General features: G+C 41.8%; 2 protein-coding genes across 2 annotated transcripts in view; both read right to left on the bottom strand.

The window, feature by feature from the left end:
* The window catches only part of LOC121974833 (probable metal-nicotianamine transporter YSL12), a 4473-nt gene extending 2970 nt beyond the window's left edge, over positions 1–1503 (bottom strand). Inside the window, exon 1 of the mRNA XM_042526091.1 lies at positions 861–1503. Coding sequence (XP_042382025.1) covers positions 861–1263 — 403 coding nt within the window. The 5' untranslated portion in view covers positions 1264–1503. The remainder of the gene's footprint in view (positions 1–860) is intronic.
* Positions 1504–35341: 33838 nt separating this feature from the next.
* On the bottom strand, positions 35342–39809 carry LOC121974832 (probable metal-nicotianamine transporter YSL12). The gene is made up of 6 exons (XM_042526090.1): positions 39169–39809; positions 37584–37747; positions 37411–37508; positions 37190–37324; positions 36799–36988; positions 35342–36653 (listed from the first exon to the last, which is right to left on the bottom strand). The coding sequence occupies exons 1-6, from the start codon at positions 39569–39571 to the stop codon at positions 35547–35549; spliced, it is 2097 nt and encodes a 698-aa protein (XP_042382024.1). The 5' UTR covers positions 39572–39809; the 3' UTR covers positions 35342–35546.
* Positions 39810–72089: the final 32280 nt, after the last annotated feature.

Here is a 72089-nt window from a genome sequence, read left to right as displayed (position 1 = left end):
CTCACATGCTGTCGCATGTGACAAAAACAAGAAAAGAAAACAAAGAATAATTTCTTAGGAATTGGCAATATCAAAGTTGATATTATAGTGCATAGTTTGTTTCCTTCTGGTATCCATAAGATCTTGTTTTCCTTTTTTACTTTACTGAACTCATTCTCTCTGAAGAGAAAAAAAGAGGCAGAAATTTCCTAAAAACAGATACTATGTTTTCAGAACAATTAAAAGAGCAATCAAAGTAACAAAAAAAATGATCTTTATCCATTTTCAGATGATTAAATTCACTATCCTATGTCAACTGATGACTACAAAATGCACATGATCCCTCAACCCTCCAAAGTTCTGTGAATGCCCACAACTCCCACCCACCAATCGTCTTTGTAAGGATAGCAAGTATCTATCTTCTATTTTTACAAACGCATTAATTGATAGAAAGCTATAAAGTTCCACGCTCCATAATTGCTTTCGCCAGAGGATTTCAAAAACAATTCCAATTTCAAGAGCATCTCCTCAAACATAACACTCAAAGACTAAAATAAACAAAGATTACTCTTGAAGGATAACAAAGACATTTTGAAATCAAACTTTTGGAGCAGATCAAAATCAAAAAGAAGAAATCAGAATTTTTTAGGAACTAAAGCGCCATCACTCAGAGCTCTATAATTTCAATCTTAAAACTAGAACAAAGTAAAATGATTAAACCAAAAAAAAAAAAAAATCAGAGATTGAGAAACCCAAAATAGTCCCTATACTCGAAATGCTTAGAAGGAGAAGTATCCGATTTTTGAAATGGCATCTTTGAAAAACGACGAGAAAGAAAGAGGGCAGAAGGCAAAGACTTTTAGGGTTTCGGAATCGCGTACCGCTGAAAGCGAGGCCGTAGGCGGCGACGACGCAGGTCTGGATGACGGTGTTCTCCTGTCGCGTGAAGGGAGTCCGAAGCAGTCCGGTCTGCTCGAGCGCCTTCGTCCATAGCTTGACGAAGAAGAACCCGAGGAGCCCGGCAGCGACGTTGAGCGAGGGGATGATCCCCGTCGTCAGGTTCAGCTTCATCACGATGACGCTAAACATCACCGAGAGGAAGAAGCTGACCACCAATGCGCGGGCCGTGAGCTGCTCCCGCCACGGCGGCACGCGCTGCCCCTCGAACGCCCGCTCCACCGACATCTCCTCCTCTTGCTCCTCCTCTCCTCCCTTTTCCTTCCGCCTCCGCCGCAGCTTCTCCTCCTTGACAATGCTGTGCATCTCAACCTCTTCGGACGCCATGTGAAGAAGGGATGGGTGACGATTAAGCCGTAGGAAATGGGTGCCGAGGAGGTGAGAAGAGAGGCTGTTTATGAAGAGGGAGGGAGGGAGGAAGAACCACAGGATCGATTGAAGGATTCGGTTAGCTGGCGAATGGTGTTCTTAACAAATTGACTTGGGAAATGTGAATCTTGGAAGCGTCCACATCGGGAGGCCACTCCCGTTGAACGGATTCGACTGTATTTGGAATCCTCCAGCCGGAGTCATCAAAAGTATATTTTCAAAAAACATTGAACGGATGTCTCATCGATTATTTTAACCTGAAAGCGCTCCGTATTCCAATAATATATTATAGTAACTACTTAAAATTTTAAAATACATCTATCTTGAAAATAGCTCTTATGATATTTTTATAGTAGATACTGAATTTACGATCCAATTTAATTAACTGTGAAATATATGTCTAACTGCTCACGCAGTTAAATCTTAAATTTTAAAATTATTTTAATCAAAATTATATTTAAACAGTTATAAAACCTATCAAATTTTATTATTTAATTAAGAACATGGATTATTTAATAGCTAATTTTGATGAATTTAAAATTTAATTATGTTAATATTTTTTATTGAAAATAAATATAAAGTTTATTAGTAATATTTTTTATAAAAAATATACACGGTATGATTTTTTTTAGTCTCACATTATAAAATTGATAACACCGTGAAAATAAAAATTTCTATAAATACTTTAGACTCACGGCATTAGAAAGTATATATTTCTCGATCTTTTGACTAAAATCAAGTATAATATCTCTTCTTATCACATATAAAAAAAATTAAATTTTTACGAAGGAGAATCTATTACAGTAGCTTGCTGCTGGAGTTCCTACTCTTATATTATACTATTACATCAGCATGATGCACCCTGATCAAGTCTAATTTATGAATCGGGATACTAATTTATATGTATTCATATATTATATTATATTATATTATATTATATATACATATATATAAATTTTGTTATATTACGGACTCTATCCTGCGGATTGTTATGGACCAACTGCCATGTCATATTATTTTATTTTTTTAATTAATATTTTCTCTTTCTTAATTTTTTTCTTTTTCTCGCTGTAACGAAGCTCGCGCCTCGTCGTCGTTGGCCACCCGCCTGTCCGCCGGCCGCTTGACCACTGCCTCCTGACGCGCTGGAATCCGGTCGCGATCCCGTCGGATTCCAATCGCGATCGCGTCCGGAATCCAGCGCGATCGCGGCCAGACTCCGGACGCTATCGCGACTGGATGCTTGCGACCGACCGTGCCAGAGGGTTCACCCTTGGGCTATAGTGTGGGTGGGTCCAGGCGACCGGAGGCCGCCGGCGGTGGGCAGATGGCCGGTGGCAGGGCCGGTGGCACGAGGAGTATCCGATTCTACATCACTACAGCTCGGCCAGGTACCGAGCTTCCGTCGCTCAAAAGGCTCAAGCATGGAAGAATGAAGGTTAAGCGGCCGCCCCGCTCGGCCAAATAGGGGACGCATCCCCCAACTTGGCAGACATGGCTCCCTCGCGCGATAGGGCAAAGCCGAGATAGCGGATCATTGGTCGAGCAGACATCCCGCTCGGCCTGACCATGATATCATCCAGGCGGCCAGCCAAGCGGTTCTCCCGCTCGACCTAATAATAGACAAAAGGAGTAGTTGACAATATCTTCCTAGGGACCGGTGTCACCGACAAGCGGCATGGTCAGACAGAGAATCGTACGATGGAAGCTTTCACTATCACGTCAGGGATATGCTCGGGCTGTTAAGGTATGGTGTCAGGCACGCTTTTTTGACACGTCCTTTCTAAGTATGCTTTGAGAAGCATGCATGCTTTGGGAAATGTGTGTGCGCCTCCTGGTAGCCCTATAAGGACCCTCATGCTTCGACGGAGGTATGTTCATCTTAATGTGGCTATAGTTACGTTGCTGCTTTCTTCTCTCTTCTCTACTTCATTCACTTGCCGTCGGTGACTGATTTGAGCGTCGGAGGGTCATTATCGGGGAACCCCTCCCTGGCTCGGCACTAACGACTTGTGGTTGTAGGCTTAGCTCGTTGGAGGTCCATGTCATCTTCAGTCAACATCCAATTAACGTGAGCGTCATCTCCCTAGTGTCCGTCGATTCGCTCTCGGATATGATCAAATTTGGCGCCGTCTATGGGAACGCACCTGAATTCGAGCCGAGGAGATGGAAGAAGCTGGACGTCTCCACGCCGTGATGCTCACTCAAGAGGAGCTCGACGCGCTCATACAGGTACGGGCGGCAAAGATAGTCAAGCAGCAGCAACAAAAGGCACTAACTGATCGGCTGGCACAACAAGCGACGTCGGCCTTGGGAGGCCGAGCGGCCCACGAAGACAGGCGTTATTTCAGACGCCCTCAGAGATTGCTTAGGTCAACCAGGAAAGGGGTTATTCTTCAGACGAGGCTCTCATTCGGGACGCAGGAAAGGACAAAGCGCCCCGAGCTAATTTGTCGCCCGAGCGGATAAACCGACAATTCTCCGAGGTCATTCTGTAGGATCCGTTGCCTAGGCACTACGCTCCCTTGGCGATCGGAGAATATAATGGGTCGACCGACCCGGACAACCATCTCGGTAAGTTCGATAACACCGCTACCCTTCATCAGTACACAGATGGATTCAAGTGCCGAGTTTTCCTCACCACTCTCTCTGGCTCGACGCAACAGTGGTTTCGGAGGTTGTCGGACGGGTCGATTAGAAGGTTTAAAGACTTCCGAACGGCTTTCCTTTACCACTTCGCGAGCAGCAGACGCTACCAGAAGACAAGCGTCAGCTTGTTCTCTATGAAGCAAGGGCCAAGGGAGACTTTTCGAGCCTACATCCAGCGCTTCAATCAAGTGACGATGGATATTCCCTCGGTCTCGTCTGAGACCATGATGATCGCCTTCACACAGGGGCTCGTGGACGGAGACTTCTTCCGGTCGCTTGTCAGGAAGCCTCCTCACGATTACGACCACATGTTGAAGAAGGTCAACAAGTACATCAATGTAGAGGAAGCTCAGACAGCAAGAAGGAAGGAGGCACCGTCCAAGCCGCCCTCGGCAACCGAACGAAGGCCGCCGATCAGCCATCAACCTCCGAGAGGGCCCCGAGCCGAAGGAGTACGCACACACCAGGAAACAAGGTCACACGCCGTCCAGCATGTTGCCGCCGAGCAGCCGAGACCCAAGGGAAAGGTATGGACCCCTTTGTTCTGCTCATTCCATCAGTCTGCAACTCACAACACCCGCGACTATCGCGGATTCAACCCGGTCGCCCAACCGACGCCTAAGAGTTATCACCGCCGGTCCCCCTCTCCTGACCGACGACACGAGCATCATCATTCCGATCGGCAAGAGGACACAAGAAGATCTCCTCAGCAACCTCGTCGGAGAAGCGCCGATCCGACTAGAGTCACACGCGACCGAAGTAGGATGCCCGCTCGGGAGGAAGAAAATAGAAGTAATGTCACACGGGGCGAAATCAACATCATCGCTGGTGGCCCGACCAGCGGAGACTCCAACCGGGCCCGAAAGTCCTATGCTCGACGATTGGAGATCCGTGTTGTAGGTTGTAGCAGGGAAAAGCTAAGCGGACCAGAGATCAGCTTCGGCCCCAAGGATCTTGAAGGAGTTGAAGTGTCGCATGATGACACCCTCATTATCCGAGCGATAATTGCCAACTATACCATTCACCATGTATTTGTTGGCACTGACAGCTCGGTCAACATCATCTTCAAAAAGACATTCGATTAACTCCAAATCGATCGCGGCGAGCTGCTACCGATGACAACCCCACTGTACGGGTTCACCGGCAATGAGGTCCAACCGATCGGCCAAATCAAGTTGGTCATATCACTTGGGGAGGAGCCACTTAGAAGGACGAGAACCACAAACTTCATCGTGGTAAACACCCCCTCTACCTACAGTGTCATTCTGGGGCGACCAACCCTCAATGAATTCCGAGCATTCATCTCAACCTTCTGCCAGAAATCAAGTTCCCGGTGGAGGATCGGGTCAGAGAAGTAAGAGGAGATCAGTTGGCCGCTCGGCGCTGTTACGTCGAAATGGTCAAAACGGAAGCAAAGTCCGCTCGGAAGATGCCCCGACTGGAGGTAAGTGTCATAACCGAGAAGTCTCCTACTTTGGTTTATGAAGAAAAGGAAGAAGTACAGATACATCCGAGCCGAGCAGAGGCGACGACCTTCATAGCGTCTGACCTGGAGGCCGAGTAGAACGCTGAGCTGATCAGATGCCTTCGGCAGAATCATGACGTCGATGGTCAACGCATGAGCTGCTCGGCATTTCCCCGAGCGTCATGCAGCATGAGCTTCACGTCCGATCGGACGCTCAGTTGGTGAAGCAGAGGAAGAGAGACTTTAGCGCTGAGCAGAATCTGATTATCCGGGCGGAGATTGAGAAGCTACTGGAGGTCGACCACATACGCGAGGTTCAGTTCCCGAGTTGACTCACCAATGTGGTACTGGTCTCCAAGCCGGGCAATAAATGGAGGGTTTGCATCGACTTCCGGGATCTTAACAAGGCGTGCCCAAAGGATTTCTACCCACTGCCCCGGATTGATCAACTGGTAGACTCCACGGCTGGGTGCGAGTTGATATGCATGCTGTACGCATATCAGGGGTATCATCAAGTGTCGCTCGCCAAGGAGGATCAGGAGAAGGTCAATTTTATTACCGCCGATGGAACATACTGTTATAACATGATGTCGTTTGACTTGAAGAACGCAGGAGCCACCTACCAGAGGCTGATGAACAAAGTGTTCCGGCGGTAGATCAGTCGTAACATGGAGGTATATGTTGACGATATACTAGTTAAGTCCCTCTGAGCGGCTGACCTCTGTGCAGATATCAAGGAGACCTGCCAGACCCTCCGGTCGTACGAAATCAAGTTAAATCCCCAGAAGTGTTTGTTTGGCATGAAATGTGGATGTTTCCTGGGCTATATCGTCACTGAGCGAGGCATTGAGGCAAATCCTAGCAAGGTAGAAGCGCTCCAAGATATGCCACCACCGAGAAGCTTAAAGGAAGCTTAGCGCCTCACCAGTCAGATAACAGCATTATCTCGGTTCATCTCCAAGTCGTCCGACCGGAGTCTACCCTTCTTCAAGATTTTGCGCCGAACCAACAAGTTTCAGTAGGACGAGGAATGTGACCAGGTCTTCGAGGAACTCAAGGCGTATCTGAACTAGCTACCTGTACTATCTAAGCCTACTGCTGGTGAACCACTCCGGATCTATCTGTCTTCGACCGAGCACGTTGTCGGCTCGGCGTTAGTTCGGTAAAACGGCGAAGAACAACCAGTGTATTCTTGAGTCATATACTAAAGGATGCTGAATCTTGCTACACCGGTTTTGAGAAGCTTGCATTTGCATTGGTACTCGCCGCTCGGAGGCTCCATCCTTATTTCCTTGCTCACACTATTATTGTGATGACCAACAGCCCTCTGGGAAGAGTCCTGCTTAACCCAAAGGCGTCCGACTGGTTGATCAAATGGACAACGAAGATCAGCAAGTTCGATATCCAATATCAGCCCTGAATGAACAAATGGATCAGCGACTGTGTCCTGCTTCGAACTCTTCCAGCTCACAGCACCACCATTAATGCAAAATACGAACCCTGATTGCGATCGATAATCATCATGATCGGTCTGGAAGCTGGCATCACTATAACCCTTTACGGCTAGCTCATCATCGCCTCCATATATCAAGAAATATTCTTTAGTCCTTCTTAAGTACTTAAGAATATTCTTGACCGCTATCCAGTGACTTTCACCTGGATCTGACTGGTATCTGCTCGTCATGCTCAAAGCATACGAGTCGGCGTACATGATAGATCCTATGGCTGAGGCATAAGGGATCTCATCCATGCGATCTCTCTCATCTCTAGAAGAAGGACCTTGAGTCTTGAAAGACTCACGCCATGTGACATGGCAGAAATCCCTTCTTGCATAGCAAACCCAAGGAGTACCTTGTCAATGTGTGTACTCTCCAAGCCATCTCTCAGATCTATCTCTATAGATCTGTATGCCAAGAATGCGAGATGCTTCACCTAAGTCCTTCATTGAGAAACAACTCCCTAGCCAAGTCTTAACAGACTGTAGCAAAGGAATGTCTTTCCCAATGAGCAGTATGTCATCCACATATAATATGAGGAAGACAACTATGTCCCCTATAACCTTCTTGTAGACACAAGGTTCATCTTCATTCTTGATAAAACCAAACTATTTGATTGCATCATCGAATCGAAGATTCCAGATCCGAGAAGCTTGCTTTAGTCCATAAATGGTCCTATGCAGCTTGCAAGCTTGCTTTTGCTCGTTGTAGTAGACTACTTCTCCAAGTGGGTTGAAGTTGAGCCGCTTGCGAGAATAACCAAGCAGATGGTCCAAAAATTCATCTGGCAGCATATCATCTGTAGGTTCGGCATCCCTCGCTAGCTCGTCTCAGATAATGGTAGGCAGTTCGCCGATCAGAAGCTCAAGGAGTGGTGCAAGGGGTACGACATCCAGCAGACATTCACCTCAGTGGCATACCCCCAAAGCAACGGGTAGGCCGAGGTCACCAATCGGGAGATCTTGCGTATATTGCGGGCTCAGCTCGACCATGTCGAAGGAACCTGGGTCGATGAGCTCCCCAGTGTACTATGGGTGATCTGCACAACCCCTAAAGAAGGAACCGGAGCAACCCCGTTCCACCTGGTGTACAGCGGTGAAGCGGTCGTCTCGGTCGAGGCCAGAGTCGAATCCAATCGAATACAGCACTACAGCAAAGACAACGCTGAGTGGAGGCTTCTGTAGCTGGGCTTTGTGGATGAGGTGCGCGACAAAGTAGCCATTCGGCTGATGGCTTATAGGCAGAGGATGAGACAGAACTACAATCGATGAGTGATCCCGAGGTCGTTCCAAGTCGGTGACCTCATGTGGAAGAAGGTGAAGTCGGTCGACGACGTCACCAAGCTAGAAGCTCCATGGGTCGGACCATTCGGAGTCGTCAAGAAGCTCTGCTCGGGCGCTTATTATCTAGAGGACAATGAGCAGCGATTAGAATGCCCAAGGAGCGCGAACCATCTCCAACTATACGGAGCCGGATGAGAGGTGCGTTGATGTAAATCATGTCACGTATATTCTGTATCCCTGCACCCTTTAAGGTGTAGGATCGAAATCAAAAGACAGGGGTTGCTAAGTTTCCTGTCGAACGGCAAGTCAAATCCAAGCCTTCACCAAATCATCGAGCGGCGACGTTAAACCCAGGTCTCCACCGACGGTCGAGTGACGATCTTAAACCCCGGTCTTCACCAAATCGTCGAGCGACGATGTTAAACCCAAGTCTCCACCGACGGTCGAGAGACAGCCTTAAACCCCGGTCTTCACCAAATTGTCGAGCAGTGACGTTAAACCCAGGTCTCCACCGACAGTTGAGCGACGACATTAAACCCCGGTCTTCACCAAATCATCGAGCGGCGATGTTAAACCCAGGTCTCCACCGACGGTCGAGCGGTGACCTTAAATTCTTGTCTTCACCAAATCGTCGAGCGACAACGTTAAACCCTAGAGTCAAGCCGCGACTATAAATCCCAGGGTCGAGCGGCGACCTTAAACTCCCGCCTTGAAGACCATCGAGCGGCGACGTTAAACCCCAGAGTCGAGCGGCGACTATAAACCACAGGGTCGAGCGGCGACCTTAAACTCCCGCCTTGAAGATCGTCGAGCGGCAACATTAAACCCTAGAGTTGAGCGGCGACCTGAAACTCCTGCCTTGAAGATCGTCGAGCGGTGACGTTAAACCCCAGAGTTGAGCGGCGACTATAAACCCCAGGGTTGAGCGGCGACCTTAAACTCCTGTCTTGAAGACCATCGAGCGGTGACTATAAACCCCAGGGTCGAGCGGTGACCTTAAACTCCCACCTTGAAGACCGTCGAGCGGCGACTATAAACCACAGGGTCGAGCGGCGACCTTAAACTCCCGCCTTAAAGATCGTCGAGCGGCGACTATAAACCCCAGGGTTGAGCGGCGACCTTAAACTCCCACCTTGAAGATCGTCGAGCGGCGACCATAAACCTCAAGGTCGAGCGACGACTTAAACCCAAGAGGTATGACCCTAGCGAATTTATCAATAATGAAAAGGTGGTCGTAGCGACCGTTCAGGACTATACAGTTGGAAACTTAGTAAGAAGGCAAGCAAATATGTGAAGCAGAACTGCTAAACGACTTCATTGATGACAAGCAAAAGGCTGCCGAATGGTAGGCAAACATACAACACTTCAAAAAAAAGCCCTCCTCACTCAATAGGATCGAAGACTTAGTCCGGTATGGCATCGAGGAGCTGGACACGGTCGATGGCAACACTGGTCAGAGCTTCGGGGAGGTGGTTGTTTGTCTTCAACTGTTTAAACGTCGCATCGATGGCCAGCTCGAATGATCGGACGATCCGGTCGCACGCCTTGCCGAGGAACTGGTCCGAGCGGAGGTATTTCTGGTTCATGGTCTCGAAGTGGCTCGGCTCAGCGTCCTGGTAAGTCCTCAGGGCCACTCGGGAGGCCTCTAGAGAATCTTCGAGGGCCTTCACTTTCCCTTGAAGGTCATCCTCTCGAGTTGAACGACTCTCCCGATTTGCAGCCAAGAGGTCCTTCGCCTGCTTGAGCTTCTTAGCTAGATTCCGAGCCTCCTGGTTCTTCAGCTCCAGGTCATTTATGGCTCGGTTCTTCCTAATTGTGGCATGTTCGATCTTCTGGGCGTACGTCTTTATTTGCGCTTCGAGCCAACCCAACATGGTTTCTTGGTCGGAGAACTTCAGCCGCTCGGCCTCCAGAAGCTTCTTGATCTTAGTCAGATCGACCTGTAGCTCGGCGACTGAAGGCCCTTGGGAGGAAGAGGCTCCGCCAAAAGTCTTGAGCTTCCTGAGCTCCTCCTCCACAAGTGTCAGGCGGTTGCACACCGCCACACTCTCCACCCAATACTGCAATCGAATGGAAGAATGTTAGTGTCAAACAAAGGTAAATCATGAAAAAAAAAAAAAAGCTTACATCGGTGGTCATTTGCATGTGGTTGTTGCTAAGCAGCCCGGAAGGCGTCGTCGCCGCGCGCGCTCTGGCTTCCTCCCAAACCTTGGCGAGCGGCCCACGAATTCGAATCTGATTCTTCGGAGCCACTTGTTAGTCGGCAGCTGCTAAGAACTCCTCCGTCGGAAGGTGGAGGATTGCTGTCACGGATCGACAACCGCTCGGGGCAGATTGAGCGGACGCCAAAGGATCGAAGGATTGGCCGACCGGAGCAGGGAGGATCCCGGATCGCAAAATCCTCCTATGGGCCGGGGGCGCCAAGCTGATCAGTAAGGTTACGATTGGATCGGACAGTAGATCAAACTGGGACGAAGTCCGGTCAGAAGAAATTGCCTCGACGATTTCAAGGGCGGCCACGATAGACGGGACACCTCCCTGTTTGGAAGCATGCACCACTAAAGTGGCAGACCGAGACAGGGTAGCCGTTCGGCGTCGTTTGTGGCCGACCAGTGGAAGTTCATCACCAGAAGACGCCGAATCCTCGGTCCGAGCGGCTGGTTGTGCACCAGAAGGTGCGGTCTCTCCCGCCACCTCCATGTTGGAAGTCCGAGCGGCGGACTCTCCACCAGCGGTCTGCGCCCCCTCGCTCTCGCCGTTGTGAGAACCGACCGACGCAAGGCCAAGGCTTGCCATTGTTGGACCGCTGGGCTGGCTAGAAGGGGGTTGAATAACCTGAAAAATAAAAACAAACAACCCTTCTTGGACTTCTTAAACTAACACTTGTATAAAATAAATTGACTAAACAGAACAGAAAGAAGAGGCAAGAGTATTTTTACTTGGTTACAACTGGGGAGGTTGTTAATCCAAGGAAGATGTCGCACTAGTATCTCCTTCAAGCGAAGAAGCCTCTTACAGCGATGAAGCGCAAAAACAAAGAAGCTCAACTCTAAATGAAAGCATATAAGTGTTGGAAATGAATTGCTTGTGATCGTTTAAAGCTTCTGGACCAATGTTATATTTATAGCTTTGGTCAGGGTGCTTGGAAGGGTTTCGGGCGCCCTGGGGGGGGGGGGGGGGATAAAACTTTATCCCCTCCGCAATGGATCGCGCTTGACGCATCTGGTCAAAGGTCCACTTCCGGGCGCCCGAACCACTAAAGTCAACCAAGTTGACTTTTGGTCCGGGCCTTCTGCTCCAGTGCTGCTCGCCTCGGTCCGGGTCTTCCGCTCCGACTCCGCTTGCTTGGGTGATCTCAGCAATCCGGAATAGGGCTCACCCAAACTCAAGTTCTGGCCTTCTCGAGCGGGCTTCCGCTCCGGCTTCTCGTCCCTCGGAATCGTCATGTGCTTCCTTCTCGTCCGCCAGCGTACTCATCCGCAGTCTTCGTCTCTTCGTCGCACCCCGTGCTGACCTTCTCGCTAGCTATGTCTCTTGCTCCTCGAGCAATCTTCCGCTCCGGCTTCTAGTTCCTTGGAACCCCCGCACGCTTCCTTCTTGTTCGCCGGTGTACTCTTCTGCAGCGCCTCGTCCCTCGGACGCACTGCGTGTCATCCTTCTCGCTAGCTACGTCTTTCGCTCAACTTCCTGTGCTCCTAAGCTCCTACACACTTAGACACAAGGTTAAAAACACACAGGACCTAACTTAACTTGTTGATCACACCAAAACAACCTTGGGGTCCCAACAATCTCTTCCTTTTTGATGTGAGCAACCCAAGTTAAATTAGGATAAAAATAGACATAAAAATAAACTAACTAATTTTGTAATAATGTACAAAAAAAATTAGAAAATTTAAATTTTTATCTACCTCCCCCTAGACTTATACTTTTCCTTCTCCCCCTTTGATCACATAAAAAAATGGGGTTCAAAGAAAAACTCTAAGGGGAAAAATTTGAAACTTTGAAAAATTTTGCACTAGGCCTTCTTGGTTATTGAAGCAACAACCACTTCCTTAGACAAAGCCTCATAAAGAAACTCACTGTTTAATTTTCTCGTTGAAAGCGCTAAATCTGATTAAAATTTAGATTAAGCAAGACTTAGGAACCCAATATAGGTTCCAGCCAACTAGATTAACTAAGAATTTCTTAGGGATATATTTCTTTAAAATATTTCTAATTTGTCTCTTATGATATCTAAAATACCAATTTAAATTGTTAAATTTTCTAACATTGGTATTAGATGAGCATGCATGGTTTTTCAAGTTATTTATTTGTACTTTTAAATTATCATTTTCTACTTTTAATTTTTTATTTTCTAATTTAATTCTGTCGAATTCTTCTATTGGGCAAGATTTAGCTAATATTATTTTTAAATTCTTAATTTCTTTTTCTAATTTACAGCAATCCTTAGTTAACAATTTAATAAACTTAAATAGTTTGTCAGGAGGAAGAGATCGTACCTGACTTACTTTGTCGATCTCGTTGTCCGTTTCTTCCCCTGAACTGCTATCTTCCAATGTGGCTCCCCCTTCATTGATGCTTTCGATGCTCATTTTAGAAGAGTTTGACTCGCAGTCGTCGTCTTGATGACTTGCCATTAGTGCAAGTCTGGAGAAGGCTTCGACTTCCGATTCGGACGACGTATCGTCCCACGTTGCTTTTAATGTCTTGCGTTTTTGAACAGGCTTCTTACCTTTATCTTTGTCCTTGTTCTTTAACTTGGGCCAGTTGTCCTTGACGTGTCCTTCTTCGTCGCAGTGGTAGCAGCGGATGGTCTTTTTCTTTTTTCCCTGCGGATGGTTAGTTTTTCTAGACTTACAAAGATTCTTGAATCTTCTTACCATCATTACCATTTCCTCGTCGTCGAGAGAGGACTCTGACTCAGGTTCGTCTCTTGATACTTTGAGTGTGATGTTGTGCTTGGGCTCCTTCATACCTACACATCTTGATTCATGCACTTCAAATATGGAAAAAAATTCTTCTAATGTAATTTTTTCTAAATCTTTCGAAATATAAAAGGCATCTACTAGTTATGCCCATTTTGTATTTCTAGGAAATGAATTTAAGGCATACCTTAGCGAATCTCGGTTACTTACCTTTTCTCCGAGATTTGAGAGTCCGGTGATGATTTCCTTAATTTTTGAGTGCAGATGTGTAACTGTCTCGTCTTCCTCAAGCCGCAGGCTGGTGAGCTGATTGCGAAGTAGATCCCGTCTAGCGAGCTTGACTTCAGACGTTTCTTCATGCAGCTCGAGGAACTTCTCCCAAAGTTCCATTGCAGGGTCGTAGTTGCTGATTCAGTTGACTTCTTGTGGCGGGAGAACGCTTAGCAGATGGTACTTTGCTTTGTCGTTTTCCATGTAGTCGGCCTACTCCTTTTTCGTCCAGTGGTATTTCTCCTTACCTTCCGGTGCTGTAAAACTGAATTCCATAATTAACATTAAATCAAAATTGATTTTAAAAAAATACCTACATTCGCTTTTTCCAGTTAGTGAATTCCCCTTCGAACTTCGGTGGGTAGATACTCGATCTGACCATTATTTTGTTGTTTCATTCGACGGTTAGTCCTCTTGAAGCACCTTGGCTCTGATACCACTTGTTGAACCACTGGGGCGGCTAGAAGGGGGGTTGAATAGCCTGAAAAATAAAAACAAACAACCCTTCTCAGGCTTCTTAAACTAACACTTGTATAAAATAAATTGACTAAACAGAATAGAAAGAAGAGGCAAGAGTATTTTTACTTGGTTACAACCGGGGAGGTTGTTTATCCAAGGAAGATGTTACACTAGTATCTCCTTTAGACGGAGAAGCCTCTTACAATGATGAAGTGCAAAAACAAGGAAGCTCAACTCTAAATGAAAACGTACAAGTGTTGGAAATGAATTGCTTGTGACTGTTTAAAGCTTCTGGACTAAGGCTATATTTATACCCTTGGTCGGGGCGCCTGGAAGGGTTTTGGGTGCCCTGGGGGATAAAACTTTATCCCCTCAGCAACGGATCGCGCTTGACACGATCTGGTCAAAGGTCCACTTCCGGGCACCCGGACCACTAAAGTCAACCAAGTTGACTTTTGGTCCGGGCCCTCTGTTCTAGTGCTGCTCGCCTTGGTCTGGGTCTTCCTCTCCGGCTCCGCTTGCTTGGGTGATCTCGGCCATCTGGAATAGGGCTCACCCGGACCCAAGTTTCGATCTTCTCGAGCGAGCTTCCGCTCCGGCTTCTCATCCCTCGGAATCGTCACATGCTTCCTTCTCGTCCGACAGCGTACTCATCCGCAGTCTTCGTCTCTTGGTCACCCCTCTTCTTTCTATTTTGTTTAGTCAATTTATTTTATACAAGTGTTAGTTTAAGAAGTCCGAGAAGGGTTGTTTGTTTTTATTTTTCAGGCTATTCAACCCCCCTTCTAGCTAGCTCAGCGGTCCAATAGTCATCTCCTTAGCCGCTGCTGCCTCGATCTCAGCAGCTTTAAGCTTCATCATATCGGCTGCTCGTGCTCTCATCATGGTGTTAGCTGCGAGAGAAAAAAGAAAAATCAGTTAGACCCAAAGGAAAAAGGCCTGGAAATTTCTTACCTAGGCCGCTCGGGAAACCCGTTCGGATCGGACTCATCTTGAATATGTACATCACGCCCTCCGGCAGCAGCTTATAGATGTCGAACTTCAGGTTGGCCAGCATGTTGGCTACGTGGAGATACTCAGGGTTGGTCTTATACTTCTTTAGCTCTAGCGGAGGTGGAAGTCTGACCTACCATTTTGGTCCAAAAGCACGGCCGCTCGGGAAGTCTCAGATAGAAAAAGTAATCCTTCAAATGTTTATTGGAAGTTGGCATTTTCTCAAAAAAGACAAGCCCGATCCAAGACTGGAAGAGATAGGTACCCAGCTCGGACTGTTTGGGGTAATATAAGAAATGGAAGGTCTGAGGAGTTAGCGGGATGTCGTGCACTCGAAAGAGCACGACCACGCTGCACAGAAGGCGAAAAGAGTTGGGGACGAGCTGGGCAAGAGGGATGCGAAAATAATTACAGACCTCAGTTATAAAGGGATGGATGTGGAAGAGAAGACCAGCCATGAATTGGTCTCGGAAGAAACAAACTGTGCCGATCGGCAGATCATGGGGTCGGTCGGACGGGGAGGCTAGAATTATTTCATGGTTAGAAAGGATGTCAAAGGCGTTTATGAGGCTCGCGGCGTCGCCCGCGTCGAACCGAGTCTCCATGGCATTATACCAGAGATCGGGAGCGGGGTCGGAAGGCTGAGAACTCGCCATCGCCGCAAAACCAAGAAGTAAAGAGCTCGACGGACGAAGAGGGAGAAAAATGTAGAACGGAAGCTGGACAAACGCCGGAATAGTGGTGGAGAAAGAGCAGCGGAAGAGCAGTGACAGAGAGGGAGAAGGAAAGCTTACGAGAGAAAGAGGACCACCGTAGGGAACAGTGGATCGCCGCAGCAAAGAGTCGAGGTTCGCCGGAGCAACCAAACGCACTGAATCGTCGGAGCACACAGCAGACGCAAGACGATGGAATAGAAGCCGACACCGTGGCTTTATAAAGATTAGCCTGGCCGGCTAGAGCCGTCCGATCTAGGGCACAGGAATTAACGCGCACATCTAATCGTTGAATTCAAACCGTCAAGCGTCACATCAGCAGATGTCACCTCGGGCATGCGGCGCATGCGGCGGTGACACATGACACACTCCTACAGGTCGACATTTAAGGGGCGTCATTATCAAGCGTAGGTGCATGCTTGACCTTAATGGAGGGGATTCGGGCAACGTTAGCATTGATCGCGCGGGTCGCGCTTATCTGAAGACGCCAAAGGAGAAGTTTCCAAGTGTAAATCCTCAGGGCGCTGAGCGGCCTAGGAGATCAGTTCTACATCGCCCAATCGGGCGTCCAATCTGCATACTGGCCGATCAACCAATCGATTACCAGACTACTCGTCTAGTCAGTCGGACTTGCGGCCTCCTTCGACTAGACATGAGGAGGAGGCACGTGATCCGGCGGTAAGGTGGGACCCCTGCCCTGTAGAAAGTCCTGAGCCACGTGGTAGGTCAAAGTCAAAGCAGTCAATGTCGCGAGTGGTCGGTCGAGCGGCCGACCAACAATCCCGACCGAACGAGGAGTATCCGATTCTACATCACTACAGCTCGGCCAAGTACCGAGCTTTCGTCGCTCAAAAGGCTCAAGCATGGAAGAATGAAGGCCAAGCGGGCGCCCCACTCAGCCAAACAGGGGATGCAACCCCCAACTTGGCAAACATGGCTCCCTCGTGTGACGGGGCAGAGCCGAGATAGCGGATCATTGGCCGAGCGGACATCCCGCTCGACCCGACCATGATATCATCCAGGCGGCCAACCAAGCGGTTCTCCTGCTCGGCCTAATAACAGACAAAAAGAGCAGTTGGCGATATCTTCCTAGGGACCAGTGTCACCGACAGGCGACATAGTTGGCGGCATGGTCAGACAGAGAATCGTACGGTGGAAGCTTTCACTATCACGTCAGGGATATGCTCGGGTTGTTAAGGTATAGCGTCAGACACGCTTTACTGACACGCCATTTCCAGGTATGCTTTGAGAAGCGTGCATGCTTTGAAAGCGTGCACGCGCCTCCTGGTAGCCCTATATAAGGACCCCCAGGCTTCGACGGAGGTATGTTCATCTTACTGTGGCTACAGTTACGCTACTGCTTTCTTTTCTCCTCTCTACTTCATTCACTTATCGTCGGTGACTGATTTGAGCGTCGGAGGGTCATTGCCAGGGAACCTCTCCTTGGCTCGGCACTAACGACTTGTGGTTGCAGACTTAGCTCGTTGGAGATCCGCATCATCTTCAGTCAACATCCAGTCAATGTGAGCGTCATTTCCTCAGCGTCCGTCAATTCACTCTCGGACAAGATCAATAGGTATCTTACCTTCAAGACTTTATATCAATTATTGTGATAATTTTCCAAAATTAAAATGTCAAACCATCTAGAAATTTGGAATGAAATTAATAAAGTGGAACGAGAAAAACTTATTTAGAGAAAAAAAATTTAAAAATAATTAAAATGCAAAAAATTAAGACTCATTTTTTAAATTGACTTAGCCTGTAATATTAATTATTAAATAACAAATAAATTAATTCTCTAATTATTGTGATTTTTTTAATTATTTTAAATTGATTTTCTTTTATTATTAAAATGTCAATTTGGAATTACTGCAATTGTTGTTTTTTTGTTCGCTCATTTGTTTCTTTTTAAACTATCGAGGGGTGACATCGTAATTTAACGATCAGCTTGGCGATCTACCAGTTTTGTTAGGTTAGGTAACATGATAAGGTGAAAGATTTAGGCGTGTTGGGGTATTTTGAAATTTTAATGTATGATTTAGTAATTTTAAAAATAAAATGAGTATTTATCAAATTTAAGTGCGTTCGGTTAATTAAATTATCGCTAATTAATAAAGGGTAATGTTAAATGGTCAAAATGTGATCAATTAAAATTTATACATGTATATATGTACAAGGATATTTTAATAATATCATATGCATATATTAATTATATATATATATATATATATATATATATATATATATTTTATGATTGAACGATAAAAAATTTTAATTGATCAGATTCTAATTAATAAAATTTACTCATTAATAAATTAAACGTTACTGGCTTGAACTCTACGTATCAATAATTAATTAATTAATTAACAAGTCCCTTGATCATAATGGAGTGGTAGTTACATCTGTCAGGGTTCAAAAATCAAGGAGGATAAGAAATTCATTTCTCACATTTAAATCACTGGGACTATTTGATAATAATATAAAATTTTTATGGAATCGAATTATGATTTCTAAAATTACTTGGAGCATAAGACGTGGATATCTAAATTATTAAAATAATAATGATAATAATAATAATAAATTAATAAATTTGATTGAAAAGTTTTGGCGCACAGCGATGGAGATTCGGATGCAGGAATCTTGGGATCTTTACCATATCCACTAGCTGGCAATAAGACGCTTCAATGCTGGGATACTTTATTAAAAAAATCAATACAAAAATTAAAAATTAATTTAATTAATTTTATTAACTAGCGTTGAGATGTTCAATCTGATCTTATGAAATTTTTTTATCGATAATTAGGATAATTAGAAAGAATTCACGACGAATAATATAGAAGTCTAACATCTTTTAATTACACGTTCTGTTTGAAGAAATTTTTTTTATAAATATGTCATAATTATTATTAAATTATGAATATCTAGATAACAATTTGGGTACCCTATCACTTTACCATAGCCCTTGGATAACTCAAGAACTCTTTATTAAAGATGCTGGCTCGGATGACTAATTTTAATTTAACTTTCAGACCAAAATATTTTTCTTTGAGAGAGATATTACTCCTCTAAGTTTCGTTAAATCTAATAATTACACCAAAGATATTTAGTTTTGAATCATGTTAATCATAATAATTACACCCTCATGGTCCGAGAGCCCAAAGTTACTCCACGTGCTCAGACTACCAAAAATCTATCTACACGGCGAGGTGGATCAGCGCATTATTTATTGGGGGACCTATATCACGATCCGAGCGCCCGGGGGTGGTCTGGGCGCCCGGAGATAGATAAATTTTATATATCAAGTTTCGACAAGAGCACGCTACGTCAGCCTTATGGGGGCACCCAGGGGAGGTTCTAGGTGCCCGGAGTGGGCTATAAAAGGAGGATTCGAGTAGCATCTCAACAACAACATTCTGAACAAGTTTCTTTCTAACGCACTGCTCCAGAAACGACTCGATGACACTCAAATACTGCTCCGACAACCGAAGTCAAGAATATAATCTTCAAAATATGTAGTTGTCAGTAACTTTTAATGTTTGCATTTATATTGTAAATATTCGAATTGATAGTGGATTGCCTAATGAAAATGATCGATGATCGCAGACCTTAGAGTAGAAGTCGTCACATCCTCCGAACTAAATAAAACCAACAATTGTTAGCGTTTATTTTATCTTGCTTTTTATTTCCACCGCATTTATTCTGTATTTTTCAAAAAATGTGAAAAAGTTGTGAGTGCTATTGACTCACCCCCTCTAGTGCAACGATCATACACACTGTTGGATCGAAACTACAGGAGATTATTGTGGAGTTCTTTTGCTATGGGATATTGCTCAATTAGTTAAACCACACACTCATTGCGCTAGTCCCCAAGGTTGCCCATGCTCCATCGGTTGCAAACTATAGGTCCATCTCCTATTGTACAACTATCTACAAGGTTATCTCAAAGATTTTGATAGTGAGAATAGCAAGAGTTACAAGACAACATTTTGGATCCAACCCAGACAACATTTGTGGAGGAGAGGTCTATTGCAGATAATATTCATCTTACATTGGAGTTGTTAAGGTAGTACACTAGGAAGTGAATCTCATCGCGATATGCTCTTAAGGAAAATCCCCAAAGGCTTTTGATGTAGTGGACTAACATTTCTTGATGATTGCATTGGAGACTTTTGACATCCCTAGACTCTACATAAGATTGGATCATGAAGTGAGTCACCCCTACCTCATTTTCAATATCCATTAATGAAAAGATACATGAATATTTTTGAGGAGCTAGAGGCCTACAGTAGGGTGATCCACTATCATCATTCCCTTTTGGCATCTATCTTGAGGTATTCCCTAGGCTACTACGATAAATGTCCATGTAGGTAGGATTTCACCTACATTATATGTGCACAAGGACTAGAGTCACATTTTTGGCATATGTTGATGACCTACGTCACCCACATTGTTGAATACCTATGGATATTTATGGATTCAGTAGGCCTATAGGCCAACTTGAAGAAGTTTAGAATCTATATAATAGGGGTTGATGGATGCATGAGAGAAAAATTACTAGAGATATTAGGCCTCCAGCTTGGGACATTCCCCTTCATATACTTGGGCATACTTTTGGTGGCAAAGCAATTGTGTACGATAGATCATAGTGTTTTGATTAATTTCTTGGAAGACACATCCTGTTTTATATTGGTAAGTTAGAGTTAGTCAAGATAGTTCTATAAGGCTTTGAATGCTTTTGGCTTTCTATCATGTTGATCCTTAGTCACATAGTGGACAAATCCTCCATCTATAAATCCTTTGTTTACAAAACATCCTCTTATCTCAAGGGTCGATATGTGCCTTTTGAATAATGAAGGGAATATGACTTGAAGATCCACTATGTTAGATTATATAAATTTATTAGAATTATTTGTTCATAGCCTTTAAATCAATTTAGTCTTTTACTTTTTTAATTTAGGATTTAGGTTTTTTGTAACTAACTATATAAGGTCTTGTATTCTTTATTTCTTTAATATTTTTAGATTCATCAAATCAAGACGACTACTTTTTTCCTTAACGTTAATTTCTACATGGTATCAGAGTCTTCATCTTTATATTTTTTTTTATTTGATCGAAGAACTATTAGTTTGATCCATAGTTTTGGCACAACCTTACAGTTTTGATTGAGTTTCTTTTATTTGCACATCAACTTGATTTTGTATGTTATTTAGTTATTCGTGAGCATAATTCGTTCTATCATCATGAGTGATTGCACAGATGATTCACTTCAATCAATTAGTGTTTGACTGGATGGAAAAAATTATTCATTTTAGGGATATGTTATGAAAAACTTTTTGTGAGAAAAATCTATGAAGGGATTTGTTTCAGGTGTGTGAGTTCAACCTAGGGACATTAATGCTGATGATTATACAAAGTCATTGGATGTTTGGGAGACCGATAATACAAAGATTATTATGTAGATTAATAATTCTATTTCACACTTCATTGATGCTCAGTTGGCTAAGTACGAGATAGCCAAAGATGATTATACATATTGTCTAATTTTACCAAACAATATCAATTGGAAGTAGATATCCGCGCACTTTAGCAGAAGATATGAACATCCAAAATTTTTATTCTGTCATTTCACTATGGGACCAGTTTGCACTCGTAGAATCCTCAGGATTGCGAGCATTTTCAACTTATGTCACTCGTAGAGAAGAACAACGTCTGGTCCAATTCTTAATGACTCTTCGTGATGACTTTGAAGGATTGCATGGAATAATTTTGCATCGTAGTCCTCTCTCTTCCATTGATTCAGTAGTACATGAATTGCTAGTTGAGGAGATTCATCTTAAGTCTCATATTGATAAGAGGACTATTACACTATCTACACCATCTATTTTTACAGCACCAGTGGTCTATGCTACATAATCAAGTAGGTTGACTTCGAAGGTTTCTAGTGATGAGTGTGCTTATTGCAAAGAAAAAATATATTAAAAGTCTCAGTGTTTATTATTATTGAACAAAAGTAAACTACTGCAGCAACAAAAATGACCACCGCAATAGTAATATTAGCAATAATGACCTCAACAACCACCATTGCTACATTAAAATTCTTCATGGAAATATAGTAATCAACCACAACAGTTGCCAAATGGATTATTTCAGTCTAGTAATGCAGTGGTTACCCCCTCTTTAGATTCATATATGCTTGAACAGTTTCAACAATCCCTTGCTTCAGAGCCCTTTTCCATGTCTGCTTCTTCTCATATATGTTTGTCATCCTCTAGTACATTATATATATCTTCCTCTTTATGAATCTTAGATTCTGGAGCCTCTCATCATATGTCACCTAACTTGTCATCTTTTATCTCCTTATCTTTTAATTCATCTTTATCAGTTATGACTATTGATGGTACTCTGATGCTATTATTAGGTGTTGGTTCTATTGTTACAACTTGCTTGTCTCTTCCTAATGTTTATTATATTTCTAGTCATACATTTAATCTTATTTTTGTTTGTCAATTGTTTGAATCTGGATATTCAATCTCTTTTTTTTCATCCAATTATTATGTCTAGGACCCGAATCTCAAAAGGTGATTGGAATAGGTCGTAGGCAAGGGAGATTCTATATCTTGGATAAGCTTCAAGAACCAGATGTTGCAGCTTCTAGTGTCAATTTGCCTTCTTTTCAATTGAGTTATTCTTCCTCTGATTTTTATTTGCGGCATACTCGTCTAGGTTATGTTTCAGCGTCTCATTTACAATTCATAGTTTCGTCTGAAGTATTAGGAACTTTAAAAACTCATGATATTTCTGATTGTAGTGGTTATAAACTAGCAAAAAATTTTTGCATTGTCTTTTAATAAAAGTCTATCTTTTTCTCCTAATTATTTTGATCTTGTTCATTTTAATGTGTGGGTGGCCTTCTCCTGTTACTACAAAAGGGGATCAAGATATTATGTTTCTTTTATTGATGATTGGATTTATCTTATTAAACACAGATTTAATTATCTTATCATCTTCAATGACTTTAAAACTCTTGGCAAAACTCAACATTCGACGGTTATCAAGTGTTTTCATTGTGATTTGGGGGGCGAGTACACTTCTAATATTTTTTCTCATTTACTTACTTCAAAAGGTATACTATACATCAAATCTCGTGTCGAGAAAAACCTGAACAAAATGAGGTTGTAGAGAAAAACATAGACATCTTGTTGAGACAGCTCATTCATTTTTATTGTCTATAGATGTTCCTAGTATTTTTTGGGGGAGAAGTAGTTCTTACTGCTGTTGGTGCAACCTTAGGTCAAGGTTGACCTGGTTGACCCGACTCGAGTTGACGTGACTCGAGTTGTATTTTGATGTTTGACTTGGGAAGATTGTCGGTGCAACCTTAGGTCAAGGTTGACCTAGTTGTGTTGCATGTTGATGTTTGACACTCGTGAGAGAGTTCTATTCTTGATGTGGGACAAGAATAGATGTTTGGGAGATTATTGGTGCAACCATAGGTCAGGGTTGACCTGGTTGACCTGATTCGGGAAAAGTCCAAGTATGGAGACTTGGCACGGAAAAGTCCAAGTAGGGAGCTTGGCACGAAAGTCCAAGTATGGAGACTTGGCACGGAAAAGTCAAGCAGGGAGCTTGGCGCGCGAAAAGTCCAAGTATGGAGACTGGCACTGGAAAAGTCAAGTATGGAGACTTGGCACGGGAAAGTCCCGTGAGTGAAGCCAGCGGTGGGAAAGTCCTAACGGGATGTTAGGCGGTTGGAAAGTCCTAGTGAGTGAAGCCGTGGTGGGAAAGTCCTAACTGGGATGTTAGGCGTGTGGAAATCCGGTGAGTGAAGCGGTGGAAAGTCCGTAAGTAAAGCGGGCAAGGGAAAATCCAGATGGATCAAGGGTGATCGGACATCTGGTGTTGAGAAGTCCAAGTGAGTGAAGCTTGGCATATGGAGTCGGAGAGGGCTCGGTAGCTCGTTCTCCGAACTAGGTTAGAGGGCACTCTAAACCTAGGAGTTGGATCGGACGGTGACCGATCCAGATGATTGGCGTTGGCATAGCAACCGTGGACCGACAAGCTCTGTTCATCGGTATAACAATTTCCCTGATCCGCGGTCAGAATCGTTCGGACCTCAAGGTCGATCGAGCTCGATTCCTCCACTCTGATCTAGGAATGTGTCGAGTGAGCACCGAATTAGGTGTTGTACCCCATGGACCGATCAGGATCTCCCGATCGGTCCACGACCGATCGAGCTATCGCGAGACCCATACATGTCCGGGACCGTGAAAGTTTATGTCACTAACAACAAGCATGTCCAGCCTACAGATCAGATTTTAGAGTTCTAGCCTGTCACATCCTATTTTCATGCTCGCTTAAGGATAAAGATTAGTGACACTTTTTCTTCTCTCTTCTGCTACAGAGCTGCTGTTCTGGTGCTTGAGCTTTGTTGAGCTCTTCTTCACAAGCTTCGCGTGAGCTTCTCGACTGGGATATCCTGCTGTTGTAGGTGTTCTGAGGAGCTGCTGCTTCAACGAATCCAGTCGGCGAGGAGGCAAGAAAACCTGTGTTTTTACATTTATTGTTCTTGTCTTCTTGTATTTCTTGTTGTATTCCTTTCTTGCTGTTGCAAGAATATTGTGGCGAGGTTTCTCCACCCACAAGGAGTATATTGTATTAGTCGGTTTTCCGGGACTCATCCACCGACGGATTGATGGACTCGTCCACCTTACGGACACGCCGAGGAGTAGGAGTTTCATCTCCGAACCTCGTTACATCGACGAGTTGAGGTTTGGTTTGTTTTGTTTTCGTTTCCTTTTGTTATTTCCGCTGCTAACCTAATTTGTAGAAAGAAACGAGCAAAGATTTGGGGTCGGCTATTCACACCCCCCTCTCTAGCCGTACGAAGGATCCTAACAAGTGGTATCAGAGCGAAGGTTCGCTCTTCATCGGATCAACACCCGTGGGAGCAAAGCTAGAGAATGGATCTCTATGGAGAAGACGTCACCATTCCACCCTTCTACGAATGCGGCGACTTCGCGTATTGGAAGGTAAGGATGAAGTATTTTCTTATGACTAACATAATGAATTGGTTTTGTGTACAAGAAGGATTTACTCCTCCGGTGGATAAGGAAGGAAAACCACTTGAGAAGAAGGAGTGGACAAGAGAACAAATTCACAAATCCGAAATCAACGAAGAGGTAACGAAAATAATTGAATTTTCATTGCCTACTAACATCTTGTGTAAGATAGGTTACAACAATGCCAAGGAATTATGGGATAACTTGGCCAAGTACCATGAAGAGAGCTCCACTTCAAGCCATGAAGAGGAGCCTAGTGAGCCAAGTAGCTCACATCATGAAGAGAGCAAATTGGAAGTTGAGGGTTACTCAACATCTAAAGAAGAAGAGGAAGTGAGTTCTTCTTCAAGATCGGAGCACGAAGAAGAAGCTTCTACCTCCGGGAGGGATGAAGAAGAGAGCATCCATTCATCCTCAACCCTAGGTAACTCAAACACTTTAAGTTCAAGTAAATTGCATATAATGTGTTTTGAGTGTAGGGAATTTGGGCACTACAAGAGTAAGTGTCCAAAGAGGGTTAGAAAGACTCCACCGGCGCCAAAAGTCAAGGAAGCCGGAGTCCCGACACGCAAGGGCAAGGAGCACGTGGTGTGTTTCCAATGCAAGCGAAGGGGACACTATAGGAGCCAATGTCCGAGGGGGAGGCAATCTCACAAGGACAAGAGACCGAGCACATCGATAGGGGGAGCTAAGGCAAACCCTAAGGTAATCTCTAAGGTTCATTATTGCAATTCTAATAAAACTCATGCTAGTAGTTTTGTTGCAATTGTTAATAATGATAAGCATGTTAACTTTAGGAACCAATACATGTGCTTAGGAGCTAAACATGTTAGCCTAGGTAAGGATAACACTAGAAATACCAACCCTAGGATTAACGCTTCTAAAGTTAAGGAAAACCTAGGTAGAAATCCCAAGAAAACAAGACACATGCCTAGGAATATCTCAAGAGAAAATGACAAATTAAAACTTGAGGTATTAGAGAGGGAAAATCAAGTCTTGAGGTCAAGACTTGATAATTTAGAAAAGGCTCTTAAAAACATGGAGAAGTCATCTCTAGGGTTTAAGAGTCAAAAACCCAAGTCCAAGGACAAGAAAGGTTTGGGTCACAAACCTAAGTCCCAAATGGTCAAGCCCACTTATCATAATGTTCCATTCGATTATGGAACAAAACCTAGGGCTAGGAAGACCATTGCCAAGGTCACAAGGGGAGTCACCCCTAGAGTTGATCTTGATGAGTCCCAAATGGCCAAGGCTTTAAAGCCTAAGAGGGTCATTAGGAGAGTTGCTAGGGAAGTTATCCCTAGTGAATTTTTAGTGAACCCAATGAGCTCAAATAGGTATTGGGTTCCTAGGAGCATCTTCTCTATCCCATAGATGGGTTAGAGAGTGTCAACTCCAATTAGAAGGGTAGTTAACCCAACTTTGAGGAAATTGACACTCAAGGAGCATTTTCAAGGTTTTGAGAACTTTTGAAAATGAAATGGAATTATCATTTACTCCTTGAAGAGTAAATTGTGCCATAATTGGAAAATATCGATTTTAATCTTATTTGGCACAATTTAAGAAAACCTAGAGAAATACCATAATTGGGATTTTGGTTTTCTCTTAGGGATATATGGGCAGTCTAGGGTTAGATTTTAAGTTAGCTAAGGCTAAGGATACTTAGATAGGGAATTTAGGTATTTTATTTGTGCTAACTTGCCATGATTGGTTGCCATATGTCATGCCATGACATCATATTTATTTTATTATCATTTGAAATGTCATGATAATGCTTAGGCTAGTTTTTATGTCATGTTTATTTAAGTTTCAAACTTTATGCCATGACATCATGACATTGGCACATGTTTTCATTTATGATACCATTTTATGCCATGTCATCATCTCTTGCATTAATAATCAATGAAATTGATTTAAGGATAAAACACATTTTGATATTGAGATCAAAGTGTAGTTTAGAAAATGCATGAGAACTTAGCCTAAGTTGACCTTAATCCATGTCTCACATCAAATTGACTTGAATGTGGTTTGATACACCTTAGATGTGTGTGAGATATTAGGATCATGAGTTAGGATCAAGGTGCATAGTCCTTGTACCTAGATGACCCTAATTCAAGAAATTAAGGATCATAGGGAAAGCTTGTGTACAAGTCATGTACATCTAGCCCTAAGATTATGGTCCTAAATTAAAAGGTTTAAAATCATTTTAAAATTGATTTGGAAAACCTTGATGAAGCCATCTTAGTGATTGCATTCATCATTGAACAAAGTGATACAAAGTTTTTGAAACTTTGAGCTATTTCAAAACTTTTCGAACTTTGTATCAAGATTTGAAAATGGAAGTTATTTTCATCTAAAACTATTTTTCCATGATAGTGTATGATATGAGGAATGTATCTTCAAAGTTTCATAATTTTTAGAATTTTCTGTAATTTTCTGTGAGTTTCTGAACTTCTCCCGGGGAGAAAATCAGAAGTTCTGATTTCAGTAGCTGGATCGGTCCGGGGACCGATCCAGGGAAGATCTGATCGGTCTGCGGACCGATCCAAAGTAGACCGATCCAGTGAGTTCCAGTAGCACGAGTGCGATCTGGTGAAGGGCTGATCGGTCTGGGGACCGATCAGGGCGTGCCGAATTTCTGATTTCTCAGCTGTTGTCTGAAATTTCAGTTATGGAAGTGGTGTTTTCGGATTTCTAAAGGTTTGGAACTCTCAAAGACATTGTTGGTGCAATGGTCAAGGGGGAGTTTTTACTCCTTAAGACTTTTGAGGATTAGTGATATGGGATTATCACTAAGTTGATTGTTGAGTTTAGTATCAAGGAGGAAATTAAGAGTTTCAATGGAAGGTATGGGACTTTCATTAGGAAGAAAATCTTGACCTTGATACCCTCCTTTTTCTTTTTGATGTGTGTCAAAAAGGGGAGAGTGTTCATTGGAGAATTATTGGAGAACCCAAGTTAGGTTATCGGGTTAACCTAAGCTAGGGGAAGAATGTCTAGGAATGTTCAAGGAAGAACATTGGAATTCTTTTTGATGTGTGTGAAAAAGGGGGAGAATTATTGGAGAACCCAAGTTAGGTTATCGGGTTAACCTAAGGGGAGAATATCCAGAGAATGTTCAAGGAAGGAACATTGGACATTGGAAGATGATTGAAAACCTAAGTTAGGTTATCGGGTTAACCTAACTTGATTATGGTTTTGTCAAACATCAAAAAGGGGGAGATTGTTGGTGCAACCTTAGGTCAAGGTTGACCTGGTTGACCCGACTCGAGTTGACGTGACTCGAGTTGTATTTTGATGTTTGACTTGGGAAGATTGTCGGTGCAACCTTAGGTCAAGGTTGACCTAGTTGTGTTGCATGTTGATGTTTGACACTCGTGAGAGAGTTCTATTCTTGATGTGGGACAAGAATAGATGTTTGGGAGATTATTGGTGCAACCATAGGTCAGGGTTGACCTGGTTGACCTGATTCGGGAAAAGTCCAAGTATGGAGACTTGGCACGGAAAAGTCCAAGTAGGGAGCATGGGAAAAGTCAAGTATGGAGACTTGGCGGAAAAGTCAAGCAGGGAGCTTGGCGGAAAAGTCCAAGTATGGAGACTTGGCACTCGAAAAGTCCAAGTATGGAGACTTGGCACTGGAAAAGTCAAGTATGGAGACTTGGCACGGGAAAGTCCGTGAGTGAAGCCAGGCGGTGGGAAAGTCCTAACTGGGATGTTAGGCGGTTGGAAAGTCCTAGTGGTGAAGCCGAGGCGGTGGGAAAGTCCTAAGCGGGATGTTAGGCGGTGTGGAAATCCTGGTGAGTGAAGCCGGTGGAAAGTCCTCGTAAGTAAAAGCGGGCGAGGAAAATCCGGATGGATCAAGGGTGATCGGACATCCGTGTTGAGAAGTCCAAGTGAGTGAAGCTTGGCATATGGAGTCGGAGAGGGCTCGGTAGCTCGTCTAGGTTAGAGGGGCACTCTAAACCTAGGAGTTGGATCGGACCGGTGACCGATCCGGATGATGTGCGTTGCCACGTCGGCCCGGTGACCGATCGTAATCGATGGCTCATCGGTTGTATCGATCGGCGGAGACCGATCAGAGGCAACGCAACTTGCGAGAAAAGCCGTGGATCGGTCTGCGACCGATCCACCCACGATCGATCGGCGGACCGATCGTGCATAGATCGATGGCGTGAGGAGCCCGATCGTGTATGGACCGATCAGAGGTTCTGATCGGTCCACAGACCGATCAGGGCTTGATCGCGACACCTGATCGGTCCGGGACCGATCAGTGACAAACGAAGCTTCACGCGCTTGGGCGATCGGTCTGCGCCGATCGAGTTCTAGCTGCGACGCAACGGCTAGTTTCTTCACTGTCTTCTTCGCAGGTATAAAGAGCTGTAGCTGCACTACTTCTTCTTCCTCTTCTCTCGTGGTGCTGCTCGGTGCTTGAGCTTTGTTGAGCTCTTCTTCACAAGCTTCGCGTGAGCTTCTCGACCGGATATCTCGTCAGGTGTTCTGAGGAGCTGCTGCTTCAACGAATCCAGTCGGCGAGGAGGCAAGAAAACCTGTGTTTTTACATTTATTGTTCTTGTCTTCTTGTATTTCTTGTTGTATTCCTTTCTTGCTGTTGCAAGAATATTGTGGCGAGGTTTCTCCACCCACAAGGAGTATATTGTATTAGCCGGTTTTCCGGGGACTCATCCACCGACGGATTGATAGGCTTCGTCCACCTTACGGACACGCCGAGGAGTAGGAGTTTCATCTCCGAACCTCGTTACATCGACGAGTTGAGGTTTGGTTTGTTTTGTTTTCGTTTCCTTTTGTTATTTCCGCTGCTAACCTAATTTGTAGAAAGAAACGAGCAAAGATTTGGGGTCGGCTATTCACACCCCCCCTCTCTAGCCGTACGAAGGATCCTAACAACTGCTACTCATGTAATTGATAGGATTCTAACTTTTTACAATTCAGAGTTGTCTCCTTTTCAAAAACTGTATGATCATGCTCCTGATGAGTCCTCTTTACGTGTTTTTGGTTGTACATGTTTTGTTCTCTGACCACACGTCGAGCATGATAAGTTGTCCTCTAAATCTTCTTTGTGTGTCTTCCTTGGTTATGATGTTAGTCAAAAGGGATATCGTTGTTTTAATCTAGTTAGTAAAAAATTTGTATGTCTCTCGTCATGTTGTGTTTCTTGAGCATATTTCTTTCTTCTCCATACCTCTTCTACCACATAACATGACTCATGTAGATTTTATTTTCATTGATCCCTTTAGTACCGACACCAACGAAGCCTCCCCCATGGCTACTCTTCCACATAACGACTTTATTGAATCTGATATTCTCGAGACATCTCTTCTATCTTCCCCTCCTGTGATTGTTTCATCACCTTATGAGATTGTGGACAATCGTATTCATCGGTTTACACATCCTCGTAAGTCTACTAAACTACTTGATTTTGCTTATTCTTGTTATTCCACTTCCTTTGCTTCTTTTGTTGTCTCTATTCATCATCTTTCTGAGTCTTTGTCTTATAGAGAAATTGTTGGTAATCCTATTTGGCAGAATGCTATGGATAAGGAATTAACTACTTTGCATCATACTCATATTTGAGATTTGGTACCTCTGCCACCATAAAAAAGTGCTATTGGTTTTCATTGGGTCTATAAGATCAAAACTAAATCTGATGGTTCTATTGAACGGTATAAAGCTTGTCTTGTTGCTAAAGGTTACTCTCAGGAGTATGACATAGATTATGAGGAAATTTTTACCCTTGTTGCTAAAATGACATTATTCGTATATTAATTATCGTTTTCTCTGTTCGTCAATAAAAAATATCTTAGATGGATGTCAAGAATGCTTTCTTGAATGGTGATCTTATAGAAAAAGTGTATATATAGCCTCCTCCTAGAGTTGCTCACCGATCTAGTGAAGTTTGCAAGCTTCACAAAGCTCTCTATGGACTTAAATAAGCATCATGTGCTTGGTTTGCAAAGTTCTCCATGGTGATTATCTCGCTTAACTTTCATCCCAGTAATCATGATTCAGTTTTATTTGTCAAGTGTACGCGTGCAAGTCATATACTTTGGTCTTTATATGTAAATGACATGATAATTACTGGTGATGATTTTGACGGAATTGAGTCTTTGAAGTTTTAATTAGCTTGTTGTTTCGCTATGAAAGACTTGGGTTTACTATACTATTTTCTAGGGATCGAGATCGCCTCTTCACCTTAAGGTTATCTCTTTGTCAGTCAAAGCAAATAGCTGATCTATTTGAGCATAAATGTTTCACTCACAACAGGGTAGTTGATACTCCCCTTGAGTCTAATGCTTGATACTCTCTATTATATGATTCTCCTTTGCCAGATCCTAATCTCTATCGTATAGTTGTGGGAACTTTGGTTTTTCTCACTGTGACTCGTTCTAATATTGCGTATGTTCTACATGTGGTTAGTTAGTTTATCATTGCATCGACCATAGTTCATTAGGCTGTTGTTTTTCGCATTCTTCATTATCTTTAAAGGACTCAGTTTCAGAGTCTCTTATTCCCGTCTACTTCTTCGTTATAGCTCTGTGCATACTCTGATGCTGATTGGGCGGACGATCTTACATGTCGTAAGTAGACCACCAACTTTTATATTTTTCTTGAAGATTCTCTTATTTCTTGGAAGAGTAAGAAGCAAAATATTATTTCCAGATCCTCCACAGAAGCTGAGTATCGTGCCATGACTACCATACTTGTGAGATTGTTTGGCTATATTGGTTGCTTGCAGATATGAGAATTTTTTTTCAGAAATCTACTACTCTTCATTGTGATAATTAGAGTGTCATTTAGATTGTGCGTAATATAGTTTTTCATCAGAGAAGGAAGCATATTGAGATAGATTGTCATTTCACTTGTCATCATCTATAGCTTGACACTATCACACTACCTTTTGTTCATTCCTCACTATAAATAGTTGATATGTTTACCGAGGCTCATTTTGCTTTGCGCTTCTGCTTTTTATTTGACAAACTTTCAATGCTTTTGGCTATAACATCACAAGTTTGAGGGAGATGTGTTAGATTATATAAATTTATTAAAATTATTTATTTATAGCCTTTAGGATAATTTAATTTTTTACCTTTTTAATTTAGGGTTTAAATTTTTGTTATAACTAACTACATAATATTTTATACTCTTTATCTCTTTAATATTTTTTAAATTCATCAATCTCTTTAATATTTTTTAAATTCATCAATCGAGTTTTTTTCCCCCTTGAAGTCAATTTCTACAACCATACATCATACATGGGTCGTACTTCAAACTCTCCCCTCGTCAAGCCTCTACTCTAGGTTTCATTTGAGACATCATCTTTAGCAAATCAGCCACAGTAGAGCACATTGTCATTACACACTACTTCCTTATATGACTCATGGTATGCATAGGGTTAGCATGACACTTCGCTGACATATGATTGTTTTAATTAAGAACATCTCCAATGGGGGATATTTGGAAGGGATATTTCTCCAAATATCCCCCCTTTCAAATATCCCTCATTATGAGGGATATTGAGGGGTGATTGGAAATTACCAGACACAAATTTGTGCCCGGTGATTTTCTTCTTATGTGGCCCATCAAAATGGTGGGTGCCATTATTTTCATTTTTTTATTTTTTAAAATTTAATTAAATTTTGTGGGGTCCACCAAAATGGTGGGTGTCATATTATTTTTACGTTTATTTTTTTTAATTTAATTAAATTGGAAAAAAATAAAAAATAAAAAACAAATCAAACGTTCGAAAAATAAACGTTCATTTTTTCGAACGTTAGAAAGAAACGTTCATTTTTTCGAACGTTGGGTAACGTTCAATTTCTTCCTATATATACATCATTTCTTTCATTTATTTTCATCACTTCCATATCCATTGCCTATAAAAAATTTAGAGATAAATGGATAAAAATTCTGGTTATTATTTTAGGGATTTGTTCAACTCTTTAAATATCGATGAAAATTCTAGTGAAAAAAGTTCTCGAGTCCGTCCTAATTTTTTCAATCCTGAATTTCCATTTCCCACTCAACATCCACCAAATTTTTAACCTTTTCCATACCCACCACCATATTATCATAATTTCCAAAGTTATCCAAATTCTTTGAGTGACGACTCTCGAGCTCCGTTTTATACATATCCTCCAGAATATTGGCAGAGTAGTCAGTATTTCATGCAAATCTCATCTCATTAAATTAATCCGCTTCAATCACCAGAGATTCAATCAAATGAATCGAGAAGAGCTAGTGTTGATGCAACTGACAGTGATAAAGGTACACCTTATGTAGTCCCCGATTCACAATTTCCTCCATTCTCATCTGAAATAGGGTCCGACGATATTATTCTCAATCAAGCATCAAATATGGGCAACGAATTAGATGAAGATCATAGCAAGCGAATAGTATGTGCAGTAGTAGATGATAAGTTCCTTGCAGCGGTCTACACAATTATAAGTTAAGATTTAGTAGTTGGTAATGCCCAGAAGAGTGAGTCATTTTGGAAACGAGTTATGACATACTTCAATACCAATCAAGCTAAGGGAGCTAAAAAGAGAACTGTGGAGAAAGCAAAATCACATTGAGCTTCGCTGAAAAAGATCGTAAATAGATACAATGGAATCTATAATAAATGGTATAATGATCGACCAAGTGGATGGAGTGACGAGGATTTGATGATGCGAGCTCATGAAGAATACAAGAGTACTTTTAAAACTACTTTTCAATATGAGCATGTGTGGAGAATCATGAAAGATAGTTTGATGTATGCTCCTCAATCCTCAGAGCGAAGGGCTACAAAGAAATCAAGAACATCAAAATCATCATGTGCACATACCGACTCTTCTAATCCTAACACAACTGTTGATATAGATGATAGAGAAATCCGATCTCGTCCAATGAGATAGAAGGCAACAAAGAGGAAAGACAAATAAAGAGTATGCCTAATTGATGAATTGAATCAGGCTATGCAATAATCAATGACATATTTGGAAGAGTATAATAACAATAAGAAAGTAGATCAACTCATCTAAGCACATCAACTCCTCGTAATGGACACACAAGGCATGACAGATGAACAACTTCAAAATCATCTAGCGATATGTGAACAACTGAAGAAAAAAATTAAACATGCAGTTAATTTCTATGGTTTATTTTATCAGCTGCATGTTTATTTTATTAATTATAGTTTATCGTTATGTATTTTATTAATTTAATATGGTTGGTATCTCTGTATTTCAATTTTAAATTTATAAAATATTTATATTTGTATGAACTTAAATTTATATGTCTTCTATTATATTTTTCTTAAAATAAAATATAAGTTAATTAAATGGTCATGAGTCCCATAAATATTTAGTTGGTGAGATATTTGATTGTGGAATTGAGAATATTTGAGAGTGAATATTTGATGGGTGAGACCCATAAATATTTGATTGGTGGGGTATTTTATTGTGAAAGTTGAGATATTTAAATAGTAAAACATTTGAAGAATGACATGAAAATAAAGACCATAAATACTTGAGAGAAATATCCCTAACTATTATGGATGTTATAAAATTGAACACAACAAACGTGGGATTATACAGTCTCACGGGTGGCATCATGCCCAAACATCACATCGTTCTCTGGCTATTGACTAATGGGCAATTGTAGACCAAATATTGACTAGCCCATATACAGGGTAAGATGTATCCACTATGTCCGATGACGGATGAGACACAAAAGGATATTTTCTTCAAATGTGCAATCAGTAGGGAGTTGTGAACCAGGGTGCGTGCTTGGCTACGTATACCAAGGGAGATAGCTATGACGAGAATGTCGAGAAGAACGCTAGGAATTTTCAAGCGAGAGATTACAGACACATATATGATCACTAAGGCAACAGTGTTGGCTACATTTTTTTTTTTTATGAATCAATACATTTTACTTATTAAAAAATAAAAATACTAATTATGAGTTTAATGGGGACATTAAAATATAACGGTATATACTTTATATGTATTGAATTTTTTTCATAATTCAAATTTCTAGGTCTTTGATTCAACTAGTCCTGAGGTGAATGATTTAACATCATAAATTGGCTAACAGATAAATCTAGAAATACAAACGACACCTCATCTAACAATTAACGTCCCAGATTTTTCATTCAATTAAAAAGATATCTTACACTATGAAAATTAAGATTCAAATTGTGAGTACTTTGAGTTTTACCGTTGCAACATGCCTAGAGACATTGTTAATATATATAGATGGTAAAAAATTCTAAATAGATCATTGGGGAATTTTTAAAAAATCAAAATAGAATTAATAATATTAAAATAATAGAAATTCAAAAAGAAATCAATAAAGATTTAAAATAAAAATCAGAATATAATAATTTATAACAGTTAGTGCGTAACCAAAGCATAATCCGAACAATTCATATGTTTGAAGATATAATCGTGTGGCAACCAGAATCTACAGGCGCCTAAAAAACATTGAATAGAATAAAATATATGAAACCTCACAGATTTCTAAAGTCGACTCTAAATATAAAGTTCAGTTTCATTATTATTATTATTGACAAATAAAAACAGCAATCCAAACTCGCAAATCAATGTATCTGATTATCAGAGTGGAGACCAGCAGAAGATCCATCTCATTTTGACAAAAGATTTTATCATGAACACAGACATTTTGTTTTTTGGTATATGCCGCGTTTGCCAAAATGCTACAACTGAGAGAATGTTCATACAACATTTCCAATTTATGTTCAGGATTCAGACATTTTGAAATATGCACATCAAGATAGATAAAGCACTGCTAGCAACACAACCAGCAAATGTTTTGGCTGGGAGAGGATGCAAAGTAGACAAGGAAAGAGAAAAAAAAATAGTAATATGGCATTATGCCATAATCACAATTAGGGCGATGAGGAGTGATTTAAGACAGTGACGAAATGAAAGTATCCACCTGGTCGTTCATCTTCCTCGAAAGAAACTTCATGCAGATTGGTGGCTTTACTTGAGCAAGTGCCAGCACGGCTTGTGGCAGAGTCCATATCCCATCATCACATATCAAACCAGATGCCACTGCCGGACCAAAGGAATCTGCCTTCGGCTTGTTGATCTTTTCCCAGATGAATAATATGACGCTTCCGACAAACATATCGATGGCGAAGTATGATCCAATGTAGAAAGGAATAGCCATTGCCATTGGGATTGGTATAAACCGTGCAATCTTCGGGCTAACCAGATCTTTTATCAAGTTGATCATAATCGCGACAGCAAAGAAAATGAAGCAGAGAGTGAGACAGTGTTTTGGTAGTGAGCCGAAGCCGTCAACTCCAAGAATAGCCATGTTACGGTATATGGTGGCATAGGGTGCAGGGTACTGACTTCCTTCTTCGCCAATATCTTTGAAGGCCTTGAAGAAAAGCCAGAAAACACTTGGAGCGATCACACAACCCATCGCGGTCCCAATGATTTGGCTCACAAACATGGACCGGGGAGAAGCCAGTGTTAGGTAACCAGTCTTGAAATCCTGCATAAGATCTGAGGCAGTCGAGACAATATTCATCATAACACCACAGGCCGCAAGGCCAGCGAGGACATCACCGTGAGCGGCACCAGCCCAAGCTCCAATTACAAAGATAGCAAGCTTCCCGTAGGTGGAAGCCAAAGACCAATCTGTAAGACCGCACCCATAGGCATTGCAGAATGCTAAAACTGGGGCGAAAATATAAGCAACCAAGATGAAGTACCACTTGAGTGGAGGGAAGATATGAGGAAGAGTAATGATGGAGATTATAGCAACCGACACATAGCCCCCATATGCTACCCATTGTGGAATTTGATCTTTAAGGAAGACCTGAGTTCGCTTTTCATCGTCATAAGAGACGATAGCAGGTGCAGGGCTGTCATCATCTGTAACAGGAAGAGTGCTGGGACCTTGGCGTGCTGCAGCGACGAAGGTAGCAATCGTTCGATGTAGAACCTTGACAAAGTTATAAAGGCCATCACCAAGAATTATGGCAATGCCTATGAATACCTGTACAATGCATGGATAAAGAATGAGTAGAATAGGAGAGAAAAGGGAACACAACTACGTACTAAGAAGTGAAAATATGTATGTGATGTAATTCTAACAAAAGCAAGTTAACAACTAGTGACATTCTAAATGGCCAGAGGTTTACCTTATAGCCATTCAAACCATGAAGGCTACTTGGTGGTGTATCAGCTGGATACCAATGACCTTTTTGGTTATTTATAAGAGGCCACATGATTCCCCACGAAAGGATGCCTCCCAGGAGAACAGATACATTCACCAAATATGGGCAGATCATTCCAACTCCAACATATGTTGCAGAGAAGTCAAAGTAGAACCTGTAAGAGAAAAGGTTAAGCCACAAGTACCATGCTTATCAACTATTTTATATCGAATAATATTTTCTTTGCCTCAGGACCCATTACACTTTTCAGTGTTCATGCTTATCAATTCTAACTATAAGATATATTGATTGACCTTCAACTAATTATTTTCAACACATACAATTAAATAGAACAAATCCAGGTAATCCAAACTACCTGTTCTCATAGGCTTTAAGACCAAGGGTAGGGAATGATGCAAAGCCACAACCATCAGCAGCAGTATAAAACCACTGAAAGAATCCCCAAAAGAAGCTACCAATAAAGCACTTGCCTAGCATCCATACTTGCTTCCTAGAAACCAAAAAAAAAAAAGTTTCACATAAATTATGCTGGATATTCCAAGATGAAAGAGAAATGAAAATTCATATGTTTATTACTTGGCTAATTTTTCACCATTCAATGTATGGAAGCCGTTGATAAGGTATGCAGTGGCAGTACCACTTGGATAGATCAGCTTGTAGTCGATGATCATTATCTATAACAAGTTTAAGTAAGCATCCTGACAGCTATAGTCAAGTTCAATCTTCAAGAGCATGAAAATTGGACAAACCTTTCTGAGTGGCACAACAGAGAATAAACCAATAAAGCTAACAACAAACATAAATGCAATCATCCATCCTAAGCTCGGTTCCTTTATATTCTGAGAAGTATCTTCTTCAGTTGTTTTAGCAGCAATTTTTGAGCTCATACCAAAAAGATAACTTCCAAAACCACCTGTCAATAAAAACAAAAAAAAAAAGTTGTATAATGTTAAAATCGTTAAGATATATAATTCAAATACAGTACACAACCAACATCACAGTTTTCTTCATGCAAGAGCTATCTTATACATTCTCTCCCAATTTCTCCAAAAGAATGGAAGTCAACTTTAAGTTTGAAACAATTGTCATCAGTGGACCAAAATGGTTCCCGGAGAAACTGTTTCCATCTCGTACATAAAAGTTCAAAATGATACTCTAATCTTAGAAGTCTTTCTCGAAAACCATATCGCCGACTATCAATCTCACTTAAAAAAAAAAATACTAAACATGGATAAAGTATGGGTTGATATTTGACCATTTCGGTTTGTTCAACGTATACAATTAGTCAAGTTTTACAGGAATGAACCTTGAAATACTTTTGTGGTGATTTCTATCTCAAAGTAGGACCCACACTGTTTATATATAATTTAATGAACTCCAACCCTGGTCTCAATCTATTGGCAATTTGCATTACTAATTTAAAATTCAAAATTTTGTATTAAAGATATCAAATGGTAAAACATAAATGACTCCCCATCTCACATGCTGTCGCATGTGACAAAAACAAGAAAAGAAAACAAAGAATAATTTCTTAGGAATTGGCAATATCAAAGTTGATATTATAGTGCATAGTTTGTTTCCTTCTGGTATCCATAAGATCCTGTTTTCCTTTTTTACTTTACTGAACTCATTCTCTCTGAAGAGAAAAAACAGAGGCAGAACTTTCCTAAAAACAGATACTATGTTTTCAGAACAATTAAAAGAGCAATCAAAGTAACAAAAAAAATGATCTTTATCGATTTTCAGATGATTAAATTCACTATCCTATGTCAACTGATGACTACAAAATGCACATGATCCCTCAACCCTCCAAAGTTCTGTGAATGCCCACAACTCCCACCCACCAATCGTCTTTGTAAGGATAGCAAGTATCTATCTTCTATTTTTACAAACGCATTAATTGATAGAAAGCTATAAAGTTCCACGCTCCATAATTGCTTTCGCCAGAGGATTTCAAAAACCATTCCAATTTCAAGAGCATCTCCTCAAACATAACACTCAAAGACTAAAATAAACAAAGATTACTCTTGAAGGATAACAAAGACATTTCGAAATCAAACTTTTGGAGCAGATCAAAATCAAAAGAAGAAATCAGAATTTTTTAGGAACTAAAGCGCCATCACTCAGAGCTCTATAATTTCAATCTTAAAACTAGAACAAACTAAAATGATTAAACCAAAAAAAAAAAATCAGAGATTGAGAAACCCAAAATAGTCCCTATACTCGAAATGCTTAGAAGGAGAAGTATCCGATTTTTGAAATGGCATCTTTGAAAAACGACGAGAAAGAAAGAGGGCAGAAGGCAAAGACTTTTAGGGTTTCGGAATCGCGTACCGCTGAAAGCGAGGCCGTAGGCGGCGACGACGCAGGTCTGGATGACGGTGTTCTCCTGTCGCGTGAAGGGAGTCCGAAGCAGTCCGGTCTGCTCCAGCGCCTTCGTCCATAGCTTGACGAAGAAGAACCCGAGGAGCCCGGCAGCGACGTTGAGCGAGGGGATGATCCCCGTCGTCAGGTTCAGCTTCATCACGATGACGCTAAACATCACCGAGAGGAAGAAGCTGACCACCAATGCGCGGGCCGTGAGCTGCTCCCGCCACGGCGGCACGCGCTGCCCCTCGAACGCCCGCTCCACCGACATCTCCTCCTCTTGCTCCTCCTCTCCTCCCTTTTCCTTCCGCCTCCGCCGCAGCTTCTCCTCCTTGACAATGCTGTGCATCTCAACCTCTTCGGACGCCATGTGAAGAAGGGATGGGTGACGATTAAGCCGTAGGAAATGGGTGCCGAGGAGGTGAGAAGAGAGGCTGTTTATGAAGAGGGAGGGAGGGAGGAAGAACCACAGGATCGATTGAAGGATTCGGTTAGCTGGCGAATGGTGTTCTTAACAAATTGACTTGGGAAATGTGAATCTTGGAAGCGTCCACATCGGGAGGCCACTCCCGTTGAACGGATTCGACTGTATTTGGAATCCTCCAGCCGGAGTCATCAAAAGTATATTTTCAAAAAACATTGAACGGATGTCTCATCGATTATTTTAACCTGAAAGCGCTCCGTATTCCAATAATATATTATAGTAACTACTTAAAATTTTAAAATACATCTATCTTGAAAATAGCTCTTATGATATTTTTATAGTAGATACTGAATTTACGATCCAATTTAATTAACTGTGAAATATATGTCTAACTGCTCACGCAGTTAAATCTTAAATTTTAAAATTATTTTAATCAAAATTATATTTAAACAGTTATAAAACCTATCAAATTTTATTATTTAATTAAGAACATGGATTATTTAATAGCTAATTTTGATGAATTTAAAATTTAATTATGTTAATATTTTTTATTGAAAATAAATATAAAGTTTATTAGTAATATTTTTTATAAAAAATATACACGGTATGATTTTTTTTAGTCTCACATTATAAAATTGATAACACCGTGAAAATAAAAATTTCTATAAATACTTTAGACTCACAGCATTAGAAAGTATATATTTCTCGATCTTTTGACTAAAATCAAGTATAATATCTCTTCTTATCACATATAAAAAAAATTAAATTTTTACGAAGGAGAATCTATTACAGTAGCTTGCTGCTGGAGTTCCTACTCTTATATTATACTATTACATGAGCATGATGCACCCTTATCAAGTCTAATTTATGAATCTGGATACTAATTTATATGTATTCATATATTATATTATATTATATTATATTATATTATATTATATATAAATTTTGTTATATTACGGACTCTATCCTGCGGATTGTTATGGACCAACTGCCATGTCATATTATTTTATTTTTTTAATTAATATTTTCTCTTTCTTAATTTTTTTCTTCTTCTCGTTGTAACGAAGCCCGCGCCTCGTCGTCGTTGGCCACCCGCCTGTCCGCCGGCCGCTTGACCACTGCCTCCTGACGCGCTGGAATCCGGTCGCGATCCCGTCGGATTCCAATCGCGATCGCGTCCGAAATCCAGCGCGATCGCGGCCGGACTCCGGACGCTATCGCGACTGGATGCTTGCGACCGACCGTGCCAGATGCCAGCGAGATCGTGGTCGGATTCTGCGATCTCGCCGCGATCTCGCCGGAATCTGGCACGATCGTGTCCAGTCGCGAGCGTCTAGTCGTGATATTGTCCGGAGTCTGGCCGCGATCCCCCGACGGGTTCACCCTTGGGCTATAGTGTGGGTGGGTCCAGGCGACCGGAGGCCGCCGGCGGTGGGCAGATGGCCGGTGGCACGAGGAGTATCCGATTCTACATCACTACAGCTCGGCCAGGTACCGAGCTTCCGTCGCTCAAAAGGCTCAAGCATGGAAGAATGAAGGTTAAGCGGCCGCCCCGCTCGGCCAAATAGGGGACGCATCCCCCAACTTGGCAGACATGGCTCCCTCGCGCGATAGGGCAGAGCCGAGATAGCGGATCATTGGCCGATCAGATATCCCGCTCGGCCTGACCATGATATCATCCAGGCGGCCAGCCAAGCGGTTCTCCCGCTCGACCTAATAATAGACAAAAGGAGTAGTTGACAATATCTTCCTAGGGACCGGTGTCACCGACAAGCGGCATGGTCAGACAGAGAATCGTACGATGGAAGCTTTCACTATCACGTCAGGGATATGCTCGGGCTGTTAAGGTATGGTGTCAGGCACGCTTTTTTGACACGTCCTTTCTAAGTATGCTTTGAGAAGCATGCATGCTTTGGGAAATGTGCGTGCGCCTCCTGGTAGCCCTATAAGGACCCTCATGCTTCGACGGAGGTATGTTCATCTTAATGTGGCTATAGTTACGTTGCTGCTTTCTTCTCTCTTCTCTACTTCATTCACTTGCTGTCGGTGACTGATTTGAGCGTCGGAGGGTCATTATCGGGGAACCCCTCCCTGGCTCGGCACTAACGACTTGTGGTTGTAGGCTTAGCTCGTTGGAGGTCCATGTTATCTTCAGTCAACATCCAATTAACGTGAGCGCCATCTCCCTAGTGTCCGTCGATTCGCTCTCGGATAGGATCAAATTTGGCGCCGTCTATGGGAACGCACCTGAATTCGAGCCGAGGAGATGGAAGAAGTTGGACGTCTCCACGCCGTGATGCTCACTCAAGAGGAGCTCGACGCGCTCATACAGGTACGGGCGACAAAGATAGTCAAGCAACAGCAACAAAAGGCACTAACTGATCGGCTGGCACAACAAGCGACGTCGGCCTCGGGAGGCCGAGCGGCCCACGAAGACCAGTCGGAGCAATTCTCCATATGGGGACAGAATAAGATGCCGACCGGCACTCCAAGAGAGGTTCCACCAGCGCCCATTCCGTTTCACCAGGCGTTATTTCAGACGCCCTCAGAGATTGCTTAGGTCAACCAGGAAAGGGGTTATTCTTCAGACGAGGCTCTCGTTCGGGACGCAGGAAAGGACAAAGCGCCCCGAGCTAATTTGTCGCCCGAGCGGATCAACCGACAATTCTCCGAGGTCATTCTGTAGGATCCGTTGCCTAGGCACTACGCTCCCTTGGCGATCGAAGAATATAATGGGTCGACCGACCCGGACAACCATCTCGGTAAGTTCGATAACACCGCTACCCTTCATCAGTACACAGATGGATTCAAGTGCCGAGTTTTCCTCACCACTCTCTCTGGCTCGACGCAACAATGGTTTCGGAGGTTGTCGGACGGGTCGATTAGAAGGTTTAAAGACTCCCGAACGGCTTTCCTTTACCACTTCGCGAGCAGCAGACGCTACCAGAAGACAAGCGTCAGCTTGTTCTCTATGAAGCAAGGGCCAAGGGAGACTTTTCGAGCCTACATCCAGCGCTTCAATCAAGTGGCGATGGATATTCCCTCGGTCTCGTCTGAGACCATGATGATCGCCTTCACACAGGGGCTCGTGGACGGAGACTTCTTCCGGTCGCTTGTCAGGAAGCCTCCTCACGATTACGACCACATGTTGAAGAAGGTCAACAAGTACATCAATGTAGAGGAAGCTCAGACAGCAAGAAGGAAGGAGGCACCGTCCAAGCCGCCCTCGGCAACCGAACGAAGGCCGCCGATCAGCCATCAACCTCCGAGAGGGCCCCGAGCCGAAGGAGTACGCACACACCAGGAAACAAGGTCACACGCCGTCCAGCATGTTGCCGCCGAGCAGCCGAGACCCAAGGGAAAGGTATGGACCCCTTTGTTCTGCTCATTCCATCAGTCTGCAACTCACAACACCCGCGACTATCGCGAATTCAATCCGGTCGCCCAACCGACGCCTAAGAGTTATCACCGCCGGTCCCCCTCTCCTGACCGACGACACGAGCATCATCATTCCGATCGGCAAGAGGACACAAGAAGATCTCCTCAGCAACCTCGTCGGAGAAGCGCCGATCCGACCAGAGTCACACGCGACCGAAGTAGGATGCCCGCTCGGGAGAAGAAAATAGAAGTAATGTCACACGGGGCGAAATCAACATCATCGCTGGTGGCCCGACCAACGGAGACTCCAACCGGGCCCGAAAGTCCTATGCTCGACGATTGGAGATCCGTGTTGTAGGTTGTAGCAGGGAAAAGCTAAGCGGACCAGAGATCAGCTTCGGCCCCAAGGATCTTGAAGGAGTTGAAGTGCCGCATGATGACACCCTCATTATCCGAGCGATAATTGCCAACTATACCATTCACCATGTATTTGTTGGCACTGGCAGCTTGGTCAACATCATCTTCAAAAAGGCATTCGATCAACTCCAAATCGATCGCGGCGAGCTGCTACCGATGACAACCCCACTGTATGGGTTCACCGGCAATGAGGTCCAACCGATCGGCCAAATCAAGTTGGTCATATCACTTGGGGAGGAGCCACTTAGAAGGACGAGAACCACAAATTTCATCGTGGTAAACACCCCCTCTACCTACAGTGTCATTCTGGGGTGACCAACCCTCAATGAATTCCGAGCATTCATCTCAACCTTCTGCCAGAAAATCAAGTTCCCGGTGGAGGATCGGGTCAGAGAAGTAAGAGGAGATCAGTTGGCCGCTCGGCGATGTTACGTCGAAATGGTCAAAACGGAAGCAAAGTCCGCTCGGAAGATGCCCCGACTGGAGGTAAGTGTCATAACCGAGAAGTCTCCTACTTTGGTTTATGAAGAAAAGGAAGAAGTACAGATACATCCGAGCCGAGTAGAGGCGACGACCTTCATAGCGTCTGACCTGGAGGCCGAGCAGAACGCTGAGCTGATCAGATGCCTTCGGCAGAATCATGACGTCGATGGTCAACGCATGAGCTGCTCGGCATTTCCCCGAGCGTCATGCAGCATGAGCTCCACGTCCGATCGGATGCTCAGTTGGTGAAGCAGAGGAAGAGAGACTTTAGCGCTGAGCAGAATCTGATTATCCGGGCGGAGATTGAGAAGCTACTGGAGGTCGGCCACATACGCGAGGTTCAGTTCCCGAGTTGACTCACCAATGTGGTACTGGTCTCCAAGCCGGGCAATAAATGGAGGGTTTGCATAGACTTCCGGGATCTTAACAAGGCGTGCCCAAAGGATTTCTACCCACTACCCCGGATTGATCAACTGGTAGACTCCACGGCTGGGTGCGAGTTGATATGCATGTTGTACGCATATCAGGGGTATCATCAAGTGTCGCTCGCCAAGGAGGATCAGGAGAAGGTCAATTTTATTACCGCCGATGGAACATACTGTTATAACATGATGTCGTTTGACTTGAAGAGCAGGAGCCACCTACCAGAGGCTGATGAACAAAGTGTTCCGGCGGTAGATCAGTCGTAACATGGAGGTATATGTTGACGATATACTAGTTAAGTCCCTCTGAGCGGCTGACCTCTGTGCAGATATCAAGGAGACCTGCCAGACCCTCCGGTCGTACGGAATCAAGTTAAATCCCCAGAAGTGTTTGTTCGGCATGAAAAGTGGATGTTTCCTGGGCTATATCGTCACTGAGCGAGGCATTGAGGCAAATCCTAGCAAGGTAAAAGCGCTCCAAGATATGCCACCACCGAGAAGCTTAAAGGAAGCTTAGCGCCTCACCAGTCAGATAACAGCATTATCTCGGTTCATCTCCAAGTCGTCCGACCGGAGTCTACCCTTCTTCAAGTTTTTACGCCGAACCAACAAGTTTCAGTAGGACGAGGAATGTGACCAGGTCTTCGAGGAACTCAAGGCGTATCTGAACTAGCTACCTGTACTATCTAAGCCTACTGCCGGTGAACCACTCCGGATCTATCTGTCTTCGACCGAGCACGTTGTCGGCTCGGCGTTAGTTCGGTAAAACGGCGAAGAACAACCAGTGTATTCTTGAGTCATATACTAAAGGATGCTGAATCTTGCTACACCGGTTTTGAGAAGCTTGCATTTGCATTGGTACTCGCCGCTCGGAGGCTCCGTCCTTATTTCCTTGCTCACACTATCATTGTGATGACCAACAGCCCTCTGGGAAGAGTCCTGCTTAACCCAAAGGCGTCCGACTGGTTGATCAAATGGACAACGAAGCTCAGCAAGTTCAATATCCAATATCAGCCCTGAATGATCAAATGGATCAGCGACTGTGTCCTGCTTCGAACTCTTCCAGCTCACAGCACCACCATTAATGCAAAATACGAACCCTGATTGCGATCGATAATCATCCTGATCGGTCTGGAAGCTGGCATCACTATAACCCTTTACATCTAGCTCATCATCGCCTCCATATATCAAGAAATATTCTTTAGTCCTTCTTAAGTACTTAAGAATATTCTTGACCGCTATCCAGTGACTTTCACCTGGATCTGACTGGTATCTGCTCGTCATGCTCAAAGCATACGAGACATCAGGTCGAGTACATAGCATGGCGTACATGATAGATCCTATGGCTGAGGCATAAGGGATCTCATCCATGCGATCTCTCTCATCTCTAGAAGAAGGACCTTGAGTCTTCGAAAGACTCACGCCATGTGACATCGACAGAAATCCCTTCTTGGAGTTCTGCATAGCAAACCGAAGGAGTACCTTGTCAATGTATGTACTCTGACTTAGGCCAAGCAATCTCTTAGATCTATCTCTATAGATCTGTATGCCAAGAATGCGAGATGCTTCACCTAAGTCCTTCATTGAGAAACAACTCCCTAGCCAAGTCTTAACAGACTGTAGCAAAGGAATGTCTTTCCCAATGAGCAGTATGTCATCCACATATAATATGAGGAAGACAACTATGTCCCCTATAACCTTCTTGTAGACACAAGTTTCATCTTTATTCTTGATAAAACCAAACTATTTGATTGCATCATCGAATCGAAGATTCCAGATCCGAGAAGCTTACTTTAGTCCATAAATGGTCCTATGCAGCTTGCAAGCTTGCTTTTGCTCGTTGTAGTAGACTACTTCTCCAAGTGGGTTGAAGTTGAGCCGCTTGCGAGAATAACCAAGCAGATGGTCCAAAAATTCATCTGGCAGCATATCATCTGTAGGTTCGGCATCCCTCGCTAGCTCGTCTCAGATAATGGTAGGCAGTTCGCCGATCAGAAGCTCAAGGAGTGGTGCAAGGGGTACGACATCCAGCAGACATTCACCTCAGTGGCATACCCCCAAAGCAACGGGTAGGCCGAGGTCACCAATCGGGAGATCTTGCGTATATTGCGGGCTCAGCTCGACCATGTCGAAGGAACCTGGGTCGATGAGCTCCCCAGTGTACTATGGGTGATCTGCACAACCCCTAAAGAAGGAACCGGAGCAACCCCGTTCCACCTGGTGTATAGCGGTGAAGCGGTCGTCTCGGTCGAGGCCGGAGTCGAATCCAATCGAATACAGCACTACAGCAAAGACAACGCTGAGCGGAGGCTTCTGTAGCTGGACTTTGTGGATGAGGTGCGCGACAAAGTAGCCATTCGGCTGATGGCTTATAGGCAGAGGATGAGACAGAACTACAATCGATGAGTGATCCCGAGGTCGTTCCAAGTCGGCGACCTCGTGTGGAAGAAGGTGAAGCCGGTCGACGACGTCACCAAGATAGAAGCTCCATGGGTCGGACCATTCGGAGTCGTCAAGAAGCTCTGCTCGGGCGCTTATTATCTAGAGGACAATGAGCAGCGATTAGAATGCCCATGGAGCGCGAACCATCTCCAACTATACGGAGCCGGATGAGAGGTGCGTTGATGTAAATCATGTCACGTATATTCTATATCCCTGCACCCTTTAAGGTGCAGGATCGAAATCAAAAGACAGGGGTTGCTAAGTTTCCTGTCGAACGGCAAGTCAAATCCAAGCCTTCACCAAATCATCGAGCAGCGACGTTAAACTCAGGTCTCCACCGACGGTCGAGTGATTATCTTAAACCCCGGTCTTCACCAAATCGTCGAGCGACGATGTTAAACCCAAGTCTCCACCGACGGTCAAGAGACAGCCTTAAACCCCGGTCTTCACCAAATTGTCGAGCAGTGACGTTAAACCCAGGTCTCCACCGACAGTTGAGCGGCGACATTAAACCCCGGTCTTCACCAAATCATCGAGCGGCGATGTTAAACCCAGGTCTCCACCGACGGTCGAGCGGTGACCTTAAATCCTTGTCTTCACCAAATCGTCGAGCGACAACGTTAAACCCTAGAGTCAAGCCGCGACTATAAATCCCAGGGTCGAGCGGCGACCTTAAACTCCCGCCTTGAAGACCATCGAGCGGCGACGTTAAACCCCAGAGTCGAGCGGCGACTATAAACCACAGGGTCGAGCGGAGACCTTAAACTCCCGCCTTGAAGATCGTCGAGCGGCAACATTAAACCCTAGAGTTGAGCGGCGACCTGAAACTCCTGCCTTGAAGATCGTCGAGCGGCGACGTTAAACCCCAGAGTTGAGCGGCGACTATAAACCCCAGGGTTGAGCGGCGACCTTAAACTCCTGTCTTGAAGACCATCGAGCGGTGACTATAAACCCCAGGGTCGATCGGTGACCTTAAACTCCCACCTTGAAGACCGTCGAGCGGCGACTATAAACCACAAGGTCGAGCGGCGACCTTAAACTCCCGCCTTAAAGATCGTCGAGCGGCGACTATAAACCCCAGGGTTGAGCGGCGACCTTAAACTCCCACCTTGAAGATCGTCGAGCGGCGACCATAAACCACAAGGTCGAGCGACGACTTAAACCCAAGAGGTATGACCCTAGCGAATTTATCAATAATGAAAAGGCGGTCGTAGCGACCGTTCAGGACTATACAGTTGGAAACTTAGTAAGAAGGCAAGCAAATATGTGAAGCAGAACTGCTAAACGACTTCATTGATGACAAGCAAAAGGCTGCCGAATGGTAGGCAAACATACAACACTTCAAAAATAAGCCCTCCTCACTCAATAGGATCGAAGACTTCGTCCGGTATGGCATCGAGGAGCTGGACACGGTCGATGGCAACACTGGTCAGAGCTTCGGGGAGGTGGTTGTTTGTCTTCAACTGTTTAAACGTCGCATCGATGGCCAGCTCGAATGATCGGACGATCCGGTCGCACGCCTTGCCGAGGAACTGGTCCGAGCGGAGGTATTTCTGGTTCATGGTCTCGAAGTGGCTCGGCTCAGCGTCCTGGTAAGTCCTCAGGGCCACTCGGGAGGCCTCTAGAGAATCTTCGAGGGCCTTCACTTTCCCTTGAAGGTCATCCTCTCGAGCTGAACGACTCTCCCGATTTGCAGCCAAGAGGTCCTTCGCCTGCTTGAGCTTCTTAGCCAGATTCTGAGCCTCTTGGTTCTTCAGCTCCAGGTCATTTATGGCTCGGTTCTTCCTAATTGTGGCATGTTCGATCTTCTGGGCGTACGTCTTTATTTGCGCTTCGAGCCAACCCAACATGGTTTCTTGGTCGGAGAACTTCAGCCGCTCGGCCTCCAGAAGCTTCTTGATCTTAGTCAGATCGACCTGCAGCTCGGCGACTGAAGGCCCTTGGGAGGAAGAGGCTCCGCCAAAAGTCTTGAGCTTCCTGAGCTCCTCCTCCACAAGTGTCAGGCGGTTGCACACCGCCACACTCTCCACCCAATACTGCAATCGAATGGAAGAATGTTAGTGTCAAACAAAGGTAAATCATGAAAAAAAAAAAAAAGCTTACATCGGTGGTCATTTGCATGTGGTTGTTGCTAAGCAGCCCGGAAGGCGTCGTCGCCGCGCGCGCTCTGGCTTCCTCCCAAACCTTGGCGAGCGGCCCACGAATTCGAATCTGATTCTTCGGAGCCACTTGTTAGTCGGCAGCTGCTAAGAACTCCTCCGTCGGAAGGTGGAGGATTGCTGTCACGGATCGACAACCGCTCGGGGCAGATTGAGCGGACGCCAAAGGATCGGAGGATTGGCCGACCGGAGCAGGGAGGATCCCGGATCGCAAAATCCTCCTATGGGCCGGGGGCGCCAAGATGATCAGTAAGGTTACGATTGGATCGGACAGTAGATCAAACTGGGATGAAGTCCGGTCAGAAGAAATTGCCTCGACGATTTCAAGGGCGGCCACGATAGACGGGACACCTCCCTGTTTGGAAGCATGCACCACTAAAGTGGCGGACCAAGACGGGGTAGCCGTTCGGCGTCGTTTGTGGCCGACCAGTGGAAGTTCATCACCAGAAGACGCCGAATCCTCGGTCTGAGCGGCTGGTTGTGCACCAGAAGGTGCTGTCTCTCCCGCCACCTCCATGTTGGAAGTCCGAGCGGCGGACTCTCCACCAGCGGTCTGCGCCCCCTCGCTCTCGCCGTTGTGAGAACCGACCGACGCAAGGCCAAGGCTTGCCATTGTTGGACCGCTGGGCTGGCTATAAGGGGGGTTGAATAACCTGAAAAATAAAAACAAACAACCCTTCTTGGACTTCTTAAACTAACACTTGTATAAAATAAATTGACTAAACAGAACAGAAAGAAGAGGCAAGAGTATTTTTACTTGGTTACAACTGGGGAGGTTGTTAATCCAAGGAAGATGTCGCACTAGTATCTCCTTCACGCGAAGAAGCCTCTTACAGCGATGAAGCGCAAAAACAAAGAAGCTCAACTCTAAATGAAAGCATATAAGTGTTGGAAATGAATTGCTTGTGATCGTTTAAAGCTTCTGGACCAATGTTATATTTATAGCTTTGGTCAGGGTGCTTGGAAGGGTTTCGGGCGCCCTGGGGGGGGATAAAACTTTATCCCCTCCGCAATGGATCGCGCTTGACGCATCTGGTCAAAGGTCCACTTCCGGGCGCCCGAACCACTAAAGTCAACCAAGTTGACTTTTGGTCCGGGCCTTCTGCTCCAGTGCTGCTCGCCTCGGTCCGGGTCTTCAGCTCCGGCTCCGCTTGCTTGGGTGATCTCAGCAATCCGGAATAGGGCTCACCCAAACTCAAGTTCTGGCCTTCTCGAGCGGGCTTCCACTCCGGCTTCTCGTCCCTCGGAATCGTCATGTGCTTCATTCTCGTCCACCAGCGTACTCATCCGCAGTCTTCGTCTCTTCGTTGCACCCCGTGCTGACCTTCTCGCTAGCTATGTCTCTTGCTCCTCGAGCAATCTTCCGCTCCGGCTTCTAGTTCCTTGGAACCCCCGCACGCTTCCTTCTTGTTCGCCGGTGTACTCTTCTGCAGCGCCTCGTCCCTCGGACGCACTGCGTGTCATCCTTCTCGCTAGCTACGTCTTCCGCTCGACTTCCTGTGCTTCTAAGATCCTACACACTTAGACACAAGGTTAAAAACACACAGGACCTAACTTAACTTATTGATCACACCAAAACAACCTTGGGGTCCCAACAATCTCTTCCTTTTTGATGTGAGCAACCCAAGTTAAATTAGGATAAAAATAGACATAAAAATAAACTAACTAATTTTGTAATAATGTACAAAAAAAATTAGAAAATTTAAATTTTTGTCTACCTCCCCCTAGACTTATACTTTTCCTTCTCCCCCTTTGATCACATAAAAAAATGGGGTTCAAAGAAAAACTCTAAGGGAAAAAATTTGAAACTTTGAAAAATTTTGCGCTAGGCCTTCTTGGTTATTGGAGCAACAACCACTTCCTTAGACAAAGCCTCATAAAGAAACTCAGTGTTTAATTTTCTCGTTGAAAGCGCTAAATCCGATTAAAATTTAGATTAAGCAAGACTTAGGAACCCAATATAGGTTCCAGCCAACTAGATTAACTAAGAATTTCTTAGGGATATATTTCTTTAAAATATTTCTAATTTGTCTCTTATGATATCTAAAATACCAATTTAAATTGTTAAATTTTCTTACATTGGTATTAGATGAGCATGCATGGTTTTTCAAGTTATTTATTTGTACTTTTAAATTATCATTTTCTATTTTTAATTTTTTATTTTCTAATTTAATTCTGTCGAATTCTTCTATTGGGCAAGATTTAGCTAATATTATTTTTAAATTCTTAATTTCTTTGTCTAATTTACAGCAATCCTTAGTTAACAATTTAATAAACTTAAATAGTTTGTCAGGAGGAAGAGATCGTACCTGACTTACTTTGTCGATCTCGTTGTCCGTTTCTTCCCCTGAACTGCTGCTATCTTCCAATGTGGCTCCCCCTTCATTGATGCTTTCGATGCTCATTTTAGAAGAGTTTGACTCGCAGTCGTCGTCTTGATGACTTGCCATTAGTGCAAGTCTGGAGAAGGCTTCGACTTCCGATTCGGACGACGTATCGTCCCACGTTGCTTTTAATGTCTTGCGTTTTTGAACAGGCTTCTTACCTTTATCTTTGTCCTTGTTCTTTAACTTGGGCCAGTTGTCCTTGACGTGTCCTTCTTCGTCGCAGTGGTAGCAGCGGATGGTCTTTTTCTTTTTTCCCTGGGGATGGTTAGTTTTTCTAGACTTACAAAGATTCTTGAATCTTCTTACCATCATTACCATTTCCTCGTCGTCGAGAGAGGACTCTGACTCAGGTTCGTCTCTTGATACTTTGAGTGTGATGTTGTGCTTGGGCTCCTTCATACCTACACATCTTGATTCATGCACTTCAAATGTGGAAAAAAATTCTTCTAATGTAATTTTTTCTAAATCTTTCGAAATATAAAAGGCATCTACTAGTTATGCCCATTTTGTATTTCTAGGAAATGAATTTAGGGCATACCTTAGCGAATCTCGGTTACTTACCTTTTCTCCGAGATTTGAGAGTCCGGTGATGATTTCTTTAATTTTTGAGTGCAGATGTGTAACTGTCTCGTCTTCCTCAAGCCGCAGGCTGGTGAGCTGATTGCGAAGTAGATCCCGTCTAGCGAGCTTGGCTTCGGACGTTTCTTCATGCAGCTCGAGGAACTTCTCCCAAAGTTCCATTGCAGGGTCGTAGTTGCTGATTCAGTTGACTTCTTGTGGCGGGAGAACGCTTAGCAGATGGTACTCTGCTTTGTCGTTTCCCATGTAGTCGGCCTACTCCTTTTTCGTCCAGTGGTATTTCTCCTTACCTTCTGGTGCTGTAAAACTGAATTCCATAATTAACATTAAATCAAAATTGATTTTAAAAAAATACCTACATTCGCTTTTTCCAGTTAATGAATTCCCCTTCGAACTTCGGTGGGTAGATACTCGATCTGACCATTATTTTGTTGTTTCATTCGGCGGTTAGTCCTCTTGAAGCACCTTGGCTCTGATACCACTTGTTGAACCACTGGGGCGGCTAGAAGGGGGGTTGAATAGCCTGAAAAATAAAAACAAACAACCCTTCTCAGGCTTCTTAAACTAACACTTGTATAAAATAAATTGACTAAACAGAATAGAAAGAAGAGGCAAGAGTATTTTTACTTGGTTACAACCGGGGAGGTTGTTTATCCAAGGAAGATGTTACACTAGTATCTCCTTTAGACGGAGAAGCCTCTTACAATGATGAAGTGCAAAAACAAAGAAGCTCAACTCTAAATGAAAACGTACAAGTGTTGGAAATGAATTGCTTGTGACTGTTTAAAGCTTCTGGACTAAGGCTATATTTATACCCTTGGTCGGGGCGCCTGGAAGGGTTTTGGGTGCCCTGGGGGATAAAACTTTATCCCCTCAGCAACGGATCATGCTTGACACGATCTGGTCAAAGGTCCACTTCCGGGCACCCGGACCACTAAAGTCAACCAAGTTGACTTTTGGTCCAGGCCCTCTGCTCTAGTGCTGCTCGCCTTGGTCTGGGTCTTCCTCTCCGGCTCCGCTTGCTTGGGTGATCTCGGCCATCTGGAATAGGGCTCACCCGAACCCAAGTTTCGATCTTCTCGAGCGAGCTTCCGCTCCGGCTTCTCATCCCTCGGAATCGTCACATGCTTCCTTCTCGTCCGACAGCGTACTCATCCGCAGTCTTCGTCTCTTGGTCACCCCTCTTCTTTCTATTCTGTTTAGTCAATTTATTTTATACAAGTGTTAGTTTAAGAAGTCCGAGAAGGGTTGTTTGTTTTTATTTTTCAGGCTATTCAACCCTCCTTCTAGCTAGCTCAGCGGTCCAATAGTCATCTCCTTAGCCGCTGCTGCCTCGATCTCAGCAGCTTTAAGCTTCATCATATCGGCTGCTCGTGCTCTCATCATGGTGTTAGCTGCGAGAGAAAAAAGAAAAATCAGTTAGACCCAAAGGAAAAAGGCCTGGAAATTTCTTACCTAGGCCGCTCGGGAAACCCGTTCGGATCGGACTCATCTTGAATATGTACATCACGCCCTCCGGCAACAGCTTATCGATGTCGAACTTCAGGTCGGCCAGCATGTTGGCTGCGTGGAGATACTCAGGGTGGGTCTTATACTTCTTTAGCTCTGGCGGAGGTGGAAGTCTGACCTACCATTTGGTCCAAAAGCACGGCCGCTCGGGAAGTCTCAGATAGAAAAAGTAATCCTTCAAATGTTTATTGGAAGTTGGCATTTTCTCAAAAAAGACAAGCCCGATCCAAGACTGGAAGAGATAGGTACCCAGCTCGGACTGTTTGGGGTAATATAAGAAATGGAAGGTCTGAGGAGTTAGTGGGATGTCGTGCACTCGAAAGAGCACGACCACGCCGCACAGAAGGCGAAAAGAGTTGGGGACGAGCTGGGCAAGAGGGATGCGAAAATAATTACAGACCTCAGTTATAAAGGGATGGATGTGGAAGAGAAGACCAGCCATGAATTGGTCTCGGAAGAAACAAACTGTGCCGATCGGCAGATCATGGGGTCGGTCGGACGGGGAGGCTAGAATTATTTCATGGTCAGAAAGGATGTCAAAGGCGTTTATGAGGCTCGCGGCGTCGCCCGCGTCGAACCGAGTCTCCATGGCATTATACCAGAGATCGGGAGCGGGGTCGGAAGGCTGAGAACTCGCCATCGCCGCAAAACCAAGAAGTAAAGAGCTCGACGGACGAAGAGGGAGAAAAATGTAGAACGGAAGCTGGACAAACGCCAGAATAGTGGTGGAGAAAGAGCAGCGGAAGAGCAGTGACAGAGAGGGAGAAGGAAAGCTTACGAGAGAAAGAGGACCACCGTAGGGAACAGTGGATCGCCGTAGCAAAGAGTCGAGGTTCGCCGGAGCAACCAAACGCACTGAATCGTCGGAGCACACAGCAGACGCAAGACGATGGAACAGAAGCCGACACCGTGGCTTTATAAAGATTGGCCTGGCCGGCTAGAGCCGTCCGATCTAGGGCACAGGAATTAACGCGCACATCTAATCGTTGAATTCAAACCGTCAAGCATCACATCAGCAGATGTCGCCTCGGGCATGCGGCGCATGCGGCGGCGACACATGACACACTCCTACAGGTCGACATTTAAGGGGCGTCATTATCAAGCGTAGGTGCATGCTTGACCTTAATGGAGGGGATTCGGGCAACGTTAGCATTGATCGCGTGGGTCGCGCTTATCTGAAGACGCCAAAGGAGAAGTTTCCAAGTGTAAATCCTCAGGGCACTGAGCGGCCTAGGAGATCAGTTCTACATCGTCCAATCGGGCGTCCAATCTGCATACTGGCCGATCGACCAATCGATTACCAGACTACTCGTCTAGTCAGTCGGACTTGCGGCCTCCTTCGACTAGACTTGAGGGGGAGGCACGTGATCCGGCGGTAAGGTGGGACCCCTGCCCTGTAGAAAGTCCTGAGCCACGTGGTAGGTCAAAGTTAAAGCAGTCAATGTCGCGAGTGGTCGGTCGAGCGGCCGACCAACAATCCCGACCGAACGAGGAGTATCCGATTCTACATCACTACAGCTCGGCCAGGTACCGAGCTTTCGTCGCTCAAAAGGCTCAAGCATGGAAGAATGAAGGCCAAGCGGGTGCCCCACTCAGCCAAACAGGGGATGCAACCCCCAACTTGGCAAACATGGCTCCCTCGTGTGACGGGGCAGAGCCGAGATAGCGGATCATTGGCCGAGCGGACATCCCGCTCGACCCGACCATGATATCATCCAGGCGGCCAACCAAGCGGTTCTCCCGCTCGGCCTAATAACAGACAAAAGGAGCAGTTGGCGATATCTTCTTAGGAACCAGTGTCACCGACAAGCGACATGGTTGGCGGCATGGTCAGACAGAGAATCGTACGATGGAAGCTTTCACTATCACGTCAGGGATATGCTCGGGTTGTTAAGGTATAGCGTCAGACACGCTTTACTGACACGTCATTTCCAGGTATGCTTTGAGAAGCGTGCATGCTTTGAAAGCGTGCACGTGCCTCCTGGTAGCCCTATATAAGGACCCCCAGGCTTCGACGGAGGTATGTTCATCTTACTGTGGCTACAGTTACGCTGCTGCTTTCTTTTCTCCTCTCTACTTCATTCACTTATCGTCGGTGACTGATTTGAGCGTCGGAGGGTCATTGCCAGGGAATCTCTCCTTGGCTCGGCACTAACGACTTGTGGTTGCAAACTTAGCTCGTTGGAGATCCGCGTCATCTTCAGTCAACATCCAGTCAATGTGAACGTCATTTTCTCAGCGTCCGTCGATTCACTCTCGGACAAGATCAATAGGTATCTTACCTCCAAGACTTTATATCAATTATTGTGATAATTTTCCAAAATTAAAATGTCAAACCATCTAGAAATTTGGAATGAAATTAATAAAGTGGAACGAGAAAAACTTATTTAGAGAAAAAAAATTTAAAAATAATTAAAATGCAAAAAATTAAGACTCATTTTTTTAATTGACTTAGCCTGTAATATTAATTATTAAATAACAAATAAATTAATTCTCTAATTATTGTGATTTTTTTAATTATTTTAAATTGATTTTCTTTTATTATTAAAATGTCAATTTGGAATTATTGCAATTGTTGTTTTTTTTTTTTTTTTTGCTCATTTGTTTCTTTTTAAACTATCGAGGGGTGACATCGTAATTTAACGATCAGCTTGGCGATCTACCAGTTTTGTTAGGTTAGGTAACATGATAAGGTGAAAGATTTAGGCGCGTTGGGGTATTTTGAAATTTTAATGTATGATTTAGTAATTTTAAAAATAAAATGAGTATTTATCAAATTTAAGTGCGTTCGGTTAATTAAATTACCGCTAATTAATAAATTAAACGTTACTGGCTTGAACTCTACGTATCAATAATTAATTAATGAGTCCCTTGATCATGATGGAGTGGTAGTTACATCTGTCAAGGTTCAAAAATCAAGGAGGATAAGAAATTCATTTCTCACATTTAAATCACTGAGACTATTTGATAATAATATAAAATTTTTATGGAATCGAATTATGATTTCTAAAATTACTTGGAGCATAAGACGTGGATATCTAAATTATTAAAATAATAAGGATAATAATAATAATAAATTAATAAATTTGATTGAAAAGTTTGGCGCACAGCGATGGAGATTCGGATGCAGGAATCTTGCGATCTTTACCATATCCACTAGCTGACAATAAGACGCTTCAATGCTGGGATACTTTATTAAAAAAACAATACAAAAATTAAAAATAAATTTAATTAATTTTATTAACTAATGTTGAGATGATCAATTTGATCTTATGAAAATTTTTCATCGATAATTAGAATAAATTAGAAAGAATTTACGACGGATAATATAGAAGTCTAAGATCTTTTAATTGCACGTTCCATTTGGAGGAAATTTTTTTATAAATATGTCATAATTATTATCAAATCGTGAATATCTAGATAACAATTTGGGTACCCTATCACTTTACCATAGCCCTTGGATAACTCAAGAACTCTTTATTAAAGATGCTGGCTCGGATGACTAATTTTAATTTAACTTTCAGACTAAAATATTTTTCTTTGAGAGAGATATTGCTCTCTAAGTTTCGTTAAATCTAATAATTACACCAAAGATATTTAGTTTTGAATCATGTTAATCATAATAATTACACCCTCATGGTCCGAGAGCCCAAAGTTACTCCACGTGCTCGGACGACCAAAAATCTATCTACACGGCGAGGTGGATCAGCGCATTGATTGGGGGACCTATGTCACGATCCGAGCGCCCGGGGGTGGTCCGGGCGCCCGGAGATAGATAATTTTTATACATCAAGTTTCGACAAGAGCACGCTACGTCAGTCTTATGGGGGCACCCAGGGGAGGTTCTAGGTGCCCGGAGTGGGCTATAAAAGGAGGATTCGACTAACATCTCAACAACAACATTCTGAACAAGTTTCTTTCCTACGCGTTGCTCTAGAAACGACTCGATGACACCCAAATACTGCTCCGACAACCGAGTCAAGAATATAATCTTCAAAATCTGTAGTTGTCAATAACTTTTAATGTTTGCATCTATATTGTAATTCAACTATTCTTGTAATATTCGAATTGATAGTGGATTGCCCAATGAAAACGATCGATGATCGCAGACCTTAGAGTAGGAGTCGTCATATGCTCCGAACTAAATAAAACCAACAATTGTTAGCGTTTATTTTATCTTGCTTTTTATTTCCGCCGCATTTATTCTATATTTTTCAAAAAATGTGAAAAAGTTGTGAGTGCTATTGACCCACTCCCTCTAGTGCAATGATCATACACACTGTTGGATCGAAACTACAGGAGATTATTGCGGAGTTCTTTTGCTATGGGATATTGCTCAAGTAGTTAAACCACACACTCATTGCGCTAGTCCCCAAGGCTGCCCATGCTCCATCGGTTGCAAACTATAGGTCCATCTCCTATTGTAGGACTGTCTACAAGGTTATCTCAAAGATTTTGATAGTGAGAATAGCAATAGTTACAAGACAACATTTTGGATCCAACCCAGACAACATTTGTGGAGGAGAGGTCTATTGCAGATAATATTCATCTTATATTGGAGTTGTTAAGGTAGTACACTAGGAAGTGAATCTCATCGCGATATGCTCTTAAGGAAAATCCCCAAAGGCTTTTGATGTAGTGGACTAACATTTCTTGATGATTGCATTGGAGACTTTTGACATCCCTAGACTCTACATAAGATTGGATCATGAAGTGAGTCACCCCTACCTCATTTTCAATATCCATCAATGAAAAGATACATGAATGTTTTTGAGGAGCTAGAGGCCTACAGTAGGGTGATCCACTATCATCATTCCCTTTTGGCATCTATCTTGAGGTATTCCCTAGGCTACTACGATAAACGTCCATGTAGGTAGGATTTCACCTACATTATATGTGCACAAGGACTAGAGTCACATTTTTGGCATATGTTGATGACCTACGTCACCCACATTGTTGAATACCTATGGATATTTATGGATTCAGTAGGCCAATAGGCCAACTTGAAGAAGTTTAGAATCTATATAATAGGGGTTGATGGATGCATGAGAGAAAAATTACTAGAGATATTAGGCCTCCAGCTTGGGACATTCCCCTTCATATACTTAGGCATACTTTTGGTGGCAAAGCAATTGTGTACGATAGATCATAGTGTTTTGATTAATTTCTTGGAAGACACATCCTGTTTTATGTTGGTAAGTTAGAGTTAGTCAAGATAGTTCTATAAGGCTTTGAATGCTTTTGGCTTTCTATCATGTTGATCCTTAGTCACATAGTGGACAAATCCTCCATCTATAAATCCTTTGTTTACAAAACATCCTCTTATCTCAAGGGTTGATATGTGCCTTTCGAATAATGAAGGGAATATGACTTGAAGATCCACTATGTTAGATTATATAAATTTATTAGAATTATTTGTTCATAGCCTTTAAATCAATTTAATCTTTTACTTTTTTAATTTAGGATTTAGGTTTTTTGTAACTAACTATATAAGGTCTTGTATTTTTTATTTCTTTAATACTTTTAGATTCATCAAATCAAGACGACTACTTTTTTCCTTAACTTTAATTTCTACATGGTATCAGAGTCTTCATCTTTATATTTTTTTTATTTGATTGAAGAACTATTAATTTGATCCATAGTTTTGGCACAACCTTACAGTTTTGATTGAGTTTCTTTTATTTGCACATCAACTTGATTTTGTTTGTTATTTAGTTATTCGTGAGCATAATTCGTTCTATCATCATGAGTGATTGCATAGATGATTCACTTCAATCAATTAGTGTTTGACTAGATGGAAAAAATTATTTGTTTTAGGGATATGTTATGAAAAATTTTTTGTGAGAAAAATCTATGTAGGGATTTGTTTCAGGTGTGTGAGTTCAACCTAGGGACATTAATGCTGATGATTATACAAAGTCATTGGATGTTTGGGAGATCGATAATACAAAGATTATTATGTAGATTAATTATTCTATTTCACACTTCATTGATGCTCAGTTGGCTAAGTATGAGATAGCCAAAGATGATTATACATATTGTCTAATTTTGCCAAACAATATCAATTGGAAGTAGATATCCGCGCACTTTGGCAGAAGATATGAACATCCAAAATTTTTATTCTACCATTTCACTATGGGACCAGTTAGCACTCGTAGAATCCTCGGGATTGCGAGCATTTCCAACTTATGTCACTCGTAGAGAAGAACAACGCCTGGTCCAATTCTTAATGACTCTTCGTGATGACTTTGAAGGATTGCATGGAATAATTTTGCATCGTAATCCTCTCTCTTCCATTGATTCAGTAGTACATGAATTGCTAGTTAAGGAGATTCATCTTAAGTCTCATATTGATAAGAGGACGATTACACTATCTACACCATCTATTTTTACAGCACCAGTGGTCTATGCCACATAATCAAGTAGGTTGACTTCGAAGGTTTCTAATGATGAGTGTGCTTATTGCAAAGAAAAAAGATATTGAAAGTCTCAGTGCCCATTATTATTGAACAAAAGTAAACTACTGCAGCAACAAAAATGACCACCGCAATAGCAATATTAGCAATAACGACCTCAACATCCACCATTGCTACATTAAAATTCTTCATGGAAATATAGTAATCAACCACAACAGTTGCCAAATGGATTATTTCAGTCTAGTAATGCAGTGGCTGCCCCCTCTTTAGATTCGCTTATGCTTGAACAGTTTCAACAATCCCTTGCTTCAGAGCCCTTTTCCATGTCTGCTTCTTCTCATATATGTTTGTCATCCTCTGGTACATTATATATATCTTCCTCTTTATGAATCTTAGATTCTGGAGCCTCTCATCATATGTCACCTAACTTGTCATATTTTATCTCCTTATCTTTTAATTCATCTTTATCAGTTATGACTATTGATGGTACTCCGATGATATTATTAGGTGTTGGTTCTATTGTTACAACTTGCTTGTCTCTTCCTAATGTTTATTATATTTCTAGTCATACATTTAATCTTATTTTTGTTAGTTGTCTGAATCTGGATATTCAATCTCTTTTTTTCATCCAATTATTATGTCTAGGACCCGAATCTCAAAAGGTGATTGGAATAGGTCGTAGGCAAGAGAGATTCTATATCTTGGATAAGCTTCAAGAACCAGATGTTGCAGCTTCTAGTGTCAATTTGCCTTCTTTTCAATTGAGTTATTCTTCCTCTGATTTTTATTTGCGGCATACTCGTCTAGGTTATGTTTTAGCGTCTCATTTACAATTCATAGTTTCGTCTGAAGTATTAGGAACTTTAAAAACTCATGATATTTCTGATTGTAGTGGTTATAAACTAGCAAAAAAATTTACATTGTCTTTTAATAAAAGTCTATCTTTTTCTCCTAATTATTTTGATCTTGTTCATTTTAATGTGTGGGGGGGCCTTCTCCTGTTACTACAAAAGGGGATCAAGATATTATGTTTCTTTTATTGATGATTGGATTTATCTTATTAAAAACAGATTTAATTATCTTATCATCTTCAATGACTTTAAAACTCTTGGTAAAACTCAACATTCGACGGTTATCAAGTGTTTTCGTTGTGATTTTGGGGGGGGGGGGGGGGGGGGGGGGACACTTCTAATATTTTTTCTCATTTACTTACTTCAAAAGGTATACTATACATCAAATCTCGTGTCGAGAAACACCTGAACAAAATGAGGTTGTAGAGAAAAACATAGACATCTTGTTGAGATAGCTCGTTCATTTTTATTGTCTATAGATGCTCCTAGTATTTTTTGGGGGAGAAGTAGTTCTTACTGCTACTCATGTAATTGATATGATTCTAACTTTTTACAATTCAGAGTTGTCTCCTTTTCAAAAACTGTATGATCATGCTCCTGATTAGTCCTCTTTACGTGTTTTTGGTTGTACATGTTTTGTTATCTAACCACACGTTGAACGTGATAAGTTATCCTCTAAGTCTTCTTTGTGTGTCTTCCTTGGTTATGATGTTAGTCAAAAGGGATATCGTTGTTTTAATCTAGTTAGTAAAAAAATTGTATGTCTCTCGTCATGTTGTGTTTCTTGAGCATATTTCTTTCTTCTCCATACCTCTTCTACCACATAACATGACTCATGTAGATTTTATTTTCATTGATCCCTTTAGTACCAACACCAACGAAGCCTCCCCCATGGCTACTCTTCCACATAACGGCTTTATTAAATCTGATATTCTCGAGACATCTCTTCTATCTTCCCCTCCTGCGATTTTTTCATCACCTTATGAGATTGCGGACAATCTTATTCATCGATTTACACATCCTCGTAAGTCTACTAAACTACTTGATTTTGCTTATTCTTGTTATTCTACTTCCTTTGCTTCTTTTGTTGTCTCTGTTCATCATTTTTCTGAGCCTTTGTCTTATAGAGAAATTGTTGGTAATCCTATTTGGCAGAATGCTATGGATAAGGAATTAACTACTTTGCATCATACTCATATTTGGGATTTGGTACCTCTGCCACTAGAAAAAGTGCTATTGGTTTTCATTGGGTCTATAAGATCAAAACTAAATCTGATGGTTCTATCGAACGGTACAAAGCTTGTCTTGTTGCTAAAGGTTACTCTCAGAAGTATGACATAGATTATGAGGAAATTTTTACCCTTGTTGCTAAAATGACATTATTCGTATATTAATTATCATTTTCTCTGTTCGTCAATAAACTGTTGGTTGCTACTCGGAAAGCCTAGAGGTTCCACTGTACAAAAATTTTGTACAAAGGTTTGAACCTTTTCCTAGCTACCATGTGTTCTTTTAAATTAAATTTTGGATCGCCTGCGGAACTTAACACGTTTGATCCAAAACTTAATCTATTTGTTCTTTTAGGTTTTGACTTGGATCTCCTGCGGAACTTAACACGTTCGACCCAAATCACCTTAAGTTATTAATTTCATTAAATATTAATTTCCATAATTGGTTCCCAGTACTGACGTGGCGAGGCACATGGCCTTCTTGGATATGGGAGCAACCACCACCGACTAGACAAAACCTTTTATAGAAATCTAATATTTAATTTCCTAAAATAACTTTAGGTTAACCGAAAAGAACAATCAAATCACAAGGAAAAATAAAACAAAAGAACACAACTTCGAAAAACATATTCCAAATACTAGAATCGTAAGCCTCTTGTATTTGGTATTATTTCCATAAATAACTAGCATGATGCGGAAAGAAAAATTACTAGTTATACCTTTTAGAAAGACCTCTTGATCTTCTACCGTATTCCTCTTCTGACCTCGGGCGTTGTTTGGGCAGGGATCTTCCGAGATGAGAAACCACCAAGCACCTTCTTCTCCTCCTAGCTAGGTTCGGCCAACACAAAGAAGCTTCACCAGGACGAAGAACAAAACACCAACCAATCTCCAAGGATACAAGCTTTCTCCTTCTTCTTCTTCTTCTCCAAGTAGTATCCCGCCACCACCAGAGCTCCAAGCCAATAGAAGGTTCGGCCACCACCAAGAGGAAGAAAGGAAGAGAGGTTGGTCACCACAACACCAAGGAAAAGAGGAGAGAAATAATAGAGGTTGTTTTCCATGAAGCCTTCTCTACCCCTCTTTTATAATCCTTGGTCTTGGCAAATAAGGAAATTTAATTAAAACTTCCTTAATTCTTTTGCCATGAAAAGGAAAAATTTATTTAATTAAAACAATTTTCCTTTTCTCAATTTACATGGGCCACCATCAAGCTATAAACAAGGAGAGTTTTAATTAATTAAAACTTCCTAATTTGTCTCAGAAATTTATAAAATTTCTCCAATAATTTAATCCTTCATGATTGGTTTATAAAAGGAAATTTAATAAATTAAAATCTTTCTTTTAAACATGTGGATAAAAGAAAGTTATCTCTAAAATTAAAATCTCTTTTAATCTACAAATAAGGAAAGATATCAAATCTTTTCTCAATCTTTGTAGAAACTAATAAAAGAGAATTATTAATTTTAAACTTTCTTTAAATCATGAACATGGTTAAAAGGAAAGTTTTCTTAAAATTTAAAATCCTCCTTTAATCAACAAATAAGGAAAGATTTCAAATTTTAAACTCTCTTTAAACATATAGATGATTTACAAATAAGGAAAGTTTTTACCAAAAATTAAAACCATCCTTTTAATCTACAAATAAGGAAAGAGATTAATCTCTTCTCTTAATCTTTGTAGAAAGTTATAAAAGGAAATTTTAATTTTTAAACTCTCTTTTAAAATCATGATATCCACATAAGAAATAATTTTAATAAAATCCTTTTAATATTCTAGTGGCGGCCACCTAGCATGACCCATGCTTTGGCCGGCCAGCTTGGGTTCCAAGCTAGCTTGCCCGGCCCCATTGGATGGGTAAGAAGGTGGGTAACGGTGGGTATAAATCTCTATATACTAGAGGCTACGATAGGGACCGAGAGGAGGAATTGGTTTTGGTCTCCCGATGAAATTAAGCATCCGTGTTCGCCCGAACACACAACTTAATTTCATCAATAATAATTCATTCCACTAAAAACTATTATTGAACTACCGCACCAATCCCAAATTATATTTTGGGCTCCTTCTTATTATGAGTGTGTTAGTCTCCCTGTGTTTAAGATAACGAATGTCCACTAATTAAGTAAGTTACTGACAACTCACTTAATTAATATCTAGCTCCAAGAGTAGTACCACTCAACTTCATCGTCATGTCGGACTATGTCCACCTGCAGGGTTTAACATGACAATCCTTATGAGCTCCTCTTGGGGACATTCTCAACCTAGATCACTAGGACACAGTTTCCTTCTATAATCAACAACACACACTATAAGTGATATCATTTCCCAACTTATCGGGCTTATTGATTCATCGAACTAAATCTCACCCATTGATAAATTAAAGAAATAAATATCAAATATATGTGCTTGTTATTATATTAGGATTAAGAGCACACACTTCCATAATAACTGAGGTCTTTGTTTCTTTATAAAGTCAGTATAAAAGAAACGACCTCTAATGGTCCTACTCAATACACTCTAAGTGTACTAGTGTAATTATATAGTTAAGATAAACTAATACCTAATTACACTACGACCTTCTAATGGTTTGTTCCTTTCCATTATGGTCGTGAGCTACTGTTTATAATTTATAAGGTACTGATAACATGATCCTCTGTGTGTGACACCACACACCATGTTATCTACAATATAAATAATTGAACAACTTCATTTATCATAAATGTAGACATTTGACCAATGTGATTCTTATTTCTAGATAAATGTTTATACCAAAAGCTAGGCTTTTAGTATACACTCTAACAATCTCCCACTTATACTAAAAGACTAAGCTGTCATATCTGCTGCCATACATCTGATTCCCAACCCTTCAACATGTCCATCAAAAGCTCTCGCCTTAAGGACCTTAGTGAAAATATCTATAGGTCATCATCTAATGCATTCTAGGCAGCAACAACTTCTCCTCGTTTCTCGTATTGGGTGGTACTTGCGTTCTATTGTGTTTACTTGCCTTTATAGACTTATGGTTTCTTCGAGTTTGCTACTGCACCAATATTATTACAATAAATTGTAATAATCTTTGGACAAACCAGAAATCATATCTAAGTCTATCTTGAGGTTATTGAGTCATTCAGCTTTTATGGCTACCTTGGAGGCTTGCCATATACTAAACTTCTATGGTGGAGTCCAGAAAACACCTATGCTTATCACTCTTCCATAGTTATGACTTTACCTCCTAAAGTAAACACAAAACCCGAGTTGACTTATTATTGTCCCTATCGATTGGAAGTCAAAATCCATGCAACCCACAAGGACCAAATTAAGCGCCTTGTAAGCTAGCATATAATCTCTAGTGCATCTAAGGTACTTAATATATGCTTTATCGACCTGTCTTGTCGAGTTACTTTGATATCGCCAACTATGCCCTTGGCAACAGATTTCTTATCTCGTGCATAGCATTCATTAGGCTTCCGACAGCATAAAGAACTGCCTTTATTTCCTTTATCTCCTTTAATGTCTACAGAGACATATCTTTAGATAAAGTTACTCCATCCTGAAAAGGTAAGAAACCTTTCTTGGAGTTTTGCATGCTTTAAAACGAGCAAGGATTTTTACGATGTATGAAGCTTGGGATAAGTAAAATATTCTTTTCTTGCGATCCCTTATTACTTTGATCTCAAGAATATATACATTCTCCCAAGTCCTTTATATCTAATTGTTTGGACAACCATACCCTTACTTCTGACAACATTTTGATATTGTTTCCAACTACCAAAAATGTTATCTACGTATAGTACAAGAAATACCACCACGCTTCCATCACACCTTTTGTATACACAAGACTTATCCGGTTACTAAATAAATCCATAGGTCTGAATTACTTTGATAAACTAGATGTTCCAAGACCTTGAAGCTTTGCCTCAGTCCATAGACTGATTGAGCTTTACACAAGATGCTCTTAGCCCTTTGCAATGAACCCTTCTGGTTGCTTTATATGGATGCTTTCTTCAATACTTCCATTAAGGAATGCTGTCTTGACATCCACTTGCCAAATAGATAAAAGAATCCGGATAGACTTAAGCATGGCTACCAGTGAAAAAAGTTTCCTTTTTCATCAAGCCTTGCTTTGAAGGTTTCAACCTTCCTGTCTATCCCTCTTTTCCTATTATAGACCTTTTACACCCAAAGGCTTTTACACCACTTGGTGGTTCTACAAGCTTCCAGATTTTATTAGAATACATATATTCTAATTCTATTATTCATTACTCTTTGCCAAGATGTTGCATATTTATCTTGGAGTGCTTCGTCATATGTCCGGAGATCAGGTTTATGTCCTTCAGGGATCGAGTCCAAAAACTCTCCCAAAACATGAACCTATTTAGGTTGCCTAACAACCCTCCCACTATGACAAGACACTTTATGCAATTGTGTATCATTTGTGATACGTGTTGCAGTTTTCTTGTGGTATCTCATCTTGTACAGTTGGTACTAGGTTAGACATGTCCTTTATTATTTCCTTAAGAACAAATTTACTTATGAGCACGTGGTTCATTATATAGTCCTTTTCTAAAAATCAGTCATTGATGCTAACAATGACCTTCTGATTTTTAAGACTATAAACCTACTTTTGTTTATCTAGGATAACTTACAAACAAGTGAACTCCTATCCAACTTATCATTGTCTCTCTTTAACATATGTGTTGGATTACCCGAATATGCTTCAAAATAGGTTTTCACCTATTCAGAAATTCTATATGAGTAGAGAGTTCTAACTTGGAAGGTACTATGTTCACTTTCGTTTTCAGAGTTTATCCTTAAAACAAATTTGATAATTTTCTGAATAACTCATCATCTATCTAATTATTCCATAAGAGTCCTTTACCTTCTTTCTACTACACCATTCTGTTGGGGTGTACCAGATGCAGTTAGTTGGGATTGAAATCCAACTTCTGATAAGTGACTCCTAAAATCTCTCAAGAGGTACTTGCCACTACGATCTTCCATAGTGACTTTTTACTTTAACATTTCTCCGCATCAACTTTGTACTCTTTGAACTAATCAAAGTACTTAGTCTTGCGGTACATTAAGTAAATTTATTTGTATCTTGAATAGTTGTCTATTAAATAGACAAAATATTCAATACTACCTCTTGTCTGGATAGTCATAGGATCACACAAATCAGAATGAACTAATTTCAACATATCTTTGACTCCATACCCCTTGGACTTAAAAGCTTCTTGGTTATTTTCCTTCTAAGTAAGACTCGCAGGTTGGAAAGATTTCCACTACCAATGAACCCAAAAGTTCATCAGCTACCAATGAATCCTACTCAAGTATAACCTAGCTTTTAGATGCCAAAGATATAATTGGTTCTTTTCTTAAGGTTGCTTTCTCTTAAAATTAGAAGATGTGTTACTAATTTCCATTTTGTTGCATCGTGGGAGTTATTGGATTATAAATTGTCAACCATCATACCAGAATAGATAACTTCCCTATTTTTCTTGATAACAACTTTGTTATCAAAATAGGCACAATATCTATAATAGTTTAGAAACTGAAATCAGGTTCTTTCTAAACTTGGTACGTAAAGACAATTACTTAAAATCCATATTTTATTCTTATCAAAGGATAAACATCTTCCACTGCAACAACTACCACTTTTACAGTAGTGCCCATGTGGACGGTGATTTACCTTTCATTTAGTTGTCGGGTTTCCTGGAACCCTGCAATGAATTGCAGACATGATTAACGGCATCTTGTATCTACACTCCAGGTTCTGGTAGATAACACCATTAGACATGTTTCAACTAATGAATTAAATATACCTAAATTGTTCTTAGTTCTTAGAAGACAGTCTACCTTAATGTCCAAGTCCTATTTTCAATCATTACAATTGGGACTACTAAGTCTTTTTCTATAGTATGACTACTAGGGATTGACAAATATCCTAAGAATCACAAAAATATTTGGTCAATATCAACTCCTTAAAATCTCCATGAATTTTGTGTATACAAAATCGAAGAGGAGATTTTATTCATTAATTTTATTATCTCGTCAACTTTACTTTATGAATAAAATTAATAGTTGATCATCTTTGATCAAATATTTGGTCAAAACTCTTTGAATTTAAAATAACATTGATTCCTCAAACAATATTATTTAAATTCACCAACACCTCAAACACCGTGAATTTTGCATGCCACGTTAGTGTGGACGTATACAAATTCATCATTTGTAAGAGAAGGGTTTTACCTATTGACTATCTTGTCAATATAACTTTTTGACAAATAAAATTACCTCAAACACCATGAATCTTGTATGTCACGTTAGTGTGGACGTATACAAATTCAAACATTTGTAAGAGGGGTTTATTAATTTTATTATATTGCCAATCTAGTTTTATGACAAATCAATAGTTGGTTTCCCTTTGGTCACACAAGTGATAGTAGTGACTCCGTTGGAGAGGATACTATTAAATGTGTCTAAGTGTATACCATTACTTGACACTAAGTCCATTAATAAGATTATGCCCCTTCCGTTGGGGAAGATCACACGCTCTTAATTAACTTCCTATAGTCATCCAAAAATGAAAGTCTGTTCTAGTGATCCACAAACAAGCTCATCCGTTATGGAGGAAGGCACTCAGAGCCAACGCGCAAGCTTGTTTGCATCACTTACAAACCAGTAATGGAGACCATGGGATTTACTTAAAAATCCCTCTCCCACTTAGTTATTTATAAATGAGGAATTTTAACTATGCTAGCCTACTAAATATGTAAACCAACATGCACACACAGCACAATATAAAAGCAATAAATAGAAAATCTAATTTTCAACTATTATGACTTTTATCTCTAGTTGTCCTCCGTGTGTTGTCATCCCAAGCTGCTGCCATATTTGGCCACCGCCACCGGGTCTAGCTGTCGCATCCATCTTGCTCCTAGTTCAGCTGCGCCTCTGGTCCTTAGAAGGTTCCACGCTTTGCAAGATTCGATCCGCGACATAAATAGAATTTTACATTTTGATCCTATATTCCATAAAAGGAATGTACATGTATCTAGATCAAAAATAAAATCCTAATAAAACTAAATACAGCTCCTGCTGTATTTTATAATACAATCATGCACACACATATAAATGCCCTTGACATGTCCAAGGGTCCAATCACACATAATAACTAAAAGCCATAATAGTTGGATCCTGCATTCACAAAGTTAGCACATCCTACTATTATCCCGCCTAAATTATGTATGACATGTGCATAATTAAACTAATACCAAATACAGAGGCAAAACCCTAGCTCGATACCAATTGTTGGTTGCTACTCGGAAAGCCTAGAGGTTCCACTGCATAAAAATTTTGTACAAAGGTCTGAACATTTTCCTAGCTACCATGTGTTCTTTTAAATTAAATTTTGGATCTTCTGAACTTAACACGTTTGATCAAAACTTAATCTATTTGTTCTTTTAGGTTTTGACTTGGATCTCCTGCTGAACTTAACACGTTCGACCTAAATCACCTTAAGTTATTAATTTCATTAAATATTAATTTCCATAATTGGTTCCCAGTACTGACGTGGCGAGGCACATGACCTTCTTGGATATGGGAGCAACCACCACCGACTAGACAAAACCTTTTATAGAAATCTAATATTTAATTTCCTAAAATAACTTTAGGTTAACCGAAAAGAACAATCAAATCACAAGGAAAAATAAAACAAAAGAACACAACTTGAAAACATATTCCAAATACTAGAATCGTAAGCCTCTTGTATTTGGTATTATTTCCATAAATAACTAGCATGATGCGGAAAGAAAAATTACTAGTTATACCTTTTAGAAAGACCTCTTGATCTTCTACCGTATTCCTCTTCTAACCTCGGACGTTGTGTGGGCAACGATCTTCCGAGATGAGAAACCACCAAGCACCTTCTTCTCCTCCTAGCTAGGTTCGGCCAACACAAAGAAGCTTCACCAAGGACGAAGAACAAAACACCAACCAAGCTCCAAGGGATACAAGCTTTCTCTCCTTCTTCTTCTTCTTCTCCAAGTAGTATCCGGCCACCACAAGAGCTCCAAGCCAATAGAGAAGGTTCGGCCACCACCAAGAGGAAGAAAGGAAGAGAGGTTGGCCGGCCACAACACCAAGGAAAAGAGGGAGAGAAATAATAGAGGTTGTTTTCCATGAAGCCTTCTCTACCCCCTCTTTTATAATCCTTGGTCTTGGCAAATAAGGAAATTTAATTAAAACTTCCTTAATTCTTTTGCCATGAAAAGGAAAAATTTATTTAATTAAAACAATTTTCCTTTTCTCAATTTACATGGCCGACCACCATCTATAAACAAGGAGAGTTTTAATTAATTAAAACTTCCTAATTTGTCTCAGAAATTTATAAAATTTCTCCAATAATTTAATCCTTCATGATTGGTTTATAAAAGGAAATTTAATAAATTAAAATCTTTCTTTTAAACATGTGGATAAAAGAAAGTTATCTCTAAAAATTAAAATCTCTTTTAATCTACAAATAAGGAAAGATATCAAATCTTTTCTCAATCTTTTGTAGAAACTAATAAAAGAGAATTATTAATTTTAAACTTTTTTTAAATCATGAACATGGTTAAAAGGAAAGTTTTCTTAAAATTAAAATCCTCCTTTAATCAACAAATAAGGAAAGATTTCAAATTTTAAACTCTCTTTAAACATGTAGATGATTTACAAATAAGGAAAGTTTTACCAAAATTAAAACCATCCTTTTAATCTACAAATAAGGAAAGAGATTAATCTCTTCTCTTAATCTTTTGTAGAAAGTTATAAAAGGAAATTTTAATTTTTAAACTCTCTTTAAAATCATGATATCCACATAAGAAATAATTTTAATAAAAAACCCTTTTAATATTCTAGTGGCCGGCCACCTAAGCTTGGGACCCAAGCTTTGGCCGGCCACCAACTTGGCTCATCCATTTGGTCTTGGCCGGCCCTAGCTTGGGTTCCAAGCTAGCTTGGTCGGCCCCATTGGATGGGTAAGAAGGTGGGTATGCGGTGGGTATAAATCTCTATATACTAGAGGCTACGATAGGGACCGAGAGGAGGAATTGGTTTTGGTCTCCCGATGAAATTAAGCATCCCGTGTTCGCCCTGAACACACAACTTAATTTCATCAATAATAATTCATTCCACTAAAAAACTATTATTGAACTACCGCACCAATCCCAAATTACATTTTGGGCTCCTTCTTATTATGAGTGTGTTAGTCTCCTGTGTTTAAGATAACAATGTCCACTAATTAAGTAAGTTACTGACAACTCACTTAATTAATATCTAGCTCCAAGAGTAGTACCACTCAACTTCATCGTCATGTCGGACTATGTCCACCTGCAGGGTTTAACATGACAATCCTTATGAGCTCCTCTTGGGGACATTCTCAACGTAGATCACTAGGACACAGTTTCCTTCTATAATCAACAACACACACTATAAGTGATATCATTTCTCAACTTATCGGGCTTATTGATTCATCGAACTAAATCTCACCCATTGATAAATTAAAGAAATAAATATCAAATATATGTGCTTGTTACTATATTAGGATTAAGAGCACACACTTCCATAATAACTGAGGTCTTTGTTTCTTTATAAAGTCAGTATAAAAGAAACGACCTCTAATGGTCCTACTCAATACACTCTAAGTGTACTAGTGTAATTATATAGTTAAGATAAACTAATACCTAATTACACTACGACCTTCCAATGGTTTGTTCCTTTCCATTATGGTCGTGAGCTACTGTTTATAATTTATAAGGTACTGATAACATGATCCTCTGTGTGTGACACCACACACCATGTTATCTACAATATAAATTAATTGAACAACTTCATTTATCATAAATGTAGACATTTGACCAATGTGATTCTTATTTCTAGATAAATGTTTATACCAAAAGCTAGGCTTTTAGTATACACTCTAACATAAACAATATCTCATATGGATGTCAAGAATGCTTTCTTGAATGGTGATCTTATAGAAGAAGTGTATATAGCGCATCCTCCTAGAGTTGCTCACCGATCTAGTGAAGTTTGCAAGCTTCACAAAGCTCTCTATGGACTTAAATAAGCATCACGTGCTTGGTTTGCAAAGTTCTCCATGGTGATTATCTCGCTTAACTTTCATCCCAGTAATCATGATTCAATTTTATTT

The sequence above is a fragment of the Zingiber officinale genome, chromosome 4B, assembly GCF_018446385.1.
Source record: "Zingiber officinale cultivar Zhangliang chromosome 4B, Zo_v1.1, whole genome shotgun sequence".
Lineage (NCBI taxonomy): Eukaryota > Viridiplantae > Streptophyta > Magnoliopsida > Zingiberales > Zingiberaceae > Zingiber > Zingiber officinale.
The sequence above is the reverse complement of the archived record's forward strand: the minus strand, read 5'-3'. Positions and strand labels throughout refer to the sequence as shown.

Coding starts and splice junctions, on each gene's coding strand:
- LOC121974832 (XM_042526090.1), bottom strand. CDS start 39,571: ATGGCGTCCGAAGAGGTTGAGATGCACAGCATTGTCAAGGAGGAGAAG. Junction 37,509..37,583: donor CTGTTGTGCCACTCAGAAAG/GTTTGTCCAATT, acceptor AACTTGTTATAG/ATAATGATCATCGACTACAA. Junction 37,325..37,410: donor AATGGTGAAAAATTAGCCAA/GTAATAAACATA, acceptor TTTGGTTTCTAG/GAAGCAAGTATGGATGCTAG.